The sequence below is a fragment of the Ostrinia furnacalis genome, unplaced genomic scaffold (assembly GCF_004193835.3).
Source record: "Ostrinia furnacalis isolate ACB-3 unplaced genomic scaffold, ASM419383v2 OfSCF4045, whole genome shotgun sequence".
In the NCBI taxonomy this organism is placed as follows: domain Eukaryota; kingdom Metazoa; phylum Arthropoda; class Insecta; order Lepidoptera; family Crambidae; genus Ostrinia; species Ostrinia furnacalis.
In genome coordinates this window covers 636,230-688,204 of record NW_021134284.1, presented here as the reverse complement: position 1 = coordinate 688,204, position 51,975 = coordinate 636,230, and the positions used below count along the sequence as shown (strand labels likewise).

At 37.5% G+C, this 51,975-nt stretch overlaps 1 protein-coding gene across 1 annotated transcript; it reads left to right on the top strand.

Annotated features, from left to right (window-relative positions):
- The first annotated feature begins 12,344 nt into the window (after positions 1 to 12,344).
- On the top strand, positions 12,345 to 51,330 carry LOC114358602 (O-acyltransferase like protein). The gene is made up of 13 exons (XM_028312623.1): positions 12,345 to 12,499; positions 24,295 to 24,449; positions 24,873 to 25,043; positions 25,507 to 25,663; positions 26,424 to 26,526; positions 26,849 to 26,936; positions 34,110 to 34,276; positions 39,940 to 40,125; positions 42,752 to 42,931; positions 44,318 to 44,468; positions 48,922 to 49,102; positions 49,501 to 49,643; positions 50,112 to 51,330. The coding sequence occupies exons 1-13, from the start codon at positions 12,370 to 12,372 to the stop codon at positions 50,316 to 50,318; spliced, it is 2,019 nt and encodes a 672-aa protein (XP_028168424.1). The 5' UTR covers positions 12,345 to 12,369; the 3' UTR covers positions 50,319 to 51,330.
- Positions 51,331 to 51,975: the final 645 nt, after the last annotated feature.

Below are 51,975 nucleotides of genomic sequence, written 5' to 3'. Positions count from 1 at the left end.
AAAAAAAAAAAAAACTATACTAATATGGAGAGGGCTATGCTCGGTGTTTCTTTACGAGATCGCATCAGAAAATTAAATGAGGAGATCCGTAAACGAACTAAAGTCGCTGACATATCCCAACGGATTAGCAAGCTGAAGTGGCAATGAGCAGGGCACATAGTACGCAGAACTGACGGCCGACGGGGTAGTAAGGTTCTGGAGTGGAGGCCGCGTACCGGAAAACGCAGCGTGGGACGTCCACTCACAAGGTGGACCGACGACATCATAAAGTTAGCAGGAAAGCGCTGGACGCAGGCCACTACCAACCGGGCAACATGGAAACCATTGGGGGAGGCCTATGTTCAGCAGTGGACGTCCTATGGCTGAGATGATGATGACGATAATGACACTGAACGTACTTTCTGCCCATGTCATCTGGGTAGACTGGGTATTGTGGGTAATATAGGCCAAACCGGAACTATTCCCACCTCTCGTTCCCACCACTGCAACTCCTGTGTAGCCAGGATCAACAGCTTGACCGCCAATAAAAACCCAACCAATGAAGGTCAAGTTTGTCCCGGGGGAAAGTTATGCTGTCATTGGACCCGCAACGAAATTAATCAAAAGGACGTAAAAGTGAAGTTTGAAGTTAAGGATCGAGACTAGGAGGCTTTCCCTCTGGTAAATTAAAAAGAGTTGCTCCTACAGTGGAGACGAAATGATCTGATGATGATAATAAGTCAATATTACGTACTTCATCATCATTTCAGCCTTAGTACGTCTACTGCCGAACATAGGCCCTCCCTTTTTAACTTTAATAACAATGATAAAAAAGATTTAGTTTCAAACTACTTACAAACAAGCGAGGCTGACTATGGGTAGGTACTCGTACTATATTCCGAATTAGGTACATACTTTACATAATTGACAATGATTGTTTGAAATTGAATGTACAACTCAAAGTGAAAGCCCTATATGGGATTACACATGTCTCAACATTTGATATTGATATGCCTGTTTCACACATTATAATTAATTTCATTACTTCTAATTGATGAATGTTGAATTGGATATAATTAGATACAGAATATGTATGTGAGTAAGCCTCCCACTCGGTAGACTGACGATCTGGTGAAGGTCGCGTGAAGCACGTGGATGCGGGGAGCGTAGGACCGGTCGTTGTGGAAATAGTTACGGAAAGCCTTTGTCCAATAATGGGCGTCCTTTGGCTGAAATGATTTGATGATGATGATTTGTATGACCTTTTGTAAAGTGAACTCTAATAACTTCTTTTTACTTTTATTGTCCTCGCCCGCAGAATCGCTAAAATAAAGTGGCAGTCGGCAGGGCACATAGCTCGTAGAGCTGACGGCCGCTGGGGCAGGAAAGTTCTTGAGTGGCGACCACGAGCCGGAAGACGTAGCGTAGGCAGGCCTCCCACTAGGTGGACCGACGATCTGGTGAAGGTCGCGGGAGGCGCATGGATGCGAGTGGCGCAGGACCGGTCTTTGTGGAAATCCTTGGGGGAGGCCTTTGCCCAGTGGATGACTTTCGGCTGAAACGAACGAACTTTTATTGTAAGGTAAAAATATTTTGTGGAAATCTATTTCTTAGTTTGGGACTAGTTGAGGCGCAGTGTAAAATATACAAGGATTATTTTTTAAAGTTCATGAAAAAGTCCACTGTCTGACAGATTATTTGTTATTATTACGATAGCCGAACGTCGAAGGGGTCGGACTGGCTTACTCGCATTCTGAGGAACGCGGCTTCGAACCCCGCTGACGCGAATAGTCAATATTGTGGTGAGCCCACTCGTGACACAAGCATTTAGGGCCCTCGCCCACGGCGACTTTTTGTAGCGATGCAGTCGCGCTGCTGTAGCGCGTTAGTAGCGCGTTGGCATCACTTCTGTAGTGCGTTGCTAATGCGACTAACGCGCGTAAGTAGCGATGCGTTTACGAAACGCGCGACAAATAGTCGCCGTGGGCGAGGGCCCTTAGCTAAGCACGAGGTAACGGAGGCATATTTTTCTGTCAATTACTTTTCACAAGTTTACAATAGAATTTTACCTATGTACCTACTACCTATATTGTTATGAATGAGCTAGGCAGATATATTATCATAACAATTACTTTGTACGCCTAGGATTTTTGTCTTTAAGATTATGATTTTAGGAGAGTGCCTAATTTGTGCTCGCAGTTTATTGAATTTAGCGGAAAATTATTTCTGAGCTCAAAGGGCGTTTGATCGCAGTCTATTAAAGGACAGTCTACTACCGAACGTGAAATTAGAATGATCCAACAACACGAACCGTGCTATGATCCTCCCTTAAGTTGCTGGATACCTCATACCTCAGGCACTGACTTAGTTAAGACCTATAGTAGTAACTTTCAGTTCGCACGTCACTCTTTTGTGTAACAGTAACTAAAAAATTTATTCTACATTGAAAAAAATTTTTAGTTACTACTAAGTATACTCGTATACGAATATCCGTGTGTCCCCACCCTAACCGCAGTTACTTCGTAAGTCGGTAAGTCCACGAAGCCTTTAGTTCGACATTATCTGGCTCAAGGCATTAAAAGTTGGATGTAAATGAGTCGGGCCACCACGGGCCTTATCTGATTGGAACTTTTGTTCTGTGATAGCCTTTTCGGATTGAGAGGTATTGGTGACGGGGAATAGGTTTTGTTTGAAGAATTTAGGGGCTTTTTTCTAGAAGTTGGCACGATATCGCTGCCATTTCCAGGATTAAACATTAGATAGGTGATACTTTAGTATTTAGTATTTATTAGGTGATAGGTATCGATGGTTAATCTTTACTGCACAAAACTGAAAAATAAAGGAAATACATTCTTTACCGATGACCTAATAAAGGTAGCAGGCGCTGGATGCAGGCCGCTACCAACCGTGCGATGTGAAAGTCATTGGGGGAGGCCTATGTTCAGCAGTGGACGTCCTGTGGCTGAAATGATGATGATGTCATTTTTTACCCACCTAAATCTCGCATAGTGGAAAGATGATCAGGCTGAAGGTGCTCGAAATGCACTGAGAATCCTCAACCACACAGAGAACTGGCTATCTTGCCTCCAACTGCCGGAACACAACAATGCTGTTAACATTGTTTTCATGGCGACTGGCTAAAATAAGAAAGTGGCAGCTAGCTAAACTTATCACAAACTCTACCAAGGCGATTAAACCAAGCAGAAAATTGTACCCCCACTGGGAATCAAACCTGGGACCTCAAGATTGGAAATGGAACACAGAATATTATTAAAACGGACACCTAAAAACAGGAAGCAAATACAGAAATCGTGGGTCGATTCACTAAAAGACGTAACTGATTTTTAATAATTTTACAGGAGCGACGTTTAAAGAACATTTGAAGTATGGGAAAGATGCATTTCGGGCCTCTTTAACTGTCAATACTGGCTTTCTGACAAAGAATTCAGTTACGATCTTCACGTCTTTTAATAACTGGTGTTTTTAACTTAATATCGCCATTTTGTTAAATACGCCTTTTCGTGATTCCACCCACGAATGATGACAATATGAGGGTAGTTGAAAATTTTCAAGCCCGCCCGAACGGACGACGCCGCGAGCCGCCAGTCTGCTTGTGACTGCATCGCAGCCGAAACGTCAAGCCGTGAGTACATAATCATAATGTAACTCATTAATAAACGTCGCGTTAAGACCCGTGTCTTACTATTTTAGTCGACCCAAGAAATTCACAGAATACAGAAACGAAACAGTTAGGTGGTATTATTGATATAATTTTACAAGTTGAAATTCTCAGACCTATTTCGCTTCATTCATGAAATAGGAGACTTATCAATTACATAGGTCCTTATGGAAACATAATATATCTTAGTTTGAAGCAACTCAGTTCAAAGACCTTGTATTACGCCCGTATTAACAAGCGATGCTTGCTTAAGTGAAGCAACGAATCGAACGTACAGCGTTGAATAGAGCTCTGTGATTGGTTCGTGTGTCACCCTGTGCGTCCACGTGCACTGTGAGACCTCATAGTAATGTTTGTGAATACGGGCGTTAGACTCTACCATTATGTCTTAAAAGAATATTAATTAACTAATAATATTATTTCAAAGTTAATTAAATACGAATCATTCAGTTTACAAAGTGTATTTTTAAAGACTTATTTTAGAATTTATAATTTTTGGTTAACGGTGTTAATTGCACTATTAGTGAACTAATTTTCGTAGACAATGTCTTTAATGTATGAAACAATATTAAAACTAGACAATATTTTTATTGGAGTCATAATGTAATAGTTAGAAGTTGCAAGAGCTATTAACATTTAAGTAAGTGATGTTGTTATAACCTACTTGTTTATTAATTAAATGTCTCAAGAGTATCCTCAAATTGTAAATAAAATTATTATTGTAAATTGGAATAAAAACCCGACAATATCAACTGAAATATTCGTAAATAGGGAAACTTAAAATTTGCACAGAAAAACATAACCCTCCTCCTGAAGGATATTAATAAGTAATAACAACTACGTATAGAATTTTACGTGACACACTTTTTAAACGAGCTAAGTTTTCTTACAAAGATACATCAACATAAATGACTTTCAATAAATGTTTAAGAATTACATCTAAATCTACTGGTCCAGTTCTGGAAACATACTCCGCTAGAGATAGATCTTTAGCTAATAATTTTTCGCCCTAAAACTCATAGCAGAGTTGATACTCGGAAAGGGATCAACACCGTAGCGCCTTTCGCGAGCTGTCATAGCCTTTCGCGCGCTGTCAACCACGAGGCGAAGCGTTTACGTTACGGTGCGGATAAGTGTGCGTTGCAGTATGGAGTTTCATCCAAAGAATACTGACCGCCTCGAGTTGATACGGTTACGATCCCTTTCCAGTAGGCCTAAGATGCGCACCGCGATAAGCGGTTATCACGCTATTTTATCGATTTTGCCCATACATTTTAGCGTTGATAATATTTATCACGGCGCGCATCTTAGGCCTACAGGTCGTCGTCCAGGCGACGTCCTTTTGAATTTATAACAACTATCTACAATAACAATATATAATTTTCGTGACACAATTTTTACTCGTATACGAGCTACACTTTCGCACAAAAATAAAACATTTGCTTTCAATAATATTCGGCGAAGTCACATCTAAATCTAGTGATCCAATTCTGGAAACACACTTTATCCGCTAGAGACAGATTCTTTTGCTACTATTTTTCATCCTAAGAAATCTCTTTTCCAAATGTGAGGATTACTGTTACTTGGAACGTCTTTAAAACCCATTTCATTCTGTGTTGTAAGGAAGCAAGTGCGAGCAAACCCATTTCATACTTCTGCTTATCGTATGGAAACTTCGTTTCAGCCAAATGACGTCCACTGCTGGACAAAGGCTTTTCATAATGAACGGTCCTGCGCTGCCCGCATCCAGGTCCTTCCCGCGACCTTTACCAGATCGTCGATCCACCTAGTACGGAAACCTATGGAAACTAAGGCAGATTAGTCGCAAATGTACCTATTATTTAACCGCCTCTGTGGTCTAGTGGTTAGACCACCTGCTTCAGACGCAGAGGTCCCGGGTTCGATTCCCAGTGGGGGCAGAATTTTCTGTTCGGTTTGGTTGGTGGTAGGGCTTGTTCTAAGTCCGCCTGGCTAGCTACCACCATCTTACCTAAGTCTGTCGCCATAACAACAATGTTAACANGGTTGGTGGTAGGGCTTGTTCTAAGTCCGCCTGGCTAGCTACCACCATCTTACCTAAGTCTGTCGCCATAACAACAATGTTAACAGCATTGTTGTGTTCCGGCAGTTAGAGGTAAGATAGCCAGTTCCTCCGTGGTTGAGGATTCCGGGTGAAGCTCGCTTCCACCTTCGGCCTGATCATCACTTACCATCAGGTGAGATACAGGCCAAGAGCTTCCTCGTTGTGGATAAAAAAAAAAATATATATCGATGCCGTTCAATATTTTAAACTAATCATTTATTAAATCATGGAAAAGTTTGTTAAAATCTGAGAAAGATTGTTCCGTAATACGGACTGAGATATGCTCCATCTGGGAATCGAACCCCGACTGGGCACTCTGGGAGTCAAGAGGCTCCAACCTTTTATATACTGGTCCATTTATAATCTCAAGAAACTTCGTCTACTTCTATAAAATTCATCTTAAACATTCCGTAACTATCTAATCAAGGATTTTTCGTCAAAATAACTGGAAGCCAAAAGTCGTTATTATCGTTACGAAATAGTAACGTTATTTGGCAACGGAATAATTATCGGGTGCCTGTTAATCTCGGATTTATGTTTTGTCTCTGTCTGGTGGTGCTTTCTAATTGTCTGCCTCTGTCTCTCGCGACTAGGAAAACTGAGCTGAGTGGTCCAAGGCATTCACTGAGGCCTGTTGTCACAAATTAGCGGAACTTTTTGTATTGGATTTTAAAAGAGAACGACAACTTTCTATAAAGTGTTGGTACCGGTACTAAGTTAATTGTACAGCTTTAAAACGTATGCCATTTGAAACCTTATTTTAGTAGTATAATTAACGGACGGACGGACGGACAGACAGAAAAAACAGTTTCTAGTGAAGAATTCAGCTACCCAATATTTTTCCGATTTTTTATGGCTAGAAAAATCCCATTCTCGTTACTTTTTGAACAGCCATCGTAAATGTACTCACGACTTTTGACCACGGCTGTAGCATAGCAGCTGAAACGTCAAGCCGTAAGTACAATTATGTAACTGATAATTAAAAAATGCGCGTTGAGTGCCGTGTTGCTCTATCACAGTAGACATCTTTTGATTGAAAAGGAAATAATTTATGTTTTCTTCGCCATCTTTAAAGCAAGGCTCTTTAACTGAAACCTTATAGCCATAGGTATAGATTGTTTCACCCACGAAGACGCACCCCACCATTCTTCCGCTAATGTTTGAGTGTTATCGGTACACGCTAAATTATCCATGAGTGCACACGCACACTACACTAATGACGCTCGGATTGCTCGGATCAAACTCCACGAACCCCGCGCTTCCCTCGACCAAAAATTGGTGGGGTGCGTCTTCGTGGATGAAACCATCTATACGTCATCTTTTCCAAATTGGGCCAGCTGTCAAAGTAATCATTGTGGTCACCACCCGACACGACCGAATTACGGACGATCCATCCGCCATCGTCTTGCCACGAGCTGCCTGTTAGTGCGTCTGTTAGTTCATCAATTGACTTTGACAATTTCGTAATTATGTGACAAAAATACCCTTTGGCTGGTTTTAGAATCGCGCTGACCGCTCGCTGATCGTCGGCGCTGACAAATCAAATTGTATGTGATTGAAGGGAACGTTTCTGAGTGACGCTGATCGCTCGGCGCCGACGCTCCATACATTTCGGCTATCAGCGCTGACGGTCAGCGTGCGTCAGCGTGATTTTAAAACCAGCCTTAATGTTACCAATAGCTTTCCTTACTGCCACTTGACCATCGTCATCATCATCATACCCTCTTAACTCACGTTCTCGTCACTGCAACTCCAGTTTAATCAGAGTTTACAGTTTGCCAATAACCTCATCATCATCATCATTTCTTCATCAGCACGGTCTTCTCCAATTTACCAAAGACAAATTAATGTGGAATTTGGTCTAAACCCACGCTGGCTAGACGGGTTGGGGAAGTACTTATAATACTATGACTTGTTTTAGCTATTGAATGATTTGTAACTTTTTGTCAAGTGCTTTTTTTGCTGTCATGACTTTAACCGTAACTTTAACAATAACCGTTGTTTTTTGTATGGAGTTTGACAGATTTCTGACGTTTGCTAAAGTGGTGATGGTGCAACCCAGCCTAAGTTTAGTGATAGTTATTTAGGGTGGATTCAACCAAACAAGAGTTAATATTAATCTCAGAATAAACTTGTCATTTGTGTGCGATGTGGAAGTCATTGGGGGAGGCCTATGTTCAGCAGTGGACATCCTGTGGCTGAAATGATGATGATGATGATGAAACTTGTCATTTTGACATATTTCCCATTCTGAAACTGTCAATGTGCCAGTTATACCAGAAGTTATTCTCGGATTAAAGTTTGGTCGAATCAGGCCTTAATCGTCCAAGTTGATATTGAACTGAGTGCTCTGAACATTCACTTTGCATACTCTTGACTAAAAAAAGATTTAGCTTTAGATCGAACTGATTTCTTGGGCTGCTACTTTTCAGTACTGGTAAAAAACTCAGTAAAAACTCAGTAAAACTCATTTATTTCTGTAAGTAGGCTTTAAAAAAGCACTTTTACACGTCCCAATATTAACCCTACCACTGCTTCAGGACAATAAATGGGCCAGTGCTGAGAAGAAGCAGCGCAAGAAACTCAGACACTATTGTCAGCCTCTTTTTCAAAGGCCCATTTATTGTCCCGGAGCAGAGGTAGGATTAATGGGACGTGTAAATGTGCTTTTTAAAAGCCTATTTGCAAAAATAAATGAGTTTTCTGAGTTTTAACGGTGTCAATGTCAGTCGGTGTGTTTGCAACACTGCCAGATTCCATTGATGGGATTATTTTATTTCATTTATTTGTAAATGATAATTTTGGTAGTCTAGTTGTTAGAATTTTTCGATTTTGTAAGTCCTTTCCTTTGGTTCGATTCTCAGAGGAACTTATGAAATAGTGTGAAAAATCAATTAAGATGTTGTCAGATCATGTAAGCTCTTTATTTAACAAACCAATTAGAAAAAACAAGCTTTAAACATCTACATAATTGACACGAAAAAATGTTTTTCTGTGTAGGAACACATTTACATAACTTAAAACTGTGTAATTAAATATTTTACTGAACGTAATTAATGTTTAAGTGTACGTAATATTCTGTAGTTCTATACTTTAATAATAATAGGGTCACCAGCACATCAAACTTTAAACTTTTACTCCAAAATCGCACTTAAATCCATTAAATAAGACGGCATATTATTTACTTTCCTCTGCAGTCGTCTTTACACTCATCAAGGTCATTCAGTTACTACATATCGTCCAGTCAATGAATTTATTGCATAGTAAATATTAGTAGTTTTATTTTGGTCAAGTAAATAAAACAAGTCTTGAAATAAATTGCAATGTTAGGCCGATTTTGCACTAAGGGTAAGACTACACTTATGCCAACTATATTATTAAATTCATTTATATTACTAAAAACCGAGTTTGATTAATCTGTACACAGAAATGCTTAAGTGTCGGTTTAATTAATGGTTTAATTATTTTTCTTTAAATACAACTAACACTCTTCATCTCTCTTCACTGTTATCTCACTGGGTTGTCTGGAAGAGGTAGTTTTCTATTCATAAATCCGCGTTGTGGTGCCGTTTCACTTGATATTTGTAATAATGTCTATTTTCTATCTATCTATCCATCTCAATGTGGATATCATCATGTTATTTAGTCTCTACTATTCAGTAAAAGGAGAGTTTGACCTATATTACCCCACAAAAAAAAATCAGCCCCTGGATTGATCCCCATAAGCAAAGAAGCAGAATTACTTCTCTGGATAGCTTAAATTAGGGTTAATTAGCGCCTGTATTCACAAACATTACTATGAGGTCTCACAGTGCGCGTGTGATGCACAGGGTGACCTACAAACCAATCACAGAGCTCTATTCAATGCTGTGCGTTCGATTTGCTACTTCACTTAAGCAAGCATCGTTTGTGAACACGGGTGTTAGTCGATTTTGACGTAACTGCCAGCCTTTTGTGTATTTGATGTAATTACCAACAAACAGCGTGAACTCAGCTTAACAAATAAGTGTAACTGCCATTTTTCGTAACAAACGCGCAAGCGTCTCGGATGATAGCACATAATCACGACAGGACAGTTGCAACATTTAACCTTTGTTTTATGCTTTCTAATTATTTTATTATGTGTTAAAACAATTTTAAGAACATAGGTCCTGGTACTAGTGCTTATTTTTCAAGGAATTTTCCGGGAAAAAATCGGTCATTCAGGCAGGCCTGTTCATCTCCGCAAGTTTACATCGAAAACAAAACACGCACGATGGCCCACCTACAGGATACTATAATTCGACAAGGCCTCACATACGAGCGAACATTGACTCACGCACGCGTATTCTTGTGTACCTATGATGGAAGAAAATAAAGAAAATGGTGTACTAAATACTGTGCAGTAGGTATTTAACTGCGTAAATAATAATAAAAACACAGAATGTACTTTTTTAAGTTGCCTCAAGACACTGAGAGGTAAATAAGTAGTTAATATTATTCATGATAATTCATGCTAAATCATGTATTTCCTCCGCCATTTTCCGCAGTTTGGCACCTCACGTCACATCATTTTACCGAAGTCAGCCCTATAGCTTCGGCGCAGTGCCGATCACTGACGTTTGTCAACAAAATGGTGCTCGACTCTTGAGACAGGCTAAATTACACTATATTGTTAATGACATTGAGCATACATTTTTTTAAATACCTTCGCGAAGTAAAACTTCTGTACGTAGTACTTATTATTATTATGTGATTCAGGTCAGTGTCTGAGGTATAGGAGCGGCTCAGGAAGGGAGCATACCAATCTGAAGGAAATCTGAGGGCTGTGTGTGAGTTTACATCAGTCTTTCCCAAAGTGGGCGATAACGCCCCCTTGTGGGCGCTGCAGGCTTAAAGGGGGGCGGTAAGAGACCCAGAAAAAAAATCGGGGCGTTGTGTAGAGGCTTGGGAGGCGCCACCTACTAGGAGGACTCTCAGACATCGACTGAGCTCCACTCTTGACTACAAAAATGGGGGGCGCTCAAAAATGATTTATTCTCAAAGTGGGCAGTAGAATAAATAAGTTTGGGAACCACTGGTTTACATCAAACGTCCTCACTAGTGAGCGTTATAAAAAACGTCCTCACTAGTGAGCGTTGAAAATTTTAGTTCTTGAAAGTTTCCGCTAGGGGCGCTGTACGTACAATCCGTCAATTTAATGACACTTTTTTACGCAGTCGACATTGAATGCGTTTGACATAAACTCACACTAAGCCCCCTGAGCCCACAAGGTGGACCGACGACCTGATAAAGGTAGCGGGAAGGCGCTGGATGCAGGCCGCTACCAACCGTGCGATGTGGAAGTCATTGGGGGAGGCCTATGTTCAGCAGTGGACGTCCTGTGGCTGAAATGATGATGATGATGATGAAGCCCCCTGAAGTCTCGTTGACGTTTGACGTCAAAAACACCCTCCCGTGCCGCTCCCATACCTCAGGCTCTGACTGAGTTAAGCGCTATGACCTATTATTAAGACAACGATTTTTTTACGTTTTATCCCATTTATTTTTAAAACTGTTAAGCTGGACATTCAAATATTTTCCTTTATGTAATCTACGGTAGGCCTTTTGTCCTTTAACTGAAATGATTTTTCACAATGTTAAGTATTCTTTTTTCGATTAATTATTAAACCAGAAATTTAATATGATCTTCAATCAGGAATCAGATACGGTATAGCAAACAAATTCGATTGTTCTTTAAGTAAAAAAAAATTTTTTTCGCCTTTTGAACTAATATTATTGACTTCAGTTACTAAGTTTCTATGAGATGAATGAGATATAACAAGAAAATTATTTTCAAGTCAAATGTCAACACTAATCTGAATGAATATAAATCTATACACAAATATTTACCTTTCAGTATAACTTCATTATTATAGTACACCGAAGTACACTGAACTGCCTTTTGAGTGTAGTTATTTGTTTAAATTTTAATTTAGCACAGTTTAATGAAATTTTACAACATAATTTTTTAACGGATAAAAAATATTTTTCACCACTACATATAGGTAATAATATAAAAATGTTTCATAGTTTTAAGTATTTTTTTTATATTTAAAAAAATTATAAAACACATTTTTCTAAGACAAAGTTCTCAAAATACAGAAAAATTAGTTGCCAAAAAAATTTAATCGTGTCTACTAAAAAATAAATATTTGATGTCTGAAAAAAGTTATTTTGTGTGAACAGCATAATTTCAGCTAAAAGGATGAATCCTAGATTTTTCTGCTTGCAAGGTTTAAACCTTTATTATACACAAAATAAATTTTCCTAAAATTATTAACCTTTTGTCTCAGAACGATTCTGACTTTGAATTTTTTATATTAAATTATGTCATAATTCTTTGTTTATTGAGAAACAAAATATTTTTCATTTTATATTATGCCTTTGACAATTACACAGTAAATATTGACAGAATCGCACAAAAAATATTAAAATTGAGTTAAAAAAAAATACAAGGATCACGTTGCTTACAGTCAAAGTTTAAGCGCAAATTCTAGAATAATGCAAATAAACCAACATGCCTATTAAAATAATCTACATTATGTCAAAACTAAACCTCTCATTCACTATTCTAGCACCTACCAAAACTAACGCATCGCCCCACTAAATGCAAGGTTACAACACTACGGCTTCGATCAATCTGACTCGGCACACAGTACAGAGAACTGGGACCATGCGGTGGTTGTGCATAGTGTTGTGCTTCGGATTCGCGTGGGGAGACAATGCTACGATACAATGTGAGTAGATTTTTATTTTTTTGTACTTTTTGATTGTATGGCTGATTTTAAAGGATGGAATGAGTCAATTTTAAAGTAAGGGAGAGATGTATGAAAGTAGTTTTTGGAGGATTTGCCAAAATTTTGGTGTGAATATTTTTATAATTATTGGAAATGAAAAATTTGAAAATTGTACTAATGCAATGAATGAAACAAAGAAAGTAATTAAGCTAAAAAGCAATTTTGTTACGCTATTTTTTTACGGTAAAAAAGTGTGGCAACATTATTACGGGAAATAACATGATACGTAAATAAGTGTACAAAACTATTGTTATAAAACTAAATTTATTAATGTAACACAAAAAAAATACATACAGTCAAAATATAGAACCACCTCCTTTTTTGAAGTCGGTTAAAAAAAAACAAAAGTTACCTCGTACGCGTAAAATCTGTAGTGAAAAGTCCAAACAAAAAATTAAATTTCAATAGCTACTTATTAAATTACTGAAATTACGAATTCATGCCTAAGTGCCTGAAAAGTCAGAACAAATCCTACATTTCTATTTTTTTTTCAAATAGATTCATGAATTCATCTGGGGGCACGGCAGTGCCCCCACCAAGTCGAGCAAAAAAGCGGCACGGCCGTACTATCCTTTTCTCGAAGCAATTCAGGCCATTTTCGACTGCCTGTAACTTCGTTGTGGATAAAACTAGAAGGCTGAATTTTCATTAGCTATGCAGGCATTGTAAAGACACGGTATATTTAAAATTTCATTCAATTTGAACCAGTAGTTTAAGAATTATAACGGGTCAAAGTTACTTAATTTTGTCACTCACTGACTGACTCACTGACTCACTGACTCACTCACTGACTCACCGATCATCAAAACTCTAAGGCACTTCTAGCAGACCTAGAAGCTTCAAATTTGGAATATAAGTAGTGTTTGGTGTATGAATCAAGGAAAAACTAAAATATTTGGGGGCACGGTAGTGCAACCGCCAAGTCGAGTAAAATTTTTCAATTTCGGTCCAGTTTTCTAGATACATAACTGCTGTCTACAAAATACAAAAAGAAATGATATCCCATCAAAAACAATACTTGTCAAAAAAACCAAGTCTCGCAACTCAGTTGTTCTACGGTAAAAAGTTGTGAGATCCATGTAATACCAAGTCCAGGCCAGGAAATCTTTAACGTTTTACATAAATATATTGACTTGGCCATCGCATGAAAACACGTGTAAATTAAATTATTTAGTGCGATGGCCAAGTCAATAATTTATGTAAAACGTTAAAGATTTCCTGGCCTGGACTTGGTATTACATGGATCTCACAACTTTTTACCGTAGAACAACTGAGTTGCGAGACTTGGTTTTTTTGACAAGTATTGTTTTTGATGGGATAATTATTACACGTGCCTAATTTTTAGAAAAAAGATGACAATAGACGTTAATTACTTACTTATGCGACGAAGAAATCATTATTTTATTATTACTGTCGATATTATAGCAAAGACGTACGAGTATATTAATTACTATAATAGCTGTGCCCGCGACTTCGTACGCGTGAAAATAATTTGAATAATATTTACCGTTTTTGCAACTTTTTTCTTTACTGCTCCCCCCTATCGGCTGTAAGGTGATGTTATACAGCCTAAAGCCTTTCTCAATATGCTATCCAACACAGAAATATTTTTCAAATCAGAACTGTAACAGAAGTTCTTGAGATTAGCGCGTTCAAACAAACAAACTCTTCAGCTTTATACGAATACTGGCTGTGCCCCGCGGTGTAATCCGCGGTAAAACGTAGTCTATGTGTTAATCCAGGGTATCAGCTAGCTTCATAGCAAATTTCATTAAAATCGCAGCCGTTTAGACGTGAAGATGTAACAAACATACACACTCACAAACTTTCGCCTTTATAATATTAGTGTGATTATTGGTATATAACTAGTTTCATATTCATGAGTAGAACTCATGAATATGAAACTAGTTATAGGACCAAACCAAATGAAAAATTTAATTTTTGCGAGACCTTGACCAATATTTCACAATGTTGATGTTTGTTTACTTACTCATTTAAGATGTTATGATCATAATATTATTATTTCAATGCCATTTCACAACTTTAGAACGAATAAATAATTTATTTATTTCCAGGGAAGTATAATCTACACTAATAATCCTACTATCCTAGCTACTTCCTACTTCCTACTAATATTATAAATGCGAAAGTTTGGATGTCTGGATGTTTGTTACTGTTTCACGCAAAAACTACTGAACGGATTTTGATGAAACTTTACAGCATTATTGTTTATAACCCAGAATAACATATAGGCTATAATTTCTGACGATCTGTGGCAAACTAAATTTCACGCGGGTGAAGTCGCGGGAAAAAGCTAGTCATATTATAAAAAAGAAAGATTTGTTTGTTTGGTTTTTCACATTTTGACTGGTGAACAGTTTTTAATCCATTTTTTTTTTATAGAGTAAGGAGAATTCATTTTGCCGGAAAAATGGGGTATGAAAGTTTTGCGAATGATTTTGAGTTATAGAAAATCGTTATTGATTATTTTTAACTGCTCAGTGCATTAAAATAGGTACCATTTTTAATTACTGTCAATTAAAAACCCAGAATTACATAATATTAGACGATTATATTCGCTTAACTTAATTATTAAATAAGGCATTGAACGGAGAGCGACTCGAATCTTTGATTGCCAGGATACAATACAAAAGGACGACAATAAATTACAAATAAAATAAAAAAATAAAAAGAACATTGTGCCCTGCTGTCAAGTAGTAAAGACAGCAACAGGCAGCGAATTCCAGTCCTTAGCTGTTCGCATTATAAGAGTTATCGAAACGCTTAGTGCGAGCTGGTGGAATGTCGACAATGTAGGTAGGGTATAGGCTAACCTGCGTCTGGTTCCCCGGTGATGGCAGGGTACTGGTGGAATTAGGTCAGGTTAGGTCTATCGCATGTATCACGTAGAGTGAACTAGAGTGCTCCAAATAATTGTCTGGACTGCATCCCTGCCGCCACTTTTCGCCATAGATATACCCGACAGCACTTCCATCCCCATCACTTAGATGGTAAGCAGTCCACAACAGTACGTTTCTCTAGAAACTTCCTGCCCTCACAACCAAATTGTGGAATGGACTGCCGTCTGCGGTATTTCAAGAAGAGACCGTACAGCGTACATATTTATGAAGTAAATAAAGACTGGCAACGCACCTGTAACGTCTCCAGGCCTGCTGGTGTCAATGGGTGACGGTAATCATTTACCATCAGGTGATCCGTCAAGTACCTAAATAAAGCGAACTATAACAATTTACTAAGATTTTATAAAGTACCTAATCGATATAAAAAATGTAATGATAAAAAAATTTGATACGGAATCCGTAACAGATAAATACAACCTGCACTTACCAGGTTCTTATTTTAATCTCATTCACCGGATTTACCTTAAATTTATTAACAATCGTAATTATAATAAATGCTGTAATTTTTGTAATTCTTGCATTTTAAGTAATTAGTAGTAATTTACATTATACAGGGTGTTAGGTAAATGGGTATATGAGCCGACACTAACCCATGTTAACATGGTCATATAAATGGTACGGTGAAGTCAGAAAATTGATATCTTCATTTTAATTATTTTAATTTTCATACAAATCGGATTTTATACATTTTTTTTTGTATGAAAATTAAAAAAATTTAAATGATGAAATCAAATTTCTAACTTCACCATACCATTTATATGACCATGTTAACATGGGCTAGTGTCGGCTCATATACCCATTTACCTAACACCCTGTATAACTAACATACCAAATTACCTCAATGCCTGAAGACTAGAGTGTATAACCAATGTGTGTTACCAGTGATAACTTATGGCTCGGAAACGTGGCCTCTCACTATAGGCCTTATACAGAAGCTCAAAGTTGCACAGCGTGCTATGGAGAGGGCTATGCTTGGTGTTTCTTTGCGAGATCGAATCAGAAATGAGGAGATCCGTAAACGAACCAAAGTCGCTGACATAGCCCGACGTATTAGCAAGCTGAAGTGGCAATGGGCAGTGCACATAGTACGCAGAACTGACGGCCGATGGGGCAGAAAGGTTCTGGAATGGAGGCCGCGTACCGGAAAACGCAGCGTGGGACGTCCACCTACAAGGTGGACCGACGACATTGTAAAGGTAGCAGGGAAGCGCTGGACGCAGGCCGCTACCAATCGATCAACATGGAAAGCATTGGGGGAGGCCTATGTTCAGCAGTGGACGTCCTGTGGCTGAAATGATGATGATGATGATGAGTAATTTACATGCAAAAAGCAATTCAGCGGATACCACGATCTGACATAAATAATAAACAAATGCATTAGTTCGTTTCAATAGGATTCCATCCACTGCTGGACAAAGGCCTCCCCCAAGGATTTCCACACCGACCGGTCCTGCACTTCCCGCGAACCATTTTATCGATTATGATAAACACATTTGTCGTCTTGATAATCGATAAGATATTTTTATCGTGGCGCGCATCGTAATCCGGTTCGACGAAATACATTGATGACTCTAATTTCGAAATCGCTTCGCGCAATCGTTTTTTTTTTTACTTTATTTTGACGCGCTGGCTTTGTTCCGGCGTTCTTTTGTAATTCATTCACTGCGCTTTTTGAAGCGATATTTAAATATATTTTTTCAGTAATGCAACAAAATTAATTGGCAATATTTATCATACAAAACATTTAGAATGTAGGTGAGCCTATCCTACTAAAACTACAACATTCTATAGCTTGGGCAAGACTTTCGTAAGAGTAACCGGTCCTAAGCGAGCCGACAAGTGTTTTACCTATTGCCTACTTCATAGATCTACGCCTCAATGGCCTAGTGGATAAAGTTGGACTGTAGGATCTGGATTCAATTCTCCGTTGGGGCGTAAAAAAATATCATCATTTCAGCCTCAGGACGTCTACTGCTGAACATGGGCCTCCCCTAATGACTACCACATCGCACGGTTGGTAGCTTCCTGCTACCTTAAAAGGTCATTGGTCCACCTTGTGGGTGGACGTCACACGCTGCGTAAAAATGTTCTCTCTATTCTGGGATGAAAAAGTCCTCTAGTAATAACGGACCGAAAAACGTAGCTTAGACATGCTTGGTGGACCGACGATCTCAGAAACTCCTGTATGGAAATCCTTAGGGAAGGCCTTTGTCCAGCTGTGGACGTCGTTTAGCTAAAACGAACGAACGAAAATGCCACTAATAGATTATATCCTATAGGCGCTGGACGCAGGCTGCTACCAACCGGGCGACATGGAAAGCATTGGGGGAGGCCTATGTTCAGCAGTGGACGTCCTGTGGCTGAGATGATGATGATAATATTGATGAGATTATATCCTGACGTGTATCCTAGTCCTGAAATGTCCCTGTTTTCTATAAACTTATCTATACTTATTATCATAAAGCTGAAAGTATTTTTTTATGCATAAAAGGCAGGTATTTAACTAAAATCGCACCCGGTGTTAAGTGGCAGTCTAGGATGGTACATATGAAAGAAAGAAAGAAAGATAAATTTATTACAATGGACATCACACAAATACAGGCAATTACATAGACATGACAGTGGCACATAATAATGGAACAAGAAAAAAAAAGTAAAAACAAGAGTAAACTGAGCAGTGCCACCCACCCACCAACAAGATGCCCACTGCAACGGGACCCCACTCAGCATATGCCGTGGCCCACGGTGACGAAGGCCACGGCGCTGGTTTTCAGTGTGCCCCATACATATCTGCCCTGTAAGTGCCTATTCACTCTCGCCTTGAAAACGCCCGGATTTAAGTCTTCGGGAAAGACAGCAGCAGGCAGCGAATTCCAGTCCCTAGCTGTTCGCTCAAAGAGTCATCGAAACGCTTCATGCGAGCTGGTAGAATGTCGACAATATAGGGATGGTACGCTAACCTGCGTCTAGTTCCTTGGTGATTAAGTTGAACGAGCTAACCTCAGAAAACTACTGGTTCAATTTGAAAAACAAAAATATGGTAATTATTGTGTTGATAAGTGTCACGAACATAGTGAGTCATATCGAGACAACTTGTCTAAGAGTTTTATTGTCAAATCACGGAATATTTTGATGATCCTTGGCCATTGTTACTGTTCACAGCTAAATTGACAGCAGAATATAAGTAAACAATATTATACACGTGTGTGACCTTTATTTTAATTTAATTATGAATTCAAAACTATTATGTTTTGACACATTGAAATTCTTCGACATCTCAATTTTAATTGTTTTTGTCATGCAGAATATAATAAAATTGAATAATGATTGTCTGTATATTGAATATTTAAGACCAATTAAATCTTATTTTAAACTAGCCGCCGCCCGCGATTTTGTACGCGTGGAGTCAATTTTACCCCCTTAGGGGTAGAGTTTCGTAAAATCCGTTCTTAGTGAGCACCCACGTTCTAAAAGGAGCCCCCATGCAAAATTTGAGACTACTAGCACTTGTAGTTTCTGAGATTTCGTGAGGAGTGAGTCAGTCAATAAGTGACCTTTCGCTTTTATACATATACATAGAAGATTAATTTAAGGTAGATACTGACCCTCTCTCTGATGCTTTGCTGTGCCCTTGCAGGGCGTCGTTCTATTTTGTAACACCACTATAAAAAAATGTATGTATGTATGAATGTTTGTTACTCTTTTAACCAAAATTTATCATTATATTTCTATTATTCTATTTATTTTATTTAAAAATTATAAAGATTTGTGGCAAACTGAATTTCACGCGGGCGAATCCGGGGGTAAACGCCATATTAAAGCTCTATATCATAGAAAAAACAAATATTGGCGCGCTCACATACAAACCGCGCTCGGTGCGTTTCTATGAAGATAACCTACTCATTTGTATTTACTATATATATTACTTACTATTCGAAATTCTATTTAGTCCGTCAGACAGATAATTAGAAAATATTAGACTCATATTTTTTATTTTTTTCCATAATCGAATAATTACAGTATTATATTGAGTTGAAATGTCGCGTGACATCACCTTTGAGTAAAAATTCTACTCAAACGTGACGTATCGCGCCATTTCAACTCGATGAAGCACTGTTATTATTTAATTATGAAAGAAAATAAAAAATATGAGTCTAATATTTTCTAATTATCTGTCTGACGGACAAATAATTGAAATTTTGTCATCTAGCCTATTAAACTAATTGATGGAATATTAGCAAGAAGAATTGATGAAGCATAAAAACTATAGTTTTATTGTGAAGTGGACAATTTAGAACATTAACATAATGCGAAGACGCATCTCTTAAAAATAACATTTAATTTTGTTCTTGTTTCTAAATGTTAGTCGATATGTTGACAAACAACTATCATCATTTTAATATCGATTGTATTTCGATTTTTTTAACTATCGATGTGGATAGTACTTGGTTTAAAGCAGCACTACAGCAACATCTATTTGTCATTATAAAGGTCTTTTGTCAATTAGGCTTTTCAAACTAATCTATTAATGTACATTTAAAAATTGTTATACAAAATGTAAGCTCACACCAATGTGTGTCACGGTCGGATAACTGTACCTTGGAATGGCCATTAAATTGGTGTTGCTACATCAGCAAATTTAATACTTTGGGAGGCGAGGAAATATTGCGATGCGTGGAAAGAAGAACGGTCACGCCCCATACAAAAAAAACCCAGACCCGACAGAAACGAGACATACCTCAGTTTTTTTGTCATGTCATTATTAGTTAAATTATATATTTTTTATATTTGAAATCTATGTATAACACCAAAATATTACCCTTTGTTTTTGTTCAGGCGTTATACAAAAAGTAATACAAAATGACTATTTATCACCAAAATTGGTAAATGTATGTACCTAAATGTCTATTACAGCTGCTATGGAATGTATCTAGGTGACCTGGAGATACAGCCGGATTATACAGGGTGGTTATACATATGGAACGATAAGTGATCTCACTCGATTATTTCTAAACTATACAAGATATCGAAAAACTAATTACTGATTCTGAAAGTGCTTCACGAGCTCTTTCAAATGGTACCAATAATAGGTTACAGATTATGGAAGCTGGTAACATAGAATTTTTGGAATTTGTAACTTCTTGTTTCCACCCTGTATAATCCGGCTGTATGTCCAGGTCACCTAGATACATTCCATAGCAGCTGTAATAGACATTTAGGTACATACATTTACCAATTTTGGTGATAAATAGGCATTTTGTATTAGTTTTTGTATAAGGCCTGAACAAAAACAAAGGTTAATATTTTGGTGTTATACATAGATTTCGAATATAAAAAATATATAATTTAACTAATTAAGACATGACAAAAAAAATGAGGTATGTCTCGTTTCTGTCGGGCCTGGGTCACAGATGACCGTTCTTCTTTAAAGGTTAATTAATGTAATTGGCAAGCTTTTCCCTAGTGACTCTACAGTCGCTTCTACTACCTGCTGATACTAGACAGAGGCCTGACTAAAAAAATATAGTGGGTTATTTTTATATTAAAATTTGATCAAACAAAAAGGCACAAAAAAAGAACGAAAAGTTCCATGATTAAATATTATTAATAATATTTATTTTGTTAAAATCTAAAACGCCGGTATTTTAGCATTTAACTCCTACGCGTGGAGATGAGTGCCCGTAATAAAGGTGGGCGATACTTGTCAAAATATTGTGTTACACCCTACCTATTATGTAAAATATTTATTTTATAATAAAAATAGAACTTTCACTTTAGATATTTCAAAATCAAAAATCAAAATCAAAAAATATTTATTCAGTTTAGACCACAAGTGGCACTTATGAACGTCAATAGAAAATAATAAAAAAAGAAAAAGGTAGCCCTTATGGGGCACTTTACATGTCTCCTTATCTTTTGGGCCCTACCAGCGCTTCGAGACAAACATATGGCAAGTGCTGAGAAGAAACGCCGGAACAAACTCAGTCACCACTTATTGCCAGGAATTATCTAAAGGTAAGAATAGTCAAATTTAAGTACATCAAATATGTGCAGACTGATGATTAAAAAACAAAAATGCTTATACAACAAAGTAAACTATATAAATGAGAGACAGCGTCTAAAGAATGAGCTTGACATATGTTCCACAATGTTAGAGAATAGTGTACTGAAATATGAACATGATGTCGAAAACCTAGAATATAAATTATGTAATCTTAAGAAATCTTTGAACACAATGTCTGAACGGTATCAATGTACAAAAAAAGAGTGTGATGAACATTTCCAGGCTTTGAAAAAATTTATATCTAATTGCAACTGTCAAAATTCTATCCTATTGGATGAATCTTGTACAGATAGTTTTCAGTCTGGTTGTGAGTCACCACCTACTCTAAACACCCTAAACAAAGACTACTGTCCTAGGATATCACACACATTTACCAGCGGCTCCCCAACTAAAAATATTGAAAAAACCAACATAGTAATGTTCAGTGATGAGTTAGGCAAAAATATGGGCCAACTTATTAATAGTTACTTGGGACAAAGTGTAATCAACCACTGTTTACCGGGTGCTTCCTATTTACAAATTATGAAAAAAATAACAAATTATTCGTTCTCAATAAATACCACATTAGTAATTTTAATAGGAAATAGGGGCAATGTAGGCAAAAAAGACCTACTAAATATTTTTGATAGCTTATGTTTACTTAATGTAGATAAAATAATTTTGTTCACATTCCCCTACAGTAGAAGCNGTACATTGTACATTTCTACTATACCTACCCATAACGTGTGGGTTGTAACAACCTTTTATATTTTGTTTTACCTGTGGTTTTACAAAATAACGCTCAAAGCTTGATTGAATTTCCGTCTTAGATTCTAGCCTAAATTAAAATTCAACCTATTTAAAACCTCAATCTATTTATTTATTTAGGTACAGCAACAGAATACAAATTAGTTTTTATCTATATATATAAAAGAAAGTCGTGTTAGTTACACCACTTATAGGTAACACAAGAACGGCTGAACCGATTTAGCTGAAAATTGTCAGGGAGGTAGTTTAGAGCCAGGAGAAGGACATAGGATACTTTTTATCCCGTTCGAAATTAAAAAAAAGTCTGCTTATTTATTGCCATTAAGGCGGAAAAAAGTTCGCCGGGTCAGCTAGTAATTAATAATTTACATTACAAAAAGGCACATTTTTGCACTTTAGTTATAGCTATACATGACGTTAGTCCAGTCAGTGAATGCTTTAACGACGGTGTAGTAGTGGGAAATAAAGTCCCGAAGTCAGAAATTGTGTTCCACGGATTTCTCTCTATAATGCTTTATTGACTGGACTACATTTTTTTAGAAGTCCCGTTAGCCCCTCGCACTAAGCTAAATATGCTTGTATCACGAGTGAGCTCACCACAATAGTCGAGTGGCGGCGGGGACCAAACCCGCGTTCCCCGGATCACGAGTCGGCCAGTCCGACCCCTTCACCGTTCGGCTATCGTGGCTACATTGTATGTAAAGAATGTGTGTTTGTTTAGCATTGAAGTGATATAAGTACGAAGTACGGTCGACAGCACGTCAACGTAAACACTGTGGTATCTTACGTAGTTGCGATAGAGGCGACTTTGCAACGAAAATGTATAGCTTGATGTGCTGTCGACTGTACATTAAAACTCAATGGTGTTTAGGTGGTTATTTTTACACGCCACTTTACAAGTAAACCGTGAATTTAAAGGAAATTCGTGCTGCAAGCCAAAATAAACGTAGAGTACATTGCATTGAACACAGGATATTGCGGCGCGGGCGCACGCATACTGCACACCGGTTACTGATCTTACAAAATAGCAGACACTTACTGCTATTTAGAAATGTTTTATTTGCCCATTTGTGGGTATGATTAAATAAGAATTGCAGAAGATTTGCACCTGCTTAGACGTGAATTTGAGGTCCAAACCACGTAAAATATGTAACACGGCCAAATTAATCTTACTCATTGATTCCTAATGATTGTTGTAAATATTACAATTAAACCCGAACCTGAATTTTTAGCTTCATTCTATGTTTATACTAATGTGCTATATGTTGTGTTTCTCATTCCAATCACAAACACGTGTCAAAGACGATGATTAAGTTACTATTGTGTGGGAGGTATTGGTAAATAATATTTGTGCAAATCTTTACATTAACTGTGTGAAAGTGTTGTAGCATCAATCTACCTTTCATTAAATGACGTGCTTGCTATCCTTGCAAAATCTTTTCAAAATATTTAGTTATTAGCGAATCATGTATGAAAGTCGTATTCACAAGAATCTATCTTTCTAAATTATATAAAAAGAGAACTGACTGACTGACTGACATATCAACGTACAGCCTAAACGGCTAAACGTAGGCACTTGAAATTTGGAAGGGACGTAGCTTAGGTACCGTAGAGGTGCACTAAGAAAGGAATTTCCGAAATTCCCACGGGAACAAGAATTAGCGGGAAAATCCTTTTGTATGAAAAATCTAAACCGCTTCAGTTAGACGCTTGAAATTTGGCATGCAGGTACCTTAGTAAACTTAAAGCTTAGTTACAACAGGATATTGCAAAATTCCCACGGGAATGGGAGTTAGCGGGAAAAAACTTTTGTATGAAAAATCTAAGCCGCGTAAGATAGATGAGGGGGGTAAAACGGGATCCACGCGTACGAAGTCGCGGGCAGCCGCTAGTACTACATACTTCCAGAAACATATTTGTCCAAATATTCACAAACGTCTTGACTCTATTTGTGTGGTTAGGAAATATTATATTTGGTACTTATAAATTTCCTTCTCCTACAGATGACTCCGCACCACCGGGCTTCGACTACGACTCAATGCCAGCTCTAGCTGATCTGGAAGATTTTGACCTCTGTCTCAAGGATCCGAAAGCCGTTTATTGCTTGGCCGACTTAGTACTGCTGGATGATGGCACACCTCTATACGAGTATATTATGGTAAGAGCCATATAGAAAAGCAGAAGAATATGTAATTGAATAGGGGAGTTTATAGGATACGGTAGCGGTTCAATTCCCGCCGGTAGACTCATATGGTCAGATTTCTTTCCGTACCGTGAGAAATTTAGAACTAGCTGACTCCACACAGAAGCACCAGACGACATTTTCACCGGAAAGCACTGGTTTCTATGCATTTCTATGAAATACCTTCAGATGACGTGTCGCTGTCGTGTTTCATAGAAATATATTTCTATAGTTTCTACGTGTAGCAACGACACGCCGGTCGTCTGCTGCTGCTGTGTGGAGTCGGCGACGAACTGGCACCTTTATTCATTTCATATTTGTGTAATCCACCTGGGGAGCAAACCCAGAATCTCAATAGTTGTCAAGAAAACAATTTATTTACTGTTTATTCCTTTTCAGAACTACTCTTCCATCACCTACACAAACTACCACCACCACAAACTCTTCCGAGGAGTCTGCGGGTCCAAGCAGTGTGGCCTCAATCTGACTCATGCCGAAGATCTGACGGCCGCAGGTTTAGTTCTCAAAGAGTGCTTGAACAATTCCATCTACGAGAGCTATGGGCTTCAGGTAAGAACTAGGTTTTGGTTATACTAGGTTATGGTGGTAGGTTTTGAAGAGGCACTTCTTAGGAAGTTTAGAAGGAAGGAACGACAGTTACTTGTGGTTGTAACTGCTTTATTTCTGACAATTTGTGACTAGCCTTAAAAATATGTCCTTTTAATGAACATTGTAACAGAGAGCGTACCTAAATCTTAAAGCCCGGCAACGCACCTGTAACTCCACTGGGACTGCGGGTGTCTATGGGCGACGGTAATCACTTACCATCAGGTGATACGTCTGCTCGTTTGCGCCCTGTCACATAAAAACTGTCCTTTATATCGAATCGAAATCATTCCGTTAAATAACAGAAGTCGCAAAATCTCGATGTAGGTACTAGTTAATTTACAGCTGCATTTGCTGCTGGTTCTTTCACCAGTTTTGTAACTTTCAACCTTAACCCGTATGCCTAAGACCTTCAATCCTCCATCAGGTGGAGACCCTCAAAGTCCGCTACTGCAAGACTAAAGGGGACTACGTGCCTCCTGATGCCCTGGACTACTCCCTCGGAGCCATAATACTGCTACTGCTGCTTGTGAACCTGGGATGTTCAGCTTACTACTTCTTATGGCCTGGAGAGAAAGGTTCAGGTACGAACACAAATGTGTTGTATTTTTTTTTAGGTAAAGAACTTGAAGAAATCAAACTGCCTAAGGCGGGACTCGATTCCACGACCTTCCGCTTGCCTAGCGACTGCTCTTCCAACTGACAGTTAATTTTATCAAGTTGTTTACTTAAAAAAAATGAGTTAGAGAAGCGACTCTATTCGCTAAGAAATTGTAATAACGACTAAATGTGTTGTATATTCTTTACTAGCTTTTGCCCACGGCTTCACCCGCGTGAAATTTAGTTTGTCACAGATCGTCATAAATTATAGCCTATAATGTTAATCTAGGTTATAAACAATAATACTGTAAAGTTTCATCAAAATCCGTTCAGTAGTTTTTGCGCGAAAAAATAACAAACATCCAGACATCCAAACATGCAAACTTTCGCATTTATAATATTAGTAGGATTATGATGGTGACAATTACCCACATTTTGTAGGGAACATTTGAGTCAACAGAATAAAATCTGAACTACCTATCTGTTTATGGGTACCTAATGAACTGTTTGCAAAATTATTTGGAAGTATGAAAAACATTTCCCCCTTTTACCAATAAATGTGTTATACGCATTTAACACTAGTTTCTAGTTTTCAATTAATGTTGACTAGTTAGAAAGTCTAGCATTGAAGAGCTCAACTATGGGTGAATGCTTTTACCATCTAAGCCACCATCTAATCTATTAGGAGATAAGAATATTGAAGGGCTAGTCGATTTTTTATTAAAATGACCGTTTTTCTAACAGGTAACAGGTACATGTTGGCTTTCTGCGTCCAAAAGAACTGGAAAGCTCTGAAGTATGGTGGAAGTGCTGAAGGTGGAATCTTCAAATGCTTCCAGGCTTTAAGGTAAGGTTAAACCCTTACATCACCATCATCATTTCAGCCTAAGAACATCCTCTGTTGTATGGAGTCCAATGATTTCCAGACTTGCCATGCTACGTTTATGAGGTCGTTGATTCATCTTGTGGGCCATTTATTAAGATCTGCTGATGTTTACCCAAAATTGGGCAAATAAATGAATGAATTTGTAAAATTTTAATTTTTGAAGGCATCATCTATGAAAAATGAGTATCGAGAAGTTTGTGTTTTTACCTGCTTCAAAACGTTGTGGAGCAAATGACAGTTTTACTTGTTGACATCTGTAATATTTAGGTACCATTTGTTTCAGATTCTACACCATGGTGATGATCCTCGGCCTCCATTCTATGATCTTCATCGGATATGGATACACTGCCAACCCTGAGTTTATTGAACATGTAAGTTTTTTCTAAAAAAAAATGTTTTAAGTTACGTCTAATATTACGTGTGGTAAGGTCGCGGGAGGTGCCTGGATGCGAGCGGCGCAGGATCGGTCTTTGTAAATCCTTGGTGGAAGCCTTTGTCCAGCAGTGGCTTCGGCTGAAACGAACGAACGAATATTATTACGTGTCTGACTAATACGAGTCTCTTATTTAAAATTTTTAATTTTGTCTCGAATAAGTGTGATATATGTTTTGTTTATCGAATCTTGTTAAGGATGTTTCTACTGGTTGCATGTGACATGAGTATTTTTTTGATTTCCATTTTAACATTTGGTGTTTCGGGCAAATTTTCAAGAGTCACTATTTTTAGGAACTCTCTATCAGCACGACGGGGTAGAGTATTTTTTATAAAAATTTCAACGATAACATTATCATACCAAGGTCTTTATCTAAATAATCAATAATCAACAACACATAATATGCAATAAAAATTTTGAATTTGAATTGGAATCCTTGTCGTGCTATCTGAATAGTGGACACAATCACCTTACATGCACAATCAAGTTATGCCTTATGATCTATTAAACACCGACAAGTACCTATGTCAAAATTCGCCTCAATATCCGCTCTGAATTACTTAAAACAAAATAGCCCATTAATACCGCAATAAAAAGGTAAAAGTGTAAGTAACCCAATGCCGCTTGCCTCCATTCAATTTGGCCAACTCTGGGGTTACACAACATCAGAATGGTATGTCACACTTGGGAGCATTACTGTGAACGATCTTGTTACATAAAGTAATAGTAACAGACAGTAATAAAATTTTCGTCTAGTGGTGTTGTCAAGGTAAGGGATATAAAGTAATGAGAATCATTTTACTCAAAAATATCGTTCTTTAAGGCTGAGTTGCATAATTTTGACTTTAACCGTAACTATAACTTTAACCGGTGTTTTTGTCTGGAGTTTCACAGGTTGGTCATATAGTTAAAGTAAGATGGATAAGTAAGATTAGGTTATGATGTGATTGACATACTCTGTAAAAGTCCCTCATACCCCATAATTAATAAAATTTATTCTAGTTGAACTCTGGCTTAAATAGTCATTTAGTATGGAAATGACATTTTAATCCAGGGTTCATCCTAGGTGTAACTTTTTACTATAAGGGGGCTAGGGTTTGAGATAATGTTTTTCGCGCTCATGTCTTCGCGCAAGTGGGTTTGGTTGGTGGTAGGGCTTGTTCTAAGTCCGCCTGGCTAGCTACCACCATCATACCTAAGTCTGTCGCCATAACAACAATGTTAACAGCATTGTTGTGTTCCGGCAGTTAGAGGTAAGATAGCCAGTTCCTCCGTGGTTGAGGATTCCGGGTGAAGCTTGCTTCCACCTTTGGCCTGATCATCACTTACCATCAGGTGAGATATAGGGCAAGAGCTTCCTCGTTGTGTATAAAAAAAAAGTGTCCGCACGCAAAAGGCTTTTCGCGCTTGTGAATTCGCGCAAGCGTTTTTCACGTAAACGTCTTTCGCGCAAGTTAGTGTCCTAATACGATTTAATTACATACCTACCGACTTAAATTACTAAAAATTGGTGATATTTTCGTTAACTAGCACTAAGCTGCTAATTCGATGGCAGTGATAAAACACACCTTATTTCAAAATGTTAAGGTCACGTTTCAACATGAGCCTCTGGGGCCATAATATTAGCGGTTTGAGTGTAAGGTCATTGACATTTTATTATAAAAAATAATATTTTTTGTTTAGATTATACATTTTTGAAACTGAACAACTGGGTTTAAGTAATATAAAAGATACATAAAAATAATAAATAATCATGATTTTTGAGATATTAATGACGATAACACAGTGTACGAGACTATTTATTGCAAAGATTCAGAACTTCCTATGGTCAGAATATTTCAAAAATAACTACACAATGTGGTATTTGAAATCACGCAAAAATTCACAAAAACAATGCTAGTGTCCCAATACTGAATGTGTTAATTACCTTTCATTGAAACATTATCCGTTCCGCGGGTTTCATGGCCCAACATGCGCGTACGACGATCGACCGGTTTTTAGGGCGCTACGGTCTAATGCCCAACTATTGCCTCTTATTTCTATTGAGACAGGGTTCAATATTGCATATTTTTATTGTGTCTTAACGATAGTTTAAAAGCCCTTTTGATGTTCTTATTTGTATAAGCAGAAGGGTCAGTTTACCTATCTACTAATAGTTAAAGGCAGTTTAAGCAATATTTTCCTATCCAAAATGGCCTTCGGTAGAATGAATTGACTTGTTGACTTGAATTTGGAAATTTTAAAAAATGTATTGTAACAGAATTGTAAGTGGGTATGCACTGTCAACAATCACAGCAATCATAGTTATTTTTTGCGTTTCTTGGAAATATCAGTAGGTAGGTGTTACTAGGTATTACACATACCACCGCACAAAATAATGAGAAATACCACAATAGGGATGTTTCCTGGAAAAAAAGCAAGAGTTTTAATTTAAAAAATGCTCGACACGTATTTTTCACTTTTTCAAACTAATGGAAATTTAAAGAGAAAAAGCGCAGCAAAGTTCAAAACAAGAAGCCCGTGACGTCAATGAGTGCTTAAAAGTGCAGCACTTTGTGACGTCGCGCGGAACTTCAACGCACCATAACTTTGTAATTACTTGTTTGATTGACAATTAAAAATATACGTGTCCAATATTTTTAATTATTACAATAGACGGACTAAAAATTTTTTTTTAGAAAACTATTGTACCGAAGTAGAGATAAATTTACGGATACCGGCAAATATGTAACTCTATTTTTCCTTGTATTAGTGCTCATCACACTAAAATTTGCCCCTGACGGGATTCGAACCGCAACCACATCTGACGATGTCCACTACGCTGACCACAAGGCCAGCACGCCTATTACTAAAATGGAATTAGTTCAAATAATGTCTTGGAAAGAGAATGTTATCTTTCCTTGCAATATAGAAGTCAAGGTCAACATTGTTTTCGTCATGTGTTTGCATGACGTTGAAACCAGTTAGTTTCAAACAGCTGATAATGTAACTGACCATAGTCAAGTTTTAACTCTTGCTTATGGGAAAGAGCCAATACCGTAAGTGTCGTAAAAGATGAATGTTGAAGAAAAAATTTGGTCATAATAAATAACATTACATTATCAGCCACCAACCCATATCAAAATCGAAACAGAAAAATTGTCTGTTTTGAAAATAAACCGAAGCTCCTATTAAAATACAGGGTGTCCTAAAAAGTAGTGTCAAGCTGAAGCCCAGAGGTAGAGCATCACTAGGGCTACCTACCCTAATCACTCTCAATTTGTAGGGAATCGTAAATATTATACGCATCAAATAACAATATTATTTTCATTAAAGAATAATTGTTTTGATTAGATATTATCTTGTAAAGAAGACGTGGCGTGGAGAGCACAGAAACGTTTGTATTCTACAGGATGGAAACGTTAAGTGATCTCACTCGATTATTTCTAAGCATATCGAAAAACTGATTACTGATTCTGAAAGTGCTTCACAAGCTCTTTCAAACAGTACTAATGATAGGTTACAGAATAAACTGGATATATCCGAAAATTCAATGTTTCCAGCTTCCATACATTTAGTACAGCCACAGTCATGGCACTCATGTCTTGATAATATTATAGAAAGTAAAGCCTTAAACCAATGTTTTCAAAGAATAATTTTAAATAAGAATGCAACTTACGAGTTCATTTTAAGTGTTTATTATTTAATAAAATAAAATACTTTCAATATTGTTTGGCTGGCATACATTTAGTATGGAGGCTACATTTAATTTTTTGATAGATCCAGTTAATTCTGTAACCTATTATTGGTACCGTTGGATAGAGCTAGTGAAGCACTTTCAGGATCAGTAACCAGCTTTTCGATATCTTGTATAGTTTAGAAATATCGAATGAGATCACTTATCGTTTCCACCCTGTATACCTACAAGACCAAGGCGTTGAAAAGGGTAAAAAAAACGAACAGCTGATTATGCAAGTTCTCAAAACAAAACAAACATCGTGACCTACAGTGTCAATGACCTCATTGCGGTTTGCAGCGTGAGTTTATTTCAAGTTTAGTTGGCAGGTTTAAAATTAAGTTCAAAAGATTGTTTACATTAAAAAATTCATTTTCGTCGTACCGGTCATTGCAAGACTAGATTTTAGTAAAATATAATTTTATCTATTAATCTGTATAATTACATATTATGTGGACGGAAGACATAAAGCAGGAAGGCGCTGGACGCAGGCCGCTACCAACCGGTCAACATGGAAATCATTGGGAGAGGCTTATGTTCAGCAGTGACGTCCTATGGCTGAAATGATGATGATAATAATTCTGTCTACTAATAGGATTTTAAATTATAATTACATAATTTATTTTGTTTATTCACTAATATTTTTAATGTCATTCTGTAGGTACTATGGAGTCATGGAGGTCGAAATCTAATCTATGCATGCATCGATATTTATTTTAAGACTACCTATTTGAAATATTAAAGTAATTTTTTTCATAATGGCTTATATTCTGTCTGTACCTATTATCTACTTACGAGTAGGTAAGTAGGTTTGAAAACTGCATTCAATACTTGTAAATTTTGAAAGAGGTCTACTATAGCCTGACCAGGAACATAAAAACCCTCGCCATATGCGGAAAACTAATGGTACTAATTTCTTTTAATGGCAACAGTAACTAAAAACTTCATTGACATGTCACCTTGCATGTCAGTCTATTGCTGTCAAAGTGTAAACAAACTTTATTTTAAATGTGCGCAATTGATTTTGTGAATGAAATTGCTAAAATCTTTTTATAGTCGTGAAAGAAAAGTGGTTCACAATGTGTTAAAGTATTTGTCGAAGAGAAATACCAAGGGTTCGGACAATATTTTCATTGAAAATGTTTCCAATAAAGGTTGTCAAATTGACTGACATGTTTATCGTATAGTACAGTCCACTATGAAAATTAGCTGTGGTTTGTTTCAACTACCTATTTTAAAGTTTTTTGTCACTTTCTAAAAGTTGAATTTATGGAATTGGGAAAGAAGTACCGAGTTTGAAGCGTTCATGAGCAGACATTGCAGTTGAATATTCAAGTTCTGAATTTGATTATTGATGAATAATAAAATAAATCCTACTAGTTCGATTGATGGTTTCATTTAATTTATTTAAACCTATAATAATATTTTTTCGTTAATTTATGAAAATATCAAATTAGCCCGTAATCCTGAATCCTGAAACATAAAGTTAGCCTATTAATTTAACACAAGTACGACTGTACTCAGTGTTGCACTATCAAATGCAATTGAAGCGCCTCTATGCCAGGGTTTTTATGTTCCTGGTCAGGCTATACTTACTATAAACATGTTGAGAAACTCCGAGAATATTGCAAGTCGGCCATGATCGAAGCAAAGATGAAAGCATAAGTATAGCTTATGCTAACTTTGCTATGAATTTTGACCTTGTAGCATAGATTCTGGCTAATGTAAAGATAGCCGGTTGCCGGTATTATTGCTACACTTTTAAAAAACTTATCACAATTTTGATATAATTATGTGAAAGTGACTCTGCTTGTTAGTCAAGGTTTAAGTGGCAAATTTTTGCAAACTAATTTGAACATCATTATCTTCAGAATGATTCCAAAATGAAAAAAAAATGGTTTAAAAAGACATCTTGTAGAGTCTATCCAAAAGCCATTACTTACATGTGTGCCTAAATATCTAAAATATGTAAGCATATTTAAATCAGTTCTATGGTTTGAAGCTTTTCTTAGTAGTCATCAGCCAGCCAGTCAGTCAGCAGGAGCACTACCCCCGGGCCCCCTAATTTTTACAGAGGCAATACTGACCAAACAAGCGTTAATGTTATCTATATATATATAAAAGAAAGTCGTGTTAGTTACTTCGCTTATAACTCAAGAACGGCTGAACCGATTTAGCTGAAAATTGTCAGGGAGGTAGTTTAGAGCCAGGAGAAGGACATAGGATACTTTTTATCCCATTCGAAATTTAAAAAAAAGTCTGCTTATTTATTGCCATTAAGGCGGAACAAAGTTCGCCGGGTCAGCTATCCCGTTAGAAATTTTAAAAAAAGTCTGCTTATTTATTGCCATTAAGGCGGAACAAAGTTCGCCGGGTCAGCTAGTTTTATCAAAAATAAATTACCACTTTAGCTCCCTTTCCGATCGTACAGTATAAAATGGCCAAGGAAATTCCAACATTATTTATATCGGATATAGGTATACTTTAGGTCCTTTCCCTTCGCATAGCGCTAGCGCACAGAAGCGGTCAGCTAACTATTGCGGTTACTTGTTATTACGCCACTAGTTAAATGCAGTTTAACTTGTGGTGAAATGCTCTTAACGGCTTAGTACCTGTACTTTGCGATGTTTAAGTTGTTTCTAGATGGAAGGCTCGTATGATGAAACCGTTTGGGCAAACTATAAGCAGGTTTCCTCGATACACCGACGATTTTGTGAAGGTCGCGGAAAGTGCGTGAGGCGGACAGCGCAGGACCGGTCCTTGTGGAAATCCCTGAGAAATGCTTTGTCCAGCAGTGGACGTCCTTTGGTTGAAATGAACGATGCATAGTACTGTTGACTGCACATTTAACGCTTTGCTATGTTTGCCACTAAAAGGTTCGTTTCAACCTAAATATTATTATGACGTCCAATGCTGGATAAAGGACGAAAATGTACCTACTTATTGTTGAAAAAACTTGGAGGAGGTTTACGTCCAGTCATATTAATAATAATAATGATGTCAAAGTCAAAGTCAAAATTATGAATATGATACTGAGTTCCTTCCGCCACTTCTTCTCAGCACCAGCCCATAATTATGTTGTCCCGAATTGGTGGTAGCGCAAGCTAAATTGGGGACGTGTATGTGCCCTTAAAAGGGCCCTACATACTTATTAATTATTTTGAGTTTCTTGCGCTGCTTCTTCTCAGCACTGCAGCACTGGCCCATTTTGTTGTCCCGAAGCAGTGGTAGGGTTAAAGCTGGGACATGTACAAGTGCTTTGTGAAGACCTATTAGTAAAAATAAATTACTTTAATGAGTTTTTTTCTAGAAGCGCAGTGTAAAATGTCCAAGGGTATTTATTTATTAATTTATTATTTTATTTTATTTGATATTAATTTGTTGTTTTGTTCACAGTCCTACAGCGACTTCTTCAAAGCCTTACTCTTCAACGCGCGTGTCATCGTGCAGATATTCTTCGTGATGGGAGGTTTTCTTATGGCATACAAGATGCTGACCTATGCGGAGACCCATCCCTTCAGCTTGAAGACCATACCTATGGCGCTGATCAACAGATGGCTGAGGTTTGTACCCGAATAATAAATGAATATTCTAGAGCCATCATCATTTCAGCCACAGGACGTCCACTGCTGAACATAGGCCTCCCCCAATGCTTTCCATGTTGATCGATTAGTAGCGGCCTGCGTCCAGCGCTTCCCTGCTACCTTTACGATGTCGTCGGTCCACCTTGTAGGTGGACGTCCCGCGCTGCGTTTTCCGGTACGCGGCCTAAATTCCAGANCTGCGTTTTCCGGTACGCGGCCTCCATTCCAGAACCTTTCTGCCCCATCGGCCGTCAGTTCTGCGTACTATGTGCCCTGCCCATTGCCACTTCAGCTTGCTAATACGTCGGGCTATGTCAGCGACTTTGGTTCGTTTACGGATCTCCTCATTTCTGATTCGATCTCGCAAAGAAACACCAAGCATAGCCCTCTCCATAGCACGCTGTGCAACTTTGAGCTTCTGTATAAGGCCTATAGTGAGAGGCCACGTTTCCGAGCCATAAGTTATCACTGGTAACACACATTGGTTATACACTCTAGTCTTCAGGCATTGAGGTAATTTGGACGAAAAGATGTTGCGTAGTTTCCCGAACGCTGCCCAGCCGAGTTGGATTCGACGATTGACCTCCTTCTCGAAATTGGACCTACCTAGCTGAATCGTTTGTCCGAGGTAGACATACTTGTCGACAATCTCGAGAATTGAGCTCCCAACTGAAACTGGGTAGGGCGTAACATGGACATTCGACATAAGCTTCGTTTTGTCCATGTTCTAGAGCCATCACTACATAGTATAAAATAAAGTCGCATCGCTCTCTAGACTTACGCTCGTAATGTTTACTATGAGGTCTCAAAGGTGCGTGGTCGCACAGGGCGACACACGAACCAATTACAGAGCTCTATTCAACGCTGTGCGTTCGATTTGCTGCTTCACTTAAGCAAACATCTTTTGTGAATACGGACGTTAGATCTTTAAACCTACGCAACGGATTTTAATGCGGTTTTTTAATGCATAGAGTGATTCAAGAGGAAGGTTTATGTATATTAAGCACCCGTACGAAGCCGGGGCGGGTCGCTAGTACGGGACTATTCCCACCTCTCGTTCCCACCACTGCAACTCCTGTGTAGCCAGGATCTACAGCTTGACCGCCACAAAAACCCAACCAGTGAAGGTCAAGTTTGTCCCGGGAGAAAGTTAAACTGTCATTGGACCCGCAACGAAATTAATCAGAAGAACATAGGGGGAGTTCGAAATTAAGGTTCGACTTATCCATTGCAAAGCGGATGACAGGTGACAAACAAAGGTTTAAAACCTTTAAGAAAAGATTATGCACCACGGACAATAAATTAAATTAAGGGGGCCTATCTTATGAGCAATTAGCAGGTCGCTAGTAGAGTTATACAGAATAGAGAAGCTATCGTAAGCAAACTTCTTGCTCTATTTTGGAAAGAATAAAAACTAAAGTTTGCAGACAGACAAACAGACGGACGGTTGGCACAATTTAGACCGTCTCATCGCTATAAAGCAATCTCTTCCAGACAACTTAGAGGATAGTTATACACTATCAATCAATATGACAAGAATTTGCTAATTATGTACTTTTGTTTAACAAACATTAAAATAATTGTGGAAGGAAGGTCAGCTAACATAACTGTTACTAAAGTAATGAGACAATGTTTACTCTCCGTCTGGCGGATCTATTAGCATGACTTCGTGACATCAACACGAGTCAAAACAAATTAGTAAATCAGTACTAAATCACCATTGAACTTCACGAAATATTATACAGGGTGAAATTGCCAACGATGGCATACAGTATTGTAACTTCATATAAATGGACGAAACACGAGCTTTCCTTCGAAATTCAAATCTCGGTATGCGCTCGACATGCAAAAGTCGGGGGTGTCGCGAATGTGCCACAGTTGTGTTGTTGTTTTTTAAACAGTACGTGCTTTTTTTTATAAAAATAATTACAACTACCTATTTATACAGGGTGTTAGGTAAATGGATTTATAAGCCGACACCAGCCCATGTTAACATAATTATGCATGTAAATGGTGTGGTCAAGTCAGTGATATCATCATTTTTTTTTTCATACAAAATAAAATGTATAAAATCAGATTTGTATGAAAATTAAAATTATTAAAATGATGATATCAATTTTCTGACCTCACCATACCATTTATATGCACATGTTAACATGGGCTAGTGTCCGCTTATAAACCCATTTTACCTAACACCAGCATTTTGTACGCCTCAGTCGAGGCGCATACATTTTACGGTCGCAAATTTATAAGATTTGATACTAAATCTTAATACAAAATATTTTTTAAAATTAAATCTACTAATCACAAAATAACATGCATTTTATATCCTATTTCATTCACAAAGTATTTTGTTTGACAAAATAAAATAAAATATTACAATCACAAAATACATTCACAAAGAAGAACGGTCATCTGTGACCCCGGCCCGACAGAAACGAGACATACCTTAGTTTTTTTGTCATGTCTTAATTAGTTAAATTATATATTTTTATATTCGAAATCTATTTATAAAAGCGTACTAATACAAATAAAAAAATAGTTAAAATAAAGACAAAAAATCTTATTCGATTTGTCTCTTGGGAAATGTAATAATGTAGGTAAGTATCATGAGTAGTCTTTTGTTAAAAGGATGACAATGATTTCAATTTCACCCTGTATACAGGTTGTTTGGTAAATGGGTATATAAGCCGACACTAGCCAATGATGTTACCAATGAATGAATACCATTTATATGCCCATGTTAACATAGGCTAGTGTCGGCTCATATACCCATTTACCTAACACCCTGTATACAAAATATTATAATCATGTTTTTGTTAATACAAAAACTCATGTAAATTTTCTGCATTTGTAATAGGTAGGTATAACATTGTGTTAGTTATTGTTGAATTGTATCTACTTAAATTATTTGACATTTTGAACTTTAGAGCAGAAATGACATTAGGTTATTTTATGGAAAACACATTATTTATTCAGTTATGTATGTCAATGTCAATATGTCTAGAATCTGAAGAAATTCTCGATGAATTTTCATTTTATTTTATTAAATTAATTTCAAATATTTTTTTTTGTTGCATTTCACGAAGGCCAGTGAGCCTTACACGTGGTAAAATACATAATAATAATTATGTACACGTGCTAAAGTATGCATGACACAATAACTTGTATGGTTACATACTACCTGACCCGGCGAATTTCGTACCGTCTACGTTCATCAAAAAAAAAGTAGGGTTCTAGTGGTGAATGATTTTTTTTCATATCGGTCCATTAGTTTCGAAGCCTATTCAATACCAATAATCAAACCTTTCCTCTTTATAATATTAGTGTACATAATGATAAAACACCCAAAATACCCAGTCCATTAAAAAGTTTTATTGTATCGTGCGTGGGACATCCACCCACAAGGTGGACCGATGACCTGATAGAGGTAACAGGAAGGCGCTGGATGCCGCTACCAACCGTGCGATGTGGAATTCACAGATCACTATAAATGGTGGAAATCATTGGGGGAGGCCTATGTTCAGCAGTGGACATCCTGTGGCTGAAATGATGATAATAATTATGATGATTGTATCGAACCTTTTACCTCTATCTTAATAATCCGGCACGCAAACCACCAACCCAATCGGCTGTAAATTATCACCCTTTATATCATTCATTTGTCTACATATAATTATTATCTTCTTCATTAATCATCATCATCATTAATTCTTATAAACATTTCTTGGATTATTCCTTTACATAAGTCATTTTAACTGCATCTTATTGACGTTATACATATGTAGAGACTTTATTCATCATCATCATTATCATTATGTCACTTTATGACCCCACAAAAGGATATAATACGAGTATGCTAACAAATAAGACTTATACAAATAGACAAGATTCGATTCCATCATCGTCTCCTAAAATTGAAAAAAAAAGTGGACTTAGCACTTGACTAACTAGGTAATATTTTTTAAACAAATATTTTCCCAGTCATGAAATGACCTATTGACTTAAGGGTCTATTCCATCTACCGTCATCAGCTTTTTTTAGCTAAAAGTTCTTTTAGATTTTGAATTTGGATAAAAGAACCGAAATTTCACTGACTGACTGACTCATTCATCACGAAATGTCAAAAACTTCAATAGGCCAGTAGAATTAGATTTTAAATCGGAAATAATTCCTACAATAGAATTTAAATTATTGCTTTAATGGCTTCATTGGTTGCCCATTAAGACTCCTAGGTTTCCAAATGATTTAATGCAGGATTAAGTGCCCTTCAACCGTCATGAAGACCACTTTACGATAGGATTGTAACTGGAAAACCGAAATAACGCCCCTTCCGGGAGCCCCCACCACTTAAGCACAACTCCGTCGAAGTCGAAAACCTAGGAGAGTCTTAATGGGCAACCAATGAAGCCATTAAAGCAAAAAAAAAAAATTATTCTAAAAAGGAATTATTTCCGATTTGATTCATTTTTGTGTTTAATTCTACTCCACTACAAGTGTTAGGAATATAAAATTTTGCAACGTCTTTTAAAAGATTGCAGACTTCAAATCTCCTTCAGATTTTTAAGCTCTGTCACGTCATATTATGTCAATGTCACCCCTCCCATACCCTACTGATTGAGTTAAGTGCTAGACCTAGTTTAACTTTCGAATTCAAGTTTAGGCAATAAATTAAAAAGTTACGCAAATTAACGTTAACCTTCAAGAATATGAAGCTAGTTTCGCAATGTACTAGGCACGCATGTATATGGGTGACCTTATGTAGGTACTATCACTGTTAAATACGATCATTTCAGTGTATATAACTATTTTATGTGGCATCTTATAGAGTTGTAATAAGAGAGAGATTGCAACAAAAAAGTGGAGTCTGTTGTGCAACCGATTGTAGTAATAATGATGAATTAATAATAACAGCTAGGGACTGGAATTCACTCCCTGCTGCTGTCTTTCCCGAATACTATAATCCGGGTCCGGGTCAAGGCGAGAGTGAATAGGCACATACACACTTACGGGGCAGATGTACCACACTGTATCAACTGTATCCCACTTATAGACCACAATCGCACTTGTTGTTAAGCAACAAGTGCGATTGTGGTCAAATACCTACCTTGATAAGTATAAAAAAAGGTTATGGCTTTTTAACACAAAAAGAAGAAAAAAAAATCATTAAAAAACATTAAAAATTCCATGTTGTCATTCCTGACTCCTGGCCATCCCATTTCGATTTTAACGAGTATTTTATTCTTCTTGGGGATCCGTATTTATAACAAAATCCCTAAAGAAATAAAAGATCTTAATATAAATATGTTTAAAAATAGACTACACAGGTGGCTTATGAACCATAGTTTTTATGAAATAAAGGATTTCTTGACATTCAAATATGTATAAATGTAATTTTTGACATAGCTGACATAATTAATAATTTATTGGACGTTTATTATTGTAAAACTGTACTGTACTGTTGAAAATTGATATAATTATAATGACATTGTTTCTTTTTTATGTATTAATATTCAAACTTGCATGCTTCTTGATGTAGCAAAACATGTGGACTTATTTTATAGCTGTAACAACTGTATACCATGTTTTATGCAAATAAACAATTATTCTATTCTATTCTATTCTATTCTATTCTTTTCCAGATTGATGCCCGCTGTACTCGTAGTCATGGCTCTAGCTATGACCTGGGTGCCTCACTTGGGGTCTGGCCCCATGTGGGACGCCGTGGTCAAAAGAGAGCGGGACATGTGCCGAGCCAACTGGTGGCAGCTGGTCATCCTCATGCCTAATCTGTTCCCCTTCGAGCACCTTTGTTTGCCTCAGGCTTGGTAATTGATTTGACTTCTGATTTGATTTTTATAGTAGAACGTTTCGGGAAACGTAGTGTGGGATTTCCACCGGTTATCCTCATACCGATTTTCTTCCACTTTGAGTATCTCTGCTTCAGCACGGTAGGTAAGTGGTTTGACTACAGATAAAGCATTTATGTCTTGTAATAAGGGGCGCTCACTTATAATAAGATGAGTATACCTCTCATTCCTGTTTTAGCATTTTGTTTTGTGATGAATAAATACTAATATTCCGCCTCGGTATAATTATGTAGTGGAGAACGCCCAATTACTTAATAGAATGATGACCACCAGAGTTTAGCCGGCATTGACTGGATGTTAAAAGCGGGAGATCGTACTTTGTGGCATTCCTTCCTTGGAATCTCCCAACGCTTACGTCCGGTATTAGGCCATGAAACTGAGCTCTCTTTACCATCATCATTTCAACTAATGGCATTATCATGGCTTCTTTAACAGTTTCACTCATTTATATCTAGCGATTACATAGTTAAATTCTCTCGAATCCGGATTCCTGGATTCCATAGATATCTAGCTATGATCTCACAAAGATCCAAAATCTAACTTAGATTACTATAACTCTACCTTCACCAAATAAATAATTCATTCAAAAATTTCTCGTTCACCTTACCAACCGGCTACTAATGGACAACCTTGCGCATGAGTCGGTCAAATTGACCACTCAAATATTGTGTTACAACAGAAGTAAAATAAACCTTGGCAACCGTCAAATTGTTTGCCAGCGTAAAGAGGACATCTTGATTTTTGCAAATAATAATATGTTGCCACATTTTATGTTTGCAGTTCTGGATATTATTATTATTATTAAAATAAAATTATATGTTAAGTTCTGCTTCATGGCATTTGTAAGAGACAAATAAATAGGGCATAAAGTCTTAACCCTGTATATTGTTGGACTACGTCATCATCATCATCATCATCATTTTAACCATAGGAAGTCCACTACTGAAAATTCTCGTAGGTTCTTCCTCAATGATTTCCATATTGACCGTTTGGAAGCGGTCTGCATCCAGCGCCTTCCTGCTACCTTTATGAGGTCGTCGGTCCACCTTTTGAGTGGACCACGCTGCGCTTTCCAGTACCTGATTCCAGGATTCTGGCTAGTATCTACAATGATTAATATTGAATAGTAGTATGCCTGGATGCGGGGAGAGCAGACCGGTTGTTAAGGAAATCCTTAGGGGAGGCCTTTGTCCAGCAGTGGACGTCCTTTGGTTGAATCAATGAATGGAAGTAAACAAATAGTAATGCGACACACATGATTGCTTCGTCACGGATAGGAATCGCATAAATTGTATATTTCGACAAAACTTCGTCGGTCATACGTCATGGATTCGCATAATAATAATGCAGCGTATCCTCTGTTTTGCAATTGCATTCTAGAAATTAATTTGTAAACGTAATTAGTTAGGTATCTGGTTAAAATGGACATGAACAGTTAATTACAAATAAATAAATTGAAATTATATGAAGATGTTCTATGTTTATAAAACTTAATGTTATTTAAATGACTTGACCCACTCTGCCTTGACATACGAGTATTACTTTGGAAACTAATTGAAAAATTCACACTAAGTTTATGACAAGTATCTTCACGAGTCTTTTTATTCTACAAATCACAAACACCCATATTTTTTTCATATAATTACCTTAGTATGTTTTTGTTTTAAAAACAGCTGGCTATCAAAATAGGGCATCTCTGCAAAAGCAACAAGATTTTATCTTCGAAGGTCTACATGAGAAATTGCAAGCAACTTATCCACCATTTGCAAGATTGCTAATACGTTTTAGTAAAATGCCACAGCGTTACTATTTTCGTCTGTATAAAAGGTTTAAAAATTGAGTCATTCGACATTAATTAATAATTGTATAGTTGTCGGCCGTTTGGCGTAGCGGTTCAATGGACTACTATGCCGAGAGGTCCGGGGTTCGATTCCCGGGGCAGAAATTGAAATGAAGAATTTTAATTTCTGAGACGGGTCTGGGTGTTACTATGTATAATATGTATGCATTTAAAAAAAAAGTATATAAGTAGTATATCCGTTAAGCTAGCACCCATAACACAAGCATTAAGTTGCTTACTTTGAGGCTAGCTGGCGCTGTGTGAAATTGTCCAAAGATTTATTTATAGTTAGCAATGACCTTCGAATAGACGTACTGACCTATTTCGTAGATGATCAGACAATATTAATTTCTTTATTGAATTATTACTATAATTTTCTGCTTTACTTTATTCATTTTGCTGAAGGTCAGCCTTGGAAGTTTGGAAATTATGTCAAGTATTTACTATCTAGAATCTTAAGGATTCCCATAAATCTTTTTTTTTGTGTAAAAGATTATTAGCAATTTGTATTGCCCAAATAACTAATAGTCCCGTTAGCCCCTCGTGGTAAGCTAAATAAGCTTGTGTTACGAGTGGGCTCACCACAATAGTCGAGCGGTGGTGGAATTCGAACCCGCGTTACAACTTTGTACTTTTTTTTTGCCAGAGGCTAATGAAGGATTTGGCTTATATTTACCACACTAACTGCAGACTTCTGCAGTGTAGACAAAATTACCTAATGATGATAATGATGTAATTCCCCAGGTACCTTGGCACAGACACGCAGCTCTTCCTCATAACCCTGGTGGTGATGCTGATCATATGGCGGTGGCCGAGGAGTGGGGTCCCGGTGCTGACGTCTGTCATGGCCATCAGTCTCATCATACCCTTCCTGCAGAGCTACTTCATGGAACTGCTGCCTATAAGAGTCAGTCTTTTCCCAGAGTAAGTTTATTTTTATGTTATAGTGACTCCTAATTTAAAATTTACTTATTAAGGGAGAGTCCGCTAATTTGGACCAGTTTTTTTCAATCCCATTTTACACATAGTTTTCTTTTGTTTTTGCTAATGTCCATGGTATATAATAAAAGATACATTATTCAACTTACTATTTCATAAGTATTAATTAACATGATTGTTGTATATTTAGCACAAATCAACAAAGTACGAGTTCAGAGCTTCGGTCCAATTTAGCCAACCGGTTCGATAATTTGTACCACAGGGTTACTAAATTGGATTTCAATAAATTTCAAGCTTATAAAAAAACTAAGGCAAAATATTATGCGATACATTCTTAACAAATTAGGAAACGAAAAGGAACAGTAGTTAAAAAAGGAACATAGACAATCGATATTGTTTTACACGATATCACGATTTTGAGTACAAGTTTTGTAATTCCAATTATCGTAACGCACACTTGTACCTAATCTACTTTGCCAGTCTTTTGCTTTCATTTATTGTTATTCAAACATAACTATGCTATTATAACTTCAAAATATGATTTACTAAAAAAAATTTCAAAATCCTTTGGTAAAGTTCCATACAACTTGATGTGGTACAATTTAGCCGACTAGGTGATAGTGCTTTTTAAAAAATCGGTAAAAAATATAGCTTATAAATACCGAAAAATGTTTCAAATAATTGTAATCCACACTAATTTACGCTTCTAAATAATATATTAGAAACACCCTGTGATTAAATTTAACAAAATTACAAACTAAACGTGTATTGTCAAAAGTTACTTGAAAACAATGAAAAAATACTTTTCAAAATAAAACACACGTGTTTGTTGTCACGGCAAAAACCACATGGCCGATATTAATTTATTTTAGTTGTGTATCGCTGAGTGTTGCAATTACAGACATTCAATAAATACTTTACGAAATATGAGGGTGGCTACAATTTACCCGGCGGTACAATATACCGAACTCTCCCCTATATTTTTTTTACTACAAAATCTTGATCTGCGACTTTGCGTCTGCTTTTGAAACATGTTGTTTTTAGGATTATTTATTTGCAAATATTCTAAATCTGAATATTTGTGATTGAAAATATTTAACTATATCTATTGTGGTGAATCCATTCGTAACAAAAGCATATTATATTTAACTAAGCTTGAAGGATTAACGGTCCTTTAAATTAAAAAATAAAATTGTTTCATTGTTTGATTTACTAGGTGCATACATGCAGTGCAGTACCCATGTGTATAATACGATGAACATTTCATTCAAATCAAATCAAATCAAATCAAATAAAATCAAATCAGTTTATTTGCGTTGTCAACTCTTTCTCGTTTCCATTTTCGTCAATATTGTATACTTTTGTTTTCAGATCTATCCGAGACATCTTCGGGTCAAACCTGACGTTCTACCACGCATATGTGTCAGCTCAAGGCAACTGGGCTGGGTACCACCTGGGCGTCTTGACAGCCTACTTCTACCACCGGGCTCAGACTGAGAAGTGGAACTTGGGCAATTCTCTCGTAAGTTTCTAACGTTTCTAATTAGGGGAGACTGGGGCTGGTTTTAACAGGGGTAAATACTAACAGCGTAATTACATAGAACCTATTCGACTTACCACGCTAATTCCAACGCACTTTCTGCCTACGAATACGCGCGAACGTGTCTCGACTTGTAAGTTGCCGGCCAAGCGTCACGGGAGCAGGTTGCGTCAGACGCCTCCAATTTCACAGGAAAATGAACTTTTTTACGTGTTTAATTTTTTGCATTACTCTTTAAATATGTATCGTAGAAAATNTTAATCATTGAATGAAGTTACCAACCAGTTGGTAACTGACATTGTTATTAGTTACTAACCTGCTAATGACGTTTTAATGAAAATAATAGAAATCAATATTGATTAAATAAACAACTTAAAAAATCGAACTGCCTAATAGGCCAGAAGAATTACATTTAAAATCGGAAATAATTCATACAAAAGATATTATTGTTTTAATGGCTTCATTCGTAACCCATTTAACTATCCTAAATTTTCGACGTCGACGGAGTTGTGCTTAAGTGGTAGGGGCCCCCGAAAGGGGCATTTTTCGGACGCGTAAAGGACTTACCCTATCGAAAACTGGTCTTCATGACGGTTGAAGAGCATTTAATCCTGAATTTAATAAGACCAAATTTATATGTTTTGGACAAACTGTCCTCGTTCTTATCTTCGAAAAAGTACAAAATGTACATAATATGTATAATTAATGATCCTCTCCACGTCCAAAGGCTCGATACCCGCAGGATTCCAAGTTTTGAAAATGACCGCCTCAACCAGTGTAACCCTGTCAAGGCTTACGAGCTGGATGCGCCTATATCTTGTTCGTCCCAGCCATTCGATACGTTGCCTAATCGATGCCTGGTATGGAAACACAGAGTCGTTCAGGAGAGTGCAAGAAAGAGGTGCAGTAACCGCAGTTAGGGACGACTGGGACGAACAAGGATAGGTGCATCCAGCTCTTAAGCATTGACTCAACCAGCTTAACCCTGTTAAGCTGGTTGAGNTGAATTTTCGGTAGGTGATCTTTCAAGTCTTTGATGTTATTTTATGAAGTTATTAACCGCTTTCAATACGAGAATAGTATGTAAATTAATACTCATATAACTAGGAATATACTAGGGATATTTTTAAATAATTTTTATTTTGAAAATATAAAAAAATAAAACGTTTAATCATTGAATGAAGTAACCAACCAGTTGGTAACTGACATTGTTATTAGTTACTAACCTGCTAATGACGTTTTAATGAAAATAATAGAAATCAATATTGATTAAATAAACAACTTAAAATATCGAACTGCCTAATAGGCCAGTAGAATTACATTTGAAATCGGAAATAATTCATACAAAAGATATTATTGTTTTAATGGCTTCATTTGTAACCCATTAAACTATCCTAAAAGTTCGACGTCGACGGAGTTGTGCTTAAGTGGCGGGGGCCCCGCATTTTTCGGACGCGTAAAGGACTTACCCTATCGAAAACTTGTCTTCATGACGGTTGAAGAGCATTTAATCCTGCATTTAATAAGACTAAATTCATATGTTTTGGACAAACTGTCCTCGTGCTTATCTTCGAAAAAGTACAAAATGTACATATAATTAATGATCCTCTCCACGTCCAATGGCTCGATACCCGCAGGATTCCAAGTTTTGACAATGACCGCCTCAACCAGTGTAACCCTGTCAAGGCTTACGAGCTGGATGCGCCTATATCTTGTTCGTCCCAGCCATTCGATACGTTGCCTAATCGATGCCTGGTATGGAAACACAGAGTCGTTCAGGAGAGTGCAAGAAAGAGGTGCAGTAACCGCAGTTAGGGACGACTGGGACGAACAAGGATAGGTTCATCCAGCTCTTAAGCATTGACAGGGTTAAGCTGGTTGAGTCGGCCTTTTACAAGGCTTGGGAGCCTGCGAGTGACGAGCCATTGTACGTAGAGAGGGTCAATAATTATACGTACATTTTGTACTTTTTCGAAGATAAGCACGAGTACGGTTTGTCCAATACATATGAATTTGGTCTTATTCAATGCAGGATTAAATGCCCTTCAACCGTCATGGAGACCAGTTTTCGATAGGGTAAGTCCTTTACGAGATATAACCGTAAAACCGAAAAAACGCCCCTTTCGGGGGCCCCCACCACTTAAGCACAACTCCGTCGAAGTCGAAAATTTAGGATAGTCTTAATGGGTAACAAATGAAGCCATCAAAACAATAAAATCTTTTGTAGGAATTATTTCCGATTTCAAATGTAATTCTACTGGCCTATTAGGCAGTTCGATTTTTAAGTTGTTTATTTAATCAATATTGATTTCTATTATTTTCATTAAAACGTCATTAGCAGGTTAGTAACTAATAACAATGTCAGTTACCAACTGGTTGGTAACTTCATTCAATGATTAAACTTTTTATTTTTTTATATTTCTCAAAAATTATTTTCAAAATATCCCTAGTATATTCCTAGTTNTTGTGACAAAACACCACAGAAACAAGACTCGCAGAGCGAGGGCGATAAGCTCGACGAACTCGGAGCGCAGCGCATGCGAGCGGGCGGGCGAGGCGGAGCGCACGTCCGTACCGTGCGATAGACTACGACAAGCGCGCGCTCTACTGGGCGGCGCTGGATCCCCCAGCCATAGAGTATATCTACCTCAATGGCACTGGCAGGAAGTTATTAGCAGACAACATACTCATGCCGTACGCGCTCACTCTGTACGGAGAGAAGGTGTTTTGGGGTGACTGGAATACTGGTAAGTTATGTACTCGTATGTATTGGTGTTGGTGGGGGAATCGTTGAGCTAGTGCCAGTCTGTGTTCAACTATCACTCGGGTCGGACGTTCCTATCGCAAGACTGATGGTTCACTCAGTTCCGATACAACTCTAGTGCTGTAATTATTTTCGTGAATACACTGAGTTCATTAATTTTTACGAGTGGATTTTGCCTGAGACCTACGCCATGAACCCTGAACCAGAGGACCCTGTCGCCAGCGACAGCGACGCTCATCCATCCCTGTACCTCTAGCATGAATAACTTTCGTCTTCAAATCGTTTGCGTATTCGACAAAATTAGTTACTCAACCTTCGAATTAAACGATAACGTGACAATTTTGATTCTCAAAATAAGTTTCGTGCAACCATTTTTCATACTAAGTTCACTTTACGACACGTTCACAAGGGCGCTGTTGCAGTTTTCGTACTAAATCTGCATACGATTCGAACTCGAAAGTTTTTCGTGCTAGCCGTACTGGTCTCGACAATTATAACTAACAATGTAAATACACGCGGTCGCGGTCTCGGAGCTCTCCGAAAGCGGGAAAGCTAGCGACCGCCTCCCCGCCGCGGGCTGCGGCGATAGCGCTGTGTGACATGAACCGCTCCGCGACCGCTTCGCGCTGGATCGCTTTAAGAGCGTTNTGTTTATTTTATGAACGGTAAGGAACCGCATTTAATTTTATTAGTGTTTCTAATAAACATTGATTATTATTTTGTTGTTTATCTTAGCCAAAATCCCATTCCTAACTATAAATCATTTCTTACCCCCCCTGTTAAAACTTTCCCCAGCGATGTTAAAACCAACCCCAAACCGGGGGTAAGATCTAACAAGTGACTTGTTTGGCAAAACTCGATTTTTCTCAGATATGGTAATTATTATATACATTTTGTTGTACTTTACGTAAAGCTCATTAAATTTGACATCACGTACCAAAAAACCATGTTTCTTGCTAAAGCAGTTTAGAAAATATTACGCTCAAATCAAAATTTGTTAGAACCAGCCCCAGTCTCCCCTACACTTTAAAGTACTTGGAATTTAGACTCATCATCATCATCATAATTTCAGCCATAGGACGTCCACTGCTGAACATAGGCCTCGTCTAATGCTTTCCACGTTGATCGATTGGTAGCGGCCTGCGTCCAGCGCTTCCCTACTACTTTTACGATGTCGTCGGTCCACCTTGTAGGTGGATATCCCACTTTATGGACTCCCACTGGAAATCAGAGTACTTACGAGTTTTAAGCATGAATTCGTAGTATTTGGAAGCTGACATTTATTACTCACTTGCATTATCAAAATGAGAAAGTTAACAAAAGAAACACTTTTAGTTGTTTATTTGGTTTTTACAAATGCATTCTCCCTGCGGGGTAGTAAAATAAATTAAAGTAGGTAATTGAACCAAAATGGCAACCACTCAGCTTGTGTCAGACCTAAGTAGGTAAACCGTAAGTGATGAAGCTGTACAAAGTACCTCTGTTGAAATATTCAGCTGTTCAAAAATATTCTGGGCAACTTTTAGTAAGACGACATCATAAGCTTGCTAAAAACTTCTATTCGAAAGGGATGTAAACTAACTACAGTAATTGCCTGAAGGCACCTAGCAGTCTAACTTGTTCAACACTTTTCATTACATTCAAATATCACATTTAACTTACTTTTTCCAGCTCCTCAAACTCCTGTTCCTCGCGTCAGTCCCGATTGCTTTCGGAGCAGTCTTGATGGGCTGGGACCTTCACCACAGGGAGGCATCGGCCCTCGAGTCCGCTGTCTTCAACGCGTTGAACCAGAACTTCTTCGCTCTAGCCATGTGTGTCTTCATCATTGGATACTTCTACAGATTAAACAGTGAGTAGAACATAATTATTACTACTACTAAACTAACCAATAGACAAAATATTTACATGTCTCTAGTAAATTACAGAAAGTCGTTTTCCTACAGTGAAGATTAATGGCCTAATAACTTTAAAAAATACTAAGTTGTGTTTCGATTATCATACGAAATTCTTAATACGGAACTGATGATAGCGTTTGATACCGTTTAAAGATATGTTTTGCAAATGAATTAATAAGGAAAGTTATTTAATATTTTTCTTTTTATCTATCACAGAAGTGATTATAACATAAACACTAAATAAATCAGCAAATTCACAGAGGTGTTCCGCAAGGATTAACTTTAAGACCTTTTCTGTTAAAGGCAACTCTTATACCTCAAAACTTGAATTAATCAATTGATATTTTTACAGAAATCTACGTAGGCTCAGTAGAGTGGGGTCCCCTCCAGCCTCTGGGTAGGATGTCGTACTGCGCTATGTTGTTGCACGCCACAGTCCTGAGGACATATGGAGGACAGATGAGGAGGTCTTTCTATGCTACCGACTACACCGCGGTAAGTAAATGATATAATAATATAATTGTTTAATAAGTATTTGAAATTGTAACCGTCCCTAAGAATTAGACCAAGAATCAACATTTATATGGGACGGAGTCATATTCAAATTCGAATTCAAATAGTTTATTCAGTACATAGGCCCTTTCCAGGGCACTTAATCACGTCCCAAATAGTTATAGCTTGCCTTACCACCATTTCGGGACAATATATGGGCTGGTGCTGAGAAGAAGTGGCGGAAGAAACTCAGTCACCTTTGTCAGCCACTTTTTCAATCCAATACAGTACTTTGTTGCTTACATGATACGCAACAGAGCATATAAAATATAAATCAATGCAGTAGTTTTGGAATCCACAGACCAAGATTCACAAAACTGCAATTTTAAAATGTACATTACCTAACCTTTTCGATTGCCATTTTATGTTTACTATTTACGTAATTTGATTTGTTTTGATACTGTTCACCAGATAATGCTCTTCGCGGGAATCGTATGCACCACATACCTCTGGGCGCTTCCCCTATATCTCTTCGTGGAAGCCCCAGCCTGCCAGCTTCAAAAGATCCTCTTAGGCCCTAAGAGGAAGCCTAAAATGGAGCAGGAAGACAACAACGGAAACCAGGTCAAGCCTGGCATATCAACGGTGTCAGTGTCCACTGTGTCTACTCATATTTAGGTGGTTAGATTTAGGGTTAGATTTTGGGTAAGTTGAGATTCGACCGGACAAAGACTTGGGTCCTTACAAAATAATGCTCAAAATTTGATTCTTACACCCATATTCACAAACATTACTATGAGGTCTCACAGTCCATGTGGACGCACAGGGTCACTCACACACGGACCAATCACAGAGTTCTATTCAACGCTGTGCGTTCGATTTGCGGATACGGGTGTTAGATTTGTCCTATAATGGGTCAATTTATTGAATGAAATTCATCCAATCAATGAATATAGGCAATTTCTTTGTGGTCTAGTCATCTTCAGCTTGATCATCACTTTCCATCAGACGAGATGCAGGTCATGAGCTTCCTCGTTGTGAATTAAAGAAATCAAAAGCCTTAAGCTTAATCTAAGCTTCAGATTGAATCGAGTTTTAAGTGTCATTTTGTATGGACCACAGATAGATCTTCTTTTCAATTTTCCTTTATCTGTGTTACTGTGAAACCAATGATAATTATCTTTATTTTTAAACCTATTACCATTGTCCAGTTATACATATAATAAACCTCTGATACTTAGGCACTTATTTGAATTGAGATTTCCAGCTGATTGTGCTCATCTTCTAAGTACTCAAGGATAACGTTTCTCTCTCGTCATACTGAAGCAGTGTACCAGAGGCTTAAAGATTTCCTTTTTATTGTTACTGTGTATAGTTTTACCTCTTTACCTTGTCATTTAGTTTCTAAGTTCCATAAGACTTACGTACCTGTACTTGGATTAAACCATGCAATAGTTTTCAACTTCTTATCCTGTAAGACGTTGACAAATCTTTAAGAAAGCGTTAAGTATGCAATAATTACCTGATAACAAAAATATCGGCAGATTTATTATATTGGTAGAATGATCAAATAATCAGTGTTCTATTATTGTGTCGTGCGTAACTATAGTCTGGTCGCCGAGCACGTAGAATTTTGTCCAGTGACTCCAAGCTACCCATCCTTGTCGCTCGCGAGTAAATTATGTTGCTATCGCGCTCGCACACTCACTGCGGGCGTCCGTCGCACAGTCGCGACAGCAATATAATTACGCGCGAGCGATAAGGATGGGTAGCTTGGGGTCATTGGACAAATTTCTACTTGCTCAAAGACCGGGGTTTATAACTCGATTAAGCTAACTGCGCACCTCCCCACGTTCGCCCCGTCCGTACCAGAGCGTCGATGTGACGTCACGGCTCTGCCAGGTGCGCAGTTAACTTGACCAGGCTGTAAGTCTTAAGTCTGGTATTATAATAGTATCATTTTGCTCAACATATTTTATTCTTTATTATGGATGTGATGAATAGTTAGGAATATTTTACGATAACTTTGTACCGCTAGTAATTAAGCAGATAGGCAATGTAAATATTATGTTTAATAAAAAATATGTTACGAAGTGGAAGTTTTATTGCTAAGTGAACCCATATTTTTCGTTGTGTAAGTTTTTAGTTGGAAAATCCAATTTTTAAGTTCCTAGATAACTTAATTACCGCTTTTTCCTGTTTTCATTCTCGTATAAAAAACTTCTTCTTATTTTGCTTATGGCTAGGTCTATGGGTCTATGCTATGGCCAGGTCAATTGTCAAATCTACCACTTGTCAGTTTCTAGTTTCTAGTGGCAAGAAAAAACTATTTTTA

Bases quoted from the DNA above. Each gene is read 5' to 3' on its own strand.
- LOC114358602 (XM_028312623.1), top strand. From the start codon at position 12,370: ATGCAAGGTTACAACACTACGGCTTCGATCAATCTGACTCGGCACACA. The intron at 24,450-24,872 runs GTAAGAGCCATA...ATTCCTTTTCAG, and splicing joins CTCTATACGAGTATATTATG to AACTACTCTTCCATCACCTA. The intron at 42,932-44,317 runs GTAAGTTTATTT...TTTTGTTTTCAG, and splicing joins AGAGTCAGTCTTTTCCCAGA to ATCTATCCGAGACATCTTCG.